Below are 71,757 nucleotides of genomic sequence, written 5' to 3' on the forward strand. Positions count from 1 at the left end.
GGATGAATCCCACTGTGTCATAGTAAATGATCTTTTTAATGAGCTGTTGAATTTGCTTTGCTAGAATTTTGTTAAGAATTTTTGCACCTATGTTCATCAGGGATATTGGCCTATACTGCCATTTTCTTGTATGTTTTTGTGGGACTTTGACATCAGGATAATGCTGGTTTCTCCTGTTATTAATTTCTAGTTTTATACCATCATGCTTAGAAAAAAAACTTGATACGATTTCAGTCTAATTAAGTTTGTTAAGACTTGTTTTATGGCCTAACATATGATCTATCTTGGAGAATGCTCCATGTGCTGTTAAGAAGAATGTGTATTCTGCAGCTGTTGGATGGAATGTCCTGTATTTGTCTGTTTGGATCCATTTGGTCTAAGTGAAGTGTAAGTCTGATGCCTCCTTATTTATTTTCTTTCTAAATCTCCTGTCCAAAAATCTAAGAGATCCAAAGCAAACAGGGGGTTATAAAATTACCTTTGAATTCTGACTGAAATTGTGTTTACTTTATAGATTATTTGCTGGTGACTTGGTATCTTTCAATATTGGTTTCCCGAACAAAAAATGTTGTATGTCTTTCTCTTTTTCCAGTCTTCTTTTAAGTCTCAGTAAAATTTTGTAGCTTGCCTACTACTTATTTTCAGGTTAAATCCTAGATATTTTCAATTTTTACTGCCATTATGAATGAATGTTTTTCCCCATGAAATATTTAAATACAGCTGATTTAGGGACTCACTGAGTTTTGATTTGTTGATTTGAAAAACTACCACCCTGTTGAGCTCACATATTTATTCTAAGACATTTTTTGAGATTTTCCTGAATTTTCCAGGTAAAAAAAATTATACCTAGGTGAATTTATAGAACAACCTAATAGCATAAAAGTAATAGATTATTGTTCACCACATTAATGGGAATGCCTTTCCTCTTAAAATTATGATATCTTGGGCTTTGTGTTTGTGACAGCATTTCTTTATGATGGCAAGAGACTATCCTTCCAGTTCTATAGAAACGTTTTAAAAATAGCTTAAATTTTTAAAAATTTAGGAATGATATTAATTTTCATTGAAAACTTTTCAACATCTGAAGAAAATCTTTTTTTCTTCCTAACCTATTTATAGAGCTCCTGATTTTCAACCATTCTTGTATTCCTAAGATAATCCTTATTGGTCATAATGTATTCTTCTTTTACTAAACTGTTAAAATAAGTTGGGTGCTGTTTTTTTAGATTTTGGCACCTGTGTGAGAGGAGAGTGCCATGGCAGGGTGGCTAAGTGTGCCCACCTGTGTACTAGCATTTGAATTTTGGCCCTTTATCCCATTGGCTCTAAATACTACATCTCAGGTGAAGACGCCCAAATGTTTGTCTCTACTGAGTTACAGATTCCTATAACAATTGCTTAAATTGATACTCCCACTTGAATGTCTCATAGGCGTGGCAAAGTTTATATGTCTATACTGAAACTCTTGGTTTTCTCTCTCAGGCATGACCCTCCACCAGTTTGTCCTATTTCAGTAGATGGCATCACCGCCATCTCCCTGGTTGTGGAAGTCCCAGACTCGGGCAACTCTCACTCCTCCATCCACTCAACCAGCAAGTCTTATTGGCTCTTTCTGTAAAATATGTCTCATTTATTCACAGCCTGCTAGCTGCATGGACTGCATCCCAGGCCACGCCACCATCTTCCTGCAGCAGTTTCTTAACTGGCCTCTCCATTCCCTTTCTTGTCCCACTAAATTTTCTTCTATTTAAGAAAAAATGTTTTGTAGACATGGGGTTTCACCATGTTGCCCAGGCTGGTCTCAAACTCCTGGGCTCAAGCAATCCTCCTGCCTGAGCTTCCCAAAGTGCTGGGATTATAGGCTTGAGCTGAGCTTTTGAAAAAACATTCTATGATGTTACTGTCCTACTAAGACCCTTTAATGGCTCCCCACTGCTTTCAGAGGAAAATAGAAATTTCTCTCTGTGGACCATGAGGCCCTCATGATCTGACCCTCACCACCTCCCTAGTCTTAGCAGTCCACCTGCCACTGTCTCATGGGGCTCCACAGATTTGATCTCCTTTTTGGTCCTTAAGCCCACCAAGCTAAGTATCTTATTCAAAACTGTGTCCTCAGCCCCTAGCACAATTCTTGACCCTTAGAATTCTGACACTTGAAATGTGTGTTAAGCTAATCAATAAATTATTGTGCCAGGCTTGGTGGCACAATAATGTGTTGTGCATCACCTATACATAGCTGTGGCTCACACCTGTAATCCCAGCACTTTGGGAGGCTGAGGCCTGCAGATTGGTTGAGCCCAGGAATTTGAGACCAGCCTGGGCAACATGGCAAGACCCCATCACTACTAAAAATACAAAAAAAAAAAAAAAACCAGGCGTGGTGGTGCATACCTGTGGTCCCAGCTACTCAGGAGGATCACTTGAGCCCACTGGGTGGAGGTTGCAGAGAGCTGAGATCATGCCACTACACTTTGGCCTGGGTAAGACCCTGTCTCAAAAAAAAAAAAAAAAAAAAGGTTATGGTACTGTAAATATTATATTACAGTGTATAATTTTTGACAGCTTTTTTTCTCCATTTCTTCTATGGTTATTGGTCAGTTCTAGTCTTCTATTTTTTTTTTTTAAGCTGACACATACTGGCTGGGCATGGTGGCTCACACCTGTAATCTCAGCACTTTGGGAGGCCAAGACAGGAAGATCTCTTGAGCCCAGAAGTTTGAGGTGAGCCTGGGCAACAAAGCAAGACCCCATCTCTACCAGAAAAGAAACAACAACAAAAAGAAACTGGCACATACTAGTTATTCCATAAATATTTCTTAAATGAATTAATTCTAAAGTTGATTTTTATAATTTATATCTTAATAGAAAGACAATCCATCTCAGAGATATTTTTATTCATTAAGGAAAGTTGCATATAATAATTTATTATCCTTTTAAAGCATTCTCTAAGGCTATTTCCCCTTATAGAGATATGTTTTCTAGTGATGTGTGTATGTTACATTTTCAAATAACTCTTAATTTTATTTAGAAATTCCACATTTTTGTGGGTTTTATTTATTAAATTCGATTTTCATCTCTATTATTAATTTATAACTATGACAGTTTATTTTGAAGTTTTCTGTTTTCTTCCTTTTGAGTTGAATAATCATTTACTTTATTTTACTTCTTCTATTCAGTTGTATTATCCATGTTCCTGTGATAGCCATGTAGGTTCCAAATCCTCACATTTTTCAACTTCTTAATAAAAGATTTTTTTTGTGCTATCCTGATAAGCATTAAGTGTTATATCATTTTTTAATTTTTATTATATTCTTAATGATTTTGATTATCTTTTTCTATCCTTTTGGTTTTCTCTCTTAGGTAAATGATCAGTTATATCTTTTGGCCATTTTTTTCTGTTGGAATTACTGTCTCTTACTGCTCTGTAAGGATTCCTTGCAAGTTCTAGAAATGAATCCTCTGTTGATTTTAAGTACTAAAGTCCCCTTTACCATTGTGTACTCTTTCTATTAACTTTGTCCAGAGTCAGCTTTATCGTGCTGAACAAGAATCTTTAAATTTTAATTTTTTTTTTTTAATGTTTAAGTTCAAGGGTATAAGTGCAGGTTTGTTCCATAGGTAAACTTGTGTCTTGGGGGTTTGTCATACAGATTATTTCATCACTCAGGTACTAAGCCTAGTACCCATTAGTTATTTTTCCTGATCCTCTCCCTCCCCCAGCCCTCCGATAGGCCCTAGTATGTGTTGTTCCTCTGCATGCGTCCATGTGTTCTTATCATTTAGGTCCCACTTATAAATGAGAACATGTAGAATTTGGTTTTCTGTTCCTGTGTCAGTTTGCATATCCCTGCAAAGAACATGATCTCGTTCTTTTCTGGGGCTGCATAGTATTCGATAGCATATATGTACCACACTTTCATTATCCCATCTATCACTGATGGGCATTTAGGTTGATTCCTTGTCTTTGCTATTGTGGATAGTTTTGCAATGAACATACACGTGCATGTGTCTTTGTAACAGGATGATTTATATTCCTTTGGGTATATACCTAGTAGTGGGATTGCTGGGTCTAATGATATTTCCGTCTTTAGGTTTTTGAGGATGTAATCAAATTCATCAATTATTTGCCTTGTGGTTTGTGCTTTTTGTTTAAAAAGTTCTTTCCCCATTCCTCCAGGTCACAAAGACATTTGCCATATTTTCCTCTTCTAGCGCCAAACTTGTACCTTTCACATGTAAGTCTTGGATCCATCTAGAGTTCACTTTTGTATGTAGTTAGGGATCTAGTTTTCTTTTTCTTGTTTCCCAGAAGCATGAAACCTTCCTCCTTTATTGATTCGTGGTGCCCATGTCAGCACACATCAAGTCCCAGTTAAAGTGTATCTACGTGGGTTTCTCCCTCAACTTGCTTTTCTGTTTCCTTTGGTCTCTCCGTCTATTCCTAAGCTTTACCGTCCAGTCTTCGTCACTGGTTTTGTAGTGATTTCATGTCTGCTTTGGCAGATTCCCTCCTCTTTACACTTTTTTTTTTAAGGTTGACCTTATTATTCATGGACATTTTCTTCCCCATAGAAGTTTACTGAACTTCTCAAAAAATTGAGATTACCTGGAATTTTAACTGGCATTTTATTGAAACTACCAGTTCATTTAGGATAATTCACATCTTTATAATACTGAGTTATCGCCATCAAGACCATGGAATGCCTCTCCATTTTTTTCAGACCATCTTCTATGTTCTCTGTATAATGTGTCACCCATCAGAAGTCTTTTCTTAGTTAAGTCAATTCCTAGACGCTTTACAGTTTGGTTGTTACTTTGAATATCTATATTTTCTTCTGGTCAGTTATTGCTACTGTAGAGGAATGCCGTTGGTTTTCGTAGGCTGACCTTCAGTCCCACAACCTTGCACTCTAGCATTGGTTCTCATGTTATCCCTGTTATTCTGTTGGATTTTCTATGTGCATGATCACACTAATTGCAAATAGTGTCAGCTAGAGCACTTTCCTTGCCATTCTTACGCCTGTTACTTCTTTGCATATGGCCTTGGACAGCACCTTGAGTCCCATGACAATGGATGTCCCTGTTGTATTTCTGAGTGTATTCTTAGCATTCTTCTTAGTAATAAACAGGTATTGACCATTACCATATACTTAATAGGATATCTTGAAATATGCCAGAGGACTAGGCCACTACTTGACTGGTGACAGAGAGTATCTCAGATGTATAGGCCCCCAGACATGCCAGTGTCCTCTCTCACCACCCATCTCCACTCCAAAGTTGTCTGGCCTCACCCACCTTCTGTGCCTGGATCTTCTCCTCTGTGCTTCTCTCACTATGCCATGTCCTCGCCTATTCAGGTGTCTCTAAGAACTCATAGATCCTTAATGCTTACAGCTTTAAATGAGGCACATTCAAAGCCCGACTCAGTGTCATTCCCTGCAGTCTCCTCTTCCTCCCATCTTACCCATTTCAGGTAATATCTCCAGCCAGCCAGAGTCTACTGCAGTAGCTGGCACATGAAATAAATGTTTATTTAACTGAATTGAAAATGTTAGCTGGCCATTGTCAAAAATACTATTTTATAAATTTATAAATATGGTTCTCTTTGTATATCCATTATAAATATTTAGTATTTAGTTTGATTATTCCTTATGCTTTATAACATGTGTTTTCCCATTCATTCATTTATCCAGCATTTATTTTGCATGTCTATGGGTCAAGCGCTCTGTCTAGGAACACTGCTGTGAACAAAACCAAACTCCCGCCCTAAAGGAGCCTGCAGTCCCGTGGAGAACATGAATAATAAGCACAGAGGAAATAACATAATATCTCAAGTAGCTGTAACTGCTCCAGAGAATAATGAAGCCAGGAAAGGGGGTGGGCTAGGGGGTGCTGTTTTAGGTAGAGTGATGGGAAGAGCCCCACTGAGCAAACTTTAGCCACATGAGTAGCTGGAAGAAAAGCCTTCTAGGACCAGGGAACAGCAAGTGCAACAGCCCTGAGACAGGATGGGCTTGTCAGTTTGAGGAGCAGTGGGAGGCCTGAACCAGGTCACATGGGGCCCAGCCAGTATGGCCACGACTTTGTGTTTTATCCAGAGTACAAAGGAGCCTCACTGAGGGACAAGGGAAGTGGCATGATGTGACCCGCATATTAAAAGGAGAGCGCTCAATGGCAGCCAGGGGAGGAGCAGGGAGGCTGGTTGGGAGGCTGTTGAAGGAATCAGGTGAGAAGTGATGGAAGCACCGAATAAGATGGTCATGTTGGAAAAATTGAGAAGCTGAGGTGCTTAGCATTGATTTTCAAGGTAGAGCTACTGAGATTTGCTGATAGATCCAATGTATGCTGGGAGAGAAAATTCAGTCACTCTAGAGCATGGCTGGATTTGTCACCCATTGCAGCGAATGGAGAAGGTGCTGACATAAAAGCCCTTTAGACTGAAAGCTACTGACTGAGGGGATGGTGCCCTAGTTTGATTTCCTGGGGTGTATGAGTAGCAGGGAGGCCAAGAGCTGGGCCTCACGAGATCGTGGGGACTACATCAGGGAAGCAGGCCTGCAAAGAACCTGCCCCACAGACCCCCACCTAAAAGAGCCTCCAAAAACCCTAACTGGCATGACCTGAGTACTTTAACTCTGCTTGTAACTTTCAAATATATTTTGATTTGCTTATGACCACCAAGGCAACACTTCCCATTTCAATAATGTTAGTAGAAACATAAACAGGATGTTAATTTATTTATTTGATAATTCTTTTTATGAATATTATCCAGTTTAATCATTAGCTCTGAAGGAGATGAAAAATAATTTTCTAATTTTTAGAAAAATGTGCAGCTAATTGGGTGATAAAGGTAAGGGGTTTCTGAGTTCACAAAAATGTTCTAAAATTGACAACAGTTACGGTTGCACGTTTCATTAAATGTACTAAAAACCATTGAACTGTACATGGTATATGGTGAATTATATGGTATGTGAATTATATCTCAACAAGCTAGGTATTGTTTTTTTAAAAACTAAAAAAAGGAGAAAGAGAGAGAGAAAAACAATTGCAGATCATCCCAGCACTGAGGACAAGACTAACTTCAGTGTTCCAGTATATGCCATTATAGGTTTTACGGCACACAGTGATGATTTGGAGCCTATGATTTGACCTAGGGTACAGCAGGTACTGTTTAGCAATCATTTTACTATTGTCATAGGTCTCTGCTCTTGGAGCTAAGTGCCCAGGGTAAATGAGATCTTTAATTTGAAAAGAGATTTTTGATTTGATGAATGTACATTCTCCAAAGGGTCATAAATTGTCATTCTGGATGTTTGATCTGTTTGTTGTTTTGGTACAAAAATTAGAAGAGAATAATTCACTCATAAAATGTTAAATAATGAACTAAAATTCATTCATCAAGTCCATAACTTAGGGTCACATTTGTCCTTGGAGCAGGAGAAAGAGTTGTGTTCACCCTTTTCTTACTTTTGCTTTTGTCCTAAGTGCTTCAGAGAAGTACAGGGTGGCAACAGTGTTTCTACTGAGCAGCTGATACCATTGCTATGCACTCATTCATTATGCAGGAAACATTTAGTAATTTCAACATAAATATGGGACTCTGACGTTCTCCTCTTCATTTTGCAGAGCAGTCATCATGGCGAACCTTGGCTGCTGGATGCTGGTTCTCTTTGTGGCCACATGGAGTGACCTGGGCCTCTGCAAGAAGCGCCCGAAGCCTGGAGGATGGAACACTGGGGGCAGCCGATACCCGGGGCAGGGCAGCCCTGGAGGCAACCGCTACCCACCTCAGGGCGGTGGTGGCTGGGGGCAGCCTCATGGTGGTGGCTGGGGGCAGCCTCATGGTGGTGGCTGGGGGCAGCCCCATGGTGGTGGCTGGGGACAGCCTCATGGTGGTGGCTGGGGTCAAGGAGGTGGCACCCACAGTCAGTGGAACAAGCCGAGTAAGCCAAAAACCAACATGAAGCACATGGCTGGTGCTGCAGCAGCTGGGGCAGTGGTGGGGGGCCTTGGCGGCTACATGCTGGGAAGTGCCATGAGCAGGCCCATCATACATTTTGGCAGTGACTATGAGGACCGTTACTATCGTGAAAACATGCACCGTTACCCCAACCAAGTGTACTACAGGCCCATGGATCAGTACAGCAGCCAGAACAACTTTGTGCACGACTGCGTCAATATCACGATCAAGCAGCACACGGTCACCACAACCACCAAGGGGGAGAACTTCACCGAGACCGACGTTAAGATGATGGAGCGCGTGGTTGAGCAGATGTGTATCACCCAGTACGAGAGGGAATCTCAGGCCTATTACCAGAGAGGATCGAGCATGGTCCTCTTCTCCTCTCCACCTGTGATCCTCCTGATCTCTTTCCTCATCTTCCTGATAGTGGGATGAGGAAGGTCTTCCTGTTTTCACCATCTTTCTAATCTTTTTCCAGCTTGAGGGAGGCGGTATCCACCTGCAGCCCTTTTAGTGGTGGTGTCTCACTCTTTCTTCTCTCTTTGTCCCGGATAGGCTAATCAATACCCTTGGCACTGATGGGCACTGGAAAACATAGAGTAGACCTGAGATGCTAGTCAAGCCCCCTTTGATTGAGTTCATCATGAGCCGTTGCTAATGCCAGGCCAGTAAAAGTATAACAGCAAATAACCATTGGTTAATCTGGACTTATTTTTGGACTTAGTGCAACAGGTTGAGGCTAAAACAAATCTCAGAACAGTCTGAAATACCTTTGCCTGGATACCTCTGGCTCCTTCAGCAGCTAGAGCTCAGTATACTAATGCCCTATCTTAGTAGAGATTTCATAGCTATTTAGAGATCTTTTCCGTTTTAAGAAAACCCGACAACATTTCTGCCAGGTTTGTTAGGAGGCCACATGATACTTATTCAAAAAAATCCTAGAAATTCTTAGCTCTTGGGATGCAGGCTCAGCCCGCTGGAGCATGAGCTCTGTGTCTACCGAGAACTGGGGTGATGTTTTACTTTTCACAGTATGGGCTACACAGCAGCTGTTCAACAAGAGTAAATATTGTCACAACACTGAACCTCTGGCTAGAGGACATATTCACAGTGAATATAACTGTAACATATATGAAAGGCTTCTGGGACTTGAAATCAAATGTTTGGGAATGGTGCCCTTGGAGGCAACCTCCCACTTTAGATGTTTAAAGGACGCTATATGTGGCATTCCTTTCTTTAAACTATAGGTAATTAAGGCAGCTGAAAAGTAAATTGCCTTCTAGACACTGAAGGCAAATCTCCTTTGTCCATTTACCTGGAAACCAGAATGATCTTGACATACAGGAGAGCTGCGGTCGTGAAAGCACCATCATCATAGAGGATGATGTGATTGAAAAATGGTCAGCGTGCAAAGAAAAGAACTGCTTGCATTTCTTCATTTCTGTCTCATAATTGTCAAAAACCAGAATTAGGTCAAGTTCATAGTTTCTGTAATTGGCTTTTGAATCAAAGAACAGGGAGACAATCTAAAAAATATCTTAGGTTGGAGATGACAGAAATATGATTGATTTGAAGTGGAAAAAGAAATTCTGTTAATGTTAATTAAAGTAAAATTATTCCCTGAATTGTTTGATATTGTCACCTAGCAGATATGTATTACTTTTCTGCAATGTTATTATTGGCTTGCACTTTGTGAGTATTCTATGTAAAAATATATATGTATATAAAATATATATTGCATAGGACAGACTTAGGAGTTTTGTTTAGAGCAGTTAACATCTGAAGTGTCTAATGCATTAACTTTTGTAAGGTACTGAATACTTAATATGTGGGAAACCCTTTTGCGTGGTCCTTAGGCTTACGATGTGCACTGAATCGTTTCATATAAGAATCCAAAGTGGACACCATTAACAGGTCTTTGAAATATGCATGTACTTTATATTTTCTATATTTGTAACTTTGCATGTTCTTGTTTTGTTATATAAAAAAATTGTAAATGTTTAATATCTGACTGAAATTAAACGAGCGAAGATGAGCACCACCTCCCGTGTCTGCAGTTGTATTTCCTGGTGCTTGCCCTGTGTTGGGGACTGTTTTGGGGGTTAATCTGAGCCAAGTGGTGCTTTCTGTCCTCCCTTCTCAAGTGATGGCCGATGGTTCACGCACTTCCCCCTGTTCCTGCCCTTGTCCTCACTTCCCAGTCACCCACTAGTTCATCTCTGCGGCTTTTGCATTTTCTCCACAAGCATCTAAGTGGGCTTAGCACTGGTAAACTGCAAAGGCACTATTGCAGCAGGAGGAACAGTCTGGGAGCTTTTTATCAGTCCTGGATTTAGAAATAGATTTTCTTGATTAAAATGAAAATTAACAAGCTCTAAAGAACTGTTGACCCTTGAACTACACAGGGATTAGAGGCACTGACCTGCTGCACAGTCGAAAAGCTGCAGAGAAGTTTTGTTTTTTGTTTTTTGTTTTTTTTTTGAGAGGAGTCTTGCTCTGTCATCCAGGCTGGAGTACAGTGGCGTGATCTCGGCTCACTGCAACCTCCGCCTCCCGGGTTCAGGCGATTCTCCTGCCTCAGCCTCCTGAGTAGCTGGGACTACAGGCATATGCCACCATGCCCGGCTAATTTTTGTATTTTTAGTAGAGATGGAGTTTCACCATATTGGCCAGGCTGTTCTCAAACTTGGCCTCAAGTGATCTGCTCGCCTCAGCCACCCAAAGTGCTAGGATTACAAGCGTGAGCCACCGCGCCCGGCCTGCATAGAACTTTTAACTCCCCCAAAACTTAATTGCTAATAGATTAATTGCCTGCTGTTGGCTGGAAGCCTTACCAATAACGTAAACAGTTGGTTAACACATATTTCGCATGTCATATATACTATATACTGTATTCTTACCATAAAGTAAGTTAGAGAAAATGTTGTTAAAACAATGAGGAAGGAAAAGCATATTTACTATTCACTGACTGGAAGTGGATCATCATAAAGATCTTCACCTCATCATCCTCACATTGAGGAAGGCTGAGGAGGAAGGGGAGAGGTTGGTCTTGCTGTCTCCTGGGTGGCAGAGGCAGAAGAAAATCTGTCTCGTGGACTCAGTTCCAACCCGTGGTGTTCAAGGGTCCCCTGTACCTGCTTTATGCACCCCAAATCAGGCTCTAAAATAGTCTCAGGTCCTGTGAGCCTTAGTGACACACTCTTCTCAGATTCAATCCCTTTGATCTGAAAGGTGACTTTGATTTGTCATAATCTTCCAACTCATTCTCTACATGTTTCGACGCACCAGCACTGTGATGTTCTTGGTTATCCTTGGCAGAAGTTTTCTCCTGCAACTAATTTGCTAAAGGCAGGGGGTAATCAGAAGTGACAGTGGTTGAAATCACAGGCCAATATCTTAGCAAACGTCTGTGTTGTAAATGGAGGAGTGCCTCTGGTGGGGTCTTCAAGGATCACTCCAGCCTGGCTAGGGAAACTCTAGGGGAGAGGCACTTGAAATTATTGTACTCATAGGTCCTAGAGAGGGAGGCATGTCATGCCAAGCAGGGGGCTGGATTGGAGGCGTGCCCAGGGATTGGGTGCAACTCAGCGTGTATGAGACAGAAAGAGAGAGAACCCCTGGGCAAGTGCCTTTATTGGGAGCCAGGATGGAGGACACAAGCACAAGGTGTAAGGGGATCTCACTGGTGTGTTTGAATGTCACTAAGTCACAGTCAGGGGAAGACAAGAAGTGGAACTTGTGGCAGGGACCAGCCTTATTACACTGGCACCTGGTTACCTGGACAGGGTGCCCACTGCCTATTTGTAGGATGTCAAGGTATCAGGAAAATATGAAGTTTTTTAAAATTTACAATATAATGCCAACCTCCTACAGTGATCAGAGGATCAGCTTTGTATTAAAGATGGAAAGATACCAATCAACTCCTTGAAACCTCATCACCCACAAAACTACTAAAACAGAAAGAATGACAAATACAATTCTCGGCCAGGCACAGTTGCTCACGCCTGTAATCCCTGCACTTTGGGAGGCCGAGGCAGGCAGATCACTTGAGGTCAGGAGTTCAAGACCAGCCTGGCCAACATGGTGAAACCCCCATCCCTACTAAAAATACAAAAAATTAGCTGGGTGTGGTGGCGCATGCCTGTAATCCCAGCTACTCAGGAGGCTGAGGCAGGAAAATCACTTATAACCGGGAGGCAGAGGCTGCAGTGAGCCGAGATCCCGCCATTGCACTCCAGCCTGGCAGTAAGAGCGAAACTCCATCTCAAAAAAATAAAATAAAATAAACTTTTCATTACCTGCCTATAATAATTTCTCAAAAAGAGTCAACTGAGGAGACTTAAAGTGTTCGAAGCATAGCTACTTGTAGGACCAGAGTGAATAATATCCACCTGTATCTTTCCCAGGCCTCATGTTTCCTTTGTTATTTCAAACTTGTGTGAGTCATGCAAAAGGAATTTTTACTAAAAAGGAAAAGAAAAAAAATTTAAAATGATCAGCATAAACATAATTGAGTTCAATCCCCCAGAAAGGGTTATTCGGAGAACAGCCAGGTGCTGCCCTTGTTTTTCCCCCTCCCCATCTGGGGCTAAGACCAAAAGGGGTCTGTCTTTGGAGGGAAATCTGGGTCTGTACAGCTTCCCACCCTAAGGGGAGCCTTAATCCCAGCCAGAACCTGAGCTTCTCCAGGCAAGGCCTGACCTTGCCGACTGATCTAAGCATTCTGCGCTTCATTTTCACCCAAGAAAGGTGACTTCCTCCTGGCTGGGGGACTCCTCCCCTAGGACTCAGCTCATTCTGAACTAATAACCGCGTATGTCCATCCATTGTTCCGTTCTTTGAGTCCCACCCACGTTCTTCAGGAAAGCTGCAGCTGGTCCACGTGCCTTGCCTGTGCTTCTGTAGAACTACCCCTCCCTTCTCTGCCTGCAGCAGGGCTCCTGGAACTTGAATGTGCGCTTGAATCTGCAGGTCCTGACTGTAGGTCTGTGTTTCTAACATGCTGCTGGGTGACGCTGTGCCCGTCCTGCGGTCGGCATTGTAACAAGGCTCCGGGGGTTCCCACGCCGGAGTCTGCGTCAGAAACCTCTGGAGGGCTTGTTAAACACAGATGGCTGAACCCTATCCCCAGAGTTTCTGATTCCCTAGTACCAGGGTGGGGTCTGAGAATTTGCATTTCTAACAAATTCCCAGGTGATACTGATGCTGCTGGTGCGGAGAGGACACATGGAAACCACTGCTCGGCAGATGCAAAAGAAGCAGAAGCCGCCCCAACCCTGAAATACTCACAAAGCTGCTGTGGAGACCAGACACCTGCCGGGGGAATAAGAGCCTGGGGATCCTGCCTGGGAGGAAGAGAGAGCTGGGAGCTCTAGGGGTGACTGCCAATGGAGGTGCAAGGAGGTGACTAACTCCTGCCGTCTGAAAATAGTGAAGCACAGCCGAGGCCTGAAGCCCACCCTTAGTGAGAGATATAGTTAAACTTGGAAATGGTGCCCAGTCACTTGAGAACAGCACTTCTCAGATTCAGATGTACACATGAACCACCTGAGGATCTTATTAAAATGTGGGTTCTGAGGCTGTAGCTCTGAAGTGAGTTCGGAGATTCTGCAGTTCTAGAAGCTTCCAGGTGATGCAATGCTGCTGGTGCAAGGACCGCTCTCTGAGAAACAAGGACCTAGAGGTCCAGGTCATCTTGGAGACCTGTTCTAACCCTGGCCAAGAGCTTCGGGATGCACTGGGGCTCAGGCACCCGGCAGGGGAGTCTTCACTTTCCTTGTTTGAACTCTAAGTGCTGCCTCTCACACACAATTCCCTTGTCTGGACCCAGACAACAGAATCAGTGCAGAGGCTTATCTCAGAACTAAAGACAGTTGACTGCCCCTGGAGAAGGGAGGGCTCTCTCTGAGGAAGTCTCAAACACCCTGCTGCAAAATTTTCACCCTCAGGATCCCCAGTTTCCCTGAACCTTAACAGACTTGCTTGTTCTGTAGAAATTGCCTGTAATTTCCAAGATAAAAGGACGAGAAAGGTGGCCTTTTCACCTATGTGGCTTCTCTTTTTTTTTTTTTTTTCTTTTCAGATAGGATCTCGCTATATTGCCCAGGCTGGTCTCAAATTCCTGGGCTCGAGCGATCCTCCCATCTCAGCCTCCCAAGTGGCTGAGATGACAGGCACGTGCCACTATGTCTGGCCCTATGTGGCTTCTCCAAGGTGAATATGGGCCTTGTGGGGCTCCAGGTGGCACATGTAAGGTGTGTATAGTAGTTTTGTGTTCAGACTTAAATGAGACTCGAAATTATACTGGGGAATTCTCAGGGGCAGCCACCTCCAAAATCAAAGACCTGTGGGGCAAAGCCCCAGCATCCTGCCCCAATGAGCTGGGGCTGACTCCGACAGCTGCTGCTCCTGGGTCTATCATCTCCTGATGCTTTGACAGGCCAAAGCATTAGCCTCAGGTTAGCCTCTGAGGCCTGTCCTGTCCTATGCAGTCCCAGGCAGTACTGCTCCCTGTGCCTGAGACACTGGCTTCTCCACATAGACCTCAGACACAGAACTGGGGCCACTGCCCTCACTGTGCACTTTAAAGGGTCCTCCTCCAGAGCCTACTGTCCCGCTCTTCCTAAACCACATTCCAGGTGCCCAGGGTGTTGGAATTATCTGCCTCAGGGCCCCTGTTGTCCTCCTATCTGTCCTCCTGCGAGTGGACCACACCACCAGTATACACAGCTCAATGTCCAAGAGGCAGCCACGACATCACTGTTTGGGTCTGGTGGCTAAGAAGAAACTTGGACATGTAGGCTGGGAGTCCACATCCATGAACTCAAGGCCCCCAAGAGGCACACAATGAATTCGAGTGGGAAGAGAAGGGGGTGGGCCACGGGACAGAGGCCTCCCTCTGGAGTCTTCCTCTAAGCCCTGCAAATGTTAGAGGCAGTTCTGCCCCCAAAGCTTCTAGGGGAAAGGAGGGAAGGATTTGGCAATAAAGTCCTTAGTTTTTGCAAATGTCTGCAAGTCATAAAAGTGCTTTTAAGTTCTCCACAGGTCAGGACTGATCATGTTAGGTTCTTACACCTCTCCCATAGTCCCTCCACCCCTAGACATTGGGAGACTCCCAGTCAATTCACCACCCAGGATGGCTGCCCCTCACCTTCTTCCCAGGGCCCCACATCCAATTAATCCAAATACACCCATGTATTCAAGCACCTTTCTGATGAACCTCTAGAAAGTAGCCAGTGCCGCAGAAATTTCTTGTAGCATGTGCTGAAATTTCTAGGATCCTACCAGTCAAAGAACAACAGTCTCCTTGCTTCCACCAGGGAATTTGCTAACACTTGCTTCTAAGATCTGACCTCTCAGAGCCACTGTGGTCCATCAATCAATTCAAAAATTATAGTGGCCTGGGGCTGCGTGGGTGAGGTGGCTGCTTGGGAGGCTGAGGTGGGAGGATGGCTTAAGCCCAGGAGTGCAAGGCTGTTGCAAGCTGTGACCGCACCACTGCACTCCTGCTTGTGCAACAGAGCAAGACACCATCTTTATAAAAACAAACCAGCGGCCAGACGCGGTGGCTGACACCTGTAATCCCAACACTTTGGGAGGCCGAGGTGGGCGGATTACGAGGTGAGGAGTTTGAGACCAGCCTGGCCAATATGGTGAAACCCTGTCTCTACCAAAAACACAAAAATTAGCTGGGCGTGGTGGTGTGTGCCTGTAGTCCCAGCCACTCGGGAGGCTGAGGCAGAAGAATCGCTTGAACCCAGGAGGCGGAGGCTGCAGTGAGCCAAGATCGCGCCACTGCACTCCAGCCTGGATGACAGAGTAAGACTCTGTCTCAAAACAAAACAAAACAAAACAAAACAAAACACCAGCAAACAAACATTGTGAACTACAATTAAATTTATTTAATCACAGTACTAAATGCTACACAGCAACTGTGTAGAATACTGCATAGCAACGAAAAGCCATGCTTTAAAAGAGTTGTGCCTTACATGAGGAAGTGTGCATAATATAATTTTAATTGAAAATCAGATTGGCAGGATAATCATTTTTTATAAAACAACAACAACAACAAAAACAATGTCCGGGCGCGGTGGCTCACACCTGTAATCCCAGCACTTTGGGAGGCCGAGGCGGGCAGATCAGGAGGTCAGGAGCTCGAGACCATCCTGGCTAACATGGTGAAACCCCATCTCTACTAAAAATACAAAAAATTAGCCGGGCGTGGTGGCGGGCACCTGTAGTCCCAGCTACTCGGGAGGCTGAGGCAGGAGAATGGCGTGAACCCAGGAGGCGGAGCTTGCAGTGAGCTGAGATTGTGCCACTGCACTCCAACCAGGGTGACAGAGCGAGACTCCGTCTCAAAAATAAAGTATATATATATATATATATATATATATATATATATATATACTGTACAAATACACAGGAAAAATATAACAGAAATCTGCAGGCCTTACTGTTAACAGTGGTTATTGCTGGGTGGTGGATAACAGGTGATTTTTTTATTTCCTTCTGTGTTGTTTTTATATTTTCCAAAAAATTTACAGTGTATCAAATTGACTAGATCAAGGGGTATGTGTTTGAGTGTGAGTGTGTCTATTCTGAGTGTGTCTATGAGGATGTTTCTGGATAAGATTAGCATTTGAATCAGTAACCTGAGTGACGAAAATTGTTCTCACCCATGTGGGTGGGCACCACCCAATCTGCTGAGGGTCTGAATAGAACAAAAAGGCAGAGGAAGGAGGAGTTCACCCCTTTTTGCCTCCTGCCTGCTTGCTTCAGCTGATGCATCCATCTCCTCCTGCCCTTGGAGTGGGATTTACACTACCACTCCCCTGGTTCTCAGGCCTTTGGACTTAGGATGGAAACACAACCCCAGCTTTCCTGAGTCTCCAGCTTGAAGACAGCAGCAGGTCATGGTACTTCACAGCCTCCATAATTGCATGAGTGAGTTCTTCCTGTATACATGTCCTTCTGGTTCTGTTTCTCTGAGAGGTCTGGCTGATACATACATGATCAAATATTGCTTTTACAATGAGAAAAAGATTGGTAACTATTATTTTCAATCAGTAAATGGTATGCACCAAACCTGGCCAGTCTGCCTTCAGGGGGGCCTCTCTGTAGCATTTTCTCAGACATAAGTACAACTTTTGAGAGTGTAACATGCCAGGGTCTGTGCCCAACATTTGGCACATATAGCCTTATCTGATCTTCACAACGCTGTCCGTTTTAGGAAGCTCACATTCAGAAACGTTCATTCTGTCACTTACCCAGGGTACACAGTATGCTCCCCAAAACTATATTATGGAAACACATGACCATTGATTTGTGATGATATTTAAGAGTTTGGTATAGAGGTCCTGAGCCTGGAGTGCTATGGGCACAACTCATGACCTTTGTGAATGGTGCCTCCTGGACTTGTGCAGGGCACCAGCTTCAAGGGACTCTGCTGACTCCCAGCAGTACCTGGGGGAATTGTCAGCAATCCTAAAAGCAAGCTCAGCCTGCAAGGCTGCCTACCCCGGACAGATGATGCCCCCTCCAATTGAGCCATGATCCCATAGAGCCGTAGAAAATGGGTCACCTCCTGCAGGAAGCCACCAGGGTGCTTGCATGGCTGGGAACTCTTTTTTCTCTAACTGTCCCAGACAATCTGCTGCTTTCCTCCCTGCTTCTAAAAAAAAAAAAAGTCCTTCTCTAAATTTTTATGGTGGGCAAAGTTATCAGTTTTCAGTAAGCCCATTCCTTAGCTCCCCTACTTGATCCATCCTCTTCTGGAAACCTTCCAGGACCCCATCTTCATTGCCTTCCTTGCTGGTTACACCATCTGGATCAGTTTTCTAGGGCTGCCATAACCAAATACCACAGATTGGGTGGTACAACAGAATTCTATTTCTTCACAGTCCTGGAGGCTAGAATTCCAAGATCAAAGTGTCAGCAGGTGTACTTTCTTCTGAGGCCTCTCTCCTGAGCATGTAGATGGCTCTCGCCTCCTTATATCTTCTCATGGTCTTCCCTCTGGGTGTGTCTGTGCCCTAAGCCCCTCTTCTTACAAGGACACCAGTCATATTGGATCAGGGCCCACCCCAATAACTTCACTTAGTGTAACTACCTTTTTAAAAACCCTATCTCCAAGTATAGTCATAAGGTGTTAGGGCTTCAGTATACACATGGAGGGGGGTGGGAAGACGCAATGCAGCCTGCGACATCATCTTTCTAGAAGTGTCATAAGAGTATGTCTGTCACTCTCAACACAGTTCAAAGGCACTCTCAGGACTGTGAGGGCCTTGTGGGGACCCCACATTCACACACTCCCCATGCGTCTCACAATGAAGATGCCACCGTCGGAGTCGCCATGTTCCTCTGCACAGACTGGGTCAGGACCCACCGCTCACCTTAGGATCACCGAGGGTGCCTACCTCATAGTGCCCGTGGCAGAGCAAATCGCCGTGTTTCCATTCTGGATATAGCTCCTAAAATCCAGCCACCACACCCCCAAGTCTGGCACAAAGTGAAGAGTTTCATGATCAACCAACGTGGTTTAGTTTGGCTCAGACCTAGGAAGATCTAAAACTTTACGCCGGATCATGTTCCTCCCACACACAAATACACTGCAAACACACCTGGCTTGGAGTTATGCTGATTAGAAGTTAATTAACATAAAGCAGGGAGTGTTGGCTGTAATTCAGTGGCTGCTACAGCAAGGCTGGCAAGGTCCCCTTCCTGCATGTTGCCCAATTCCAAATGCCGAGCGTGCCCACCACCCTGCGTACTGCGGCTACCCACACATGGAATGTGTCCACTCAGGTTTCTTCATGGCCAAGGCTCACCTTCCTGAGGCCCCAAGTCTAAGGTCAGGGGAAGCACCACAGAGAGGATCAGAGGATCTCAAAGGCCCAAGTCCTTCCAAATGGGTGACCAGTAGCCCTGCCCACTGTCCGGACTCACAGACTGCAGAATCCAATGAGAAGCCTGTAATTTTGATTTTCTTCTTTTCCCTGAATGACTCTGAATCTCCTTTTACCCCAACCCCTGGAGGAGGCCTTTTCTCACCAGCCAATCTGAAAACCCCTTTCTCTACACCGCCTTTCAGTGGAGGAATGACAGGTGCTGGGGTTGCTATTTCTGCCACACAGATAGTAGGGCATTTATTGTGGACCAGACTTGTCCCAAAGGAGGGTTTCCAGTCTCCAACTGGGGTCATCCAGCATGGCTGTTTCCTGAAGAAACAGCTCTGGACCTTTGATGAACAGAAAAAAGAATGAAGGAATGATTCCATGTGCAATCAAGCCCAGATTCCCCACATAAAGTCTGTCAAAGGCCATTCTTAGCTTGAGAATTTTAAGAGTAAGATTTTTCTCTGCCCCCCAAGGAAAAGGTCCATTGTGGTTCTGCTACACATTTGATTTCTTTTTTTTTTTTTTTTTTTTTTTGAGGCTGGGTCTCCCTCTGTCACTCCAGCTGGAGTGCAGTGGCTCAATCATAGCTCACTGCAGCCTTGACCTCCCTGGCTCAAGCGATCCTACCACATCAGCCTTCCTAGTAGCTTGGACCACAAGCATGTGTCACCATGCCAGGCTATTTTTTAAAAATTTTTTGTAGAGATGGGGTCTCACCATGTTTCCCAGGTCTCGAACTCCTGGGCTTAAGTAGTTCTCCCACCTTGGCCTCCCAAAGTGCTGGAGTTACAGGCATAAGCCACCACACCCAGCCCACATTTGATTTTGACCAGCCACATTCGAGTTGCCACATTCCCCCAGGCTGCCAGGAGGTGGAGATGAATCCAACAAACAAACCAGGATGGGCTGTTTGGTTCTGTCCCACCAATTGTGGAAAATGCGAGCAAAAAAACCACCATCTTGCTCCTGACATAATCACCCCGAAGAGTAAGTAATTGGACAAAAAAAACATTGTTAAATTAGGCTTCTCCCAGTTCCCAAAAGTAAAACCACAATATAAAATGGCAGAGTATTTGCGTCCTCCAAGGTGAGGGGCAACCTTCATTATAAAACCACACTGACCAGACAATATTATTCAGTAATAAAAAGGTATAACGGACTGTTACATGCTACAGCATGGATGAACCCTGAAAACATTATGCTGAGTGAAAGAAACCAGTCACAAAAGACCACATAGGATGTGGTTTCATTTATGTAAAATGTCCAGAAAGGGCAAATCTGTAGAAGCAAACTGTGGATTAGTGGTTGCCGGGGGTTGGAGGGAGGTGGAGGATGGGAACTGCCTACTAATGGGTACAGGGTTTCTGTCTGGTGTAATAAAATGTGCTGGAATTAAATGGTAGCAAATCAATGAATAACTTTCTGACTATTCCAAATATCCCTGAGTGTACACCTTGAAATGGCGAATCTCATGTTACGGGAATTACCCCAATGGTGCTATTTTTTCAGTTTTATTTTTGTTTCTATTTGTTTATTTATTTATTTTGAGACAGAGTTTCGCTCTGTTGCCCAGGCTGGAGTGCAGTGGCACGATCTCGGCTCACTGCAACCTCTGCCTCCCAGGTTCAAGCGATTCTCCTGTCTAAGCCTCCTGAGTAGTTGGGAGTACAGGCTTGTGCCACTACGCACAGCTAATTTTTGTATTTTAGTAGAGACAGGGTTTCACCATGTTGGTCAGGCTGGTCTCAAACTCCTGACCTCTGGTGATCCACCCGCCTCGGCCTCCCAAAGTGTTGGGATTACAGGTGTGAGCCTCTGCACCTGGCCGATGATGCTTTTTTTTTTTTTTTTAAAGCACAGAATTGCCTACCTAAGCACAGAGGTGATGAGAGGGTAGGGGGAGGTTTAGGCAGTTTATTAAGGTTTAATCTGTTGTAAGAACATTTCTGCCCACTTGTTTTTCTCACGAGTGTTCCAGAAAACAGTCTATAGAGAAGCACTAATAGCTTTAGGTCTAGCACATTTCTAGACACTTGGTCCTAAGCCTTTTCTGGTTACAAAATCGAAGGCTAAATCAATGAAAGCTGAAAAATGAAATACGACATTCTCGACCTTTTAGAAGGTAAGAAAAATGAAAAGGAACACAGTAATGTTTAATTATGGAGCAGCTGAGTTTAAAACCTGCTTGCCCCTGCTGTGATATGTAATTTACAAGGCCTGCTGGTATCAAGAGCTGATGGGATTGTTACCAGGCGAATAGGCCCTTTGCCCATACGCAGCAGAAATGTGGTCCCCTTTATTCTACCTAAAGTACTAAAGTTTCCTCGAGAAAAACCTCTGGACCTTTGGTGAACTAATAAATGCTCAGGGGTCTGGGAAGTGGCTTCATGCACCCATTTTTGTGACAAGTTTAGTGACTGCCTTTTCTACTAGGTTATAAATTACTTCTCATATAGACTATTTCTTTTTTTTATTTTTTTGTTATTTTACTTTAAGTTCTGGGATACATGTGCAGAATGTGCAGGTTTGTTACATAGGTATACATGCCCCATGGTGGTTTGCTGCACCTATCAACCCGTCATCTAGGTTTTAAGCCCCACATGCCTTATGTATTTGTCCTTATGCTCTCCCTCCCCTTGCCTCCCACCCCCAAACAGGCCCCTGTGTGTGATGTTCCCCTCCCTGTGTCCGTGGGTTCTCATTGTTCAACTCCCACTTGTGAGTGAGAACATGCAGTGTTTGGTTTTCTGTTCCCGTGTTAGTTTGGTGAGGATGATGCCTTCCAGCTTCGTTCGTGTCCCTGCAAAGGACATGATCTCATTCTTTATGGCTGCATAGTATTCCATGGTGTATATGTGCCACATTTTCTTTGTCCAGTCTACTTCTCATACAGACTATTTCTACGCCTTTCATTCACCTGGTGGAAACTCTATTCTTTTTCCTGAAGATGGCATTTCTCCTGACATCTCAATCTGCCCAGTTGCTCCTTCTCTACCTCACAGGAAAGTTATGCTGATGAGTAAGGACGCACCCTTGTCACACACTGAGCTGTTTTGGCAAGACTAGGTGGTGTGAATATCAGGCCTTGTGACGGGGCGGGGGACCTTGCTGGAGCCTCAGCTTCTTCACTGCCCACGTTGCCTCTCTGTCTTACTCACTTGACCTGTTTGCTCTGTTCAGAGGTCTTGCTTGATCCTTTAAGACCCAGATGTCCCTTCTGAGTCATCGTGTGGCATTTGGCCTTGTCTTCCCCGGCCTGCATTTACACCCAGTCCTCCTTCCCTGTGTGTCATCACACACCTGCGTAGCACTTGCAGCTGGAGTCAGGAGAGCAGAGAAGACGGAAGAGAGGCATTGGTTCATGTCCAGTTGGAAAATCAGTAATGTTTCCATGTGGCAGCTAAAGTGGAGGGGAGAGAACACTCAGTCAACCCTTCAAATCAAGGACCTCCATGGTGGAGGTGGGTGTGGTCTACGAAGATGCATGCCCCTGTGCTGAAGGGATCACTCCCCTCCTGCCCCGCAGTAATTACCATTATCCAGGGATGGAAAGGAGAACGTGTGGTTGAGCAAATGTTAGCTCTTTTCCTCCTTTTCCTGGACCACAAAGCTAAGCTGGATAGAAAAGCTTGCAGGGCAGAAACAGTTGTAAAAGACATCCATGGGGACACCCTAGATGTCAGCTGTTCCCATTCTGTTCCTTCCTCCCCATCCCACTCTCTTTGGCAAGCCAGTCCTCCACTGGGGCACTGGGGCACCTGTAATGAGTTACTCCCCGCTGCACAGCCTCACTTCTCTCCAAGAACTAGCCTCATCATTCAGACTCATCATGAATCCATACCTTAGAGCCTCTTGAGCCACCTCTAGGGTGCTTAACAATCCTCTGTTTATGTTGTTCCCTCCACCTAGAATGTCTTTCCTGCTCCCTATCTCCAAGTGGCAAACTCTTAATGTATACATCAAGACCCAGCAGGGGCCAGGCATGGTGGCTCATGTCTGTAATCCCAGCACTTTGGGAGGCCGAGGCTGGTGGATCACCTGAGGTCAGGAGTTCGAGACCAGCCTGGCCAACATGGTGAAACCCTGTCTCTACTAAAAATAGAAAAATTAGCCAGGTGTGGTGGCACATGCCTGTAATCCCAGCTACTTGGGAGGTTGAGACAGGAGAATGGCTGGAACCAGGGAGACGGAGGTAGCAGTGAGCCAAGATCGTGCCACTGCACTCCAGCCTAGGCGACAGAGAGAGATTCCATCTCAAAAAAAAAAAAAAACACCCAACTGAAATCTGAAATGTCAGTCTGATGAAGCCTATGAATCCTGCTCAGTATAATGTTTTAAATGCATAAAATAAGATACATGGGTTATAAAATAAACTGATTAAACTAAAATATAGTTATCAAAATATGTTAATACTCATTAAACTTAAATATCTAAAAACTCACTGAATAAGATCTAGTGGTGAGCCTAATAACAAACATAATTTAACAGTGATATGTGTAAAGGATATTTTGAGATTTGTTACACCTGGAATTAGGTTGACCAACTTGTCCTGGCTTGTACCATACTTTCCCAGTTTAGCACTGAAAATCCTGTGTCCTGGAAATTCCCTCTGTCCCTGGCAAACTGGCACTTGAGAACCCTGTGTCCTGGAGAACCCCTCAGTCCCTGGCGAACTGGGACAGTTGGTCACCCTACCTGTAATGTGGCATGAAAGCATCTGTGATTGTTAGTGGTGTTATAATCACAGGTACAGCTAACGCTACTGTGAGTTGCTACCTGCATTCTTCATGGAGGAAAAGCTCTATTTCAGGTAGAGGTGAGTGAAAATAAAGATGTGCTGGTTTTTCCCATCCAAGTTCATGTATTTTCCAATTTCTATCCGTGGACAGCTCCCTTCCAGTTAAGAACCCCTGCAATTGGTAGGACAGAGTTAGGTCTACTCTCCCCTAATATTCATACTTTGTTCTTAGCTCTACAATAATTTACCAAACGCTGTAATTGTTTGTTTAAACAACAGAACAAAAATTCTCCATTAAGCACCTTTCTTACGGGGTTGTGGGAGAATTAAAAGAAATGTATACAGGAGAGCTGGCGTGAAGCAGGAGAGCTGGCGTGAAGCAGGAGAGCTGGCGTGAAGCAGGAGAGCTGGCGTGAAGCAGGAGAGCTGGCGTGAAGCAGATCATTGTGATACAACCAGAGCCCTCTTGCATGGTTGAATCTAAATTGGTTGAAAAATTTTGGAAAACTGGCAGGTTCTACTAAAGCTGAACATGCCCCTATCCTATCACCCAGCATTTTGACTACTGAGTATTTCCCCAACAAAAATGAGAGCTTATAGTCATCAAGAGACATGCCTAAGAATTTTCCTAGCAACTGTATTCCAATAGCCCCAAACAAAGGATAACCCCAGTGTCCATGAGAGAAGAACAGATCAAGAAGTTGTCATCTATTTAAACAACCATATACCATACAGGAATGAGAATTCACAAATAATATCTCAGCCAGGTTTGGTGGCACACACTTGTAATCTAGCACTTTGGGAGGCTGAGGCTGGAGGATCCCTTTAGGCTAGAAGTTCAAGACTAGCCTAGGCAGCATGACAAGACCTCGCTTCTACCAAATGAAAAAAAAATTAGCCACCATGGTGGTGTGTGCCTGTAGTCATAGCTATCTGGGAGGCCGAGGCAGGAGGATCACTTGAGCCCAGGAATTTGAGGCTGCAGTGAGCCATGATGGCACCACTGCACTCCAGTCTGGGTAAGAGAACGAGACCCTGTCTCTAAAAATTAAAAAGCAATTTAAAAAACAATAATAACATATCTAGGGAACAATATTAATAAACCTCACAAGCATAATTTTGAACAAAATTACAGTTACAAAACAATGCATATTGCATGATTCCATTTGTATAAAAGAAGGGTGAAACACCAGCCTGGAAGCTAGAAGTCAAGGCAGTGGTTACCGCTGAAGGGGGTGGGAATATTCTGCTGGTTACCTAAGGGTATTGAGTTCGTGAAATCTACTGAATGTTGTACTTATGGCACGTGCATTTTTCTATATTATGTTATACTTCAACAAAAGCATTCAATATGTTGGGTCCTCATTCCCACCTCTTGCCAGATCCCACCTGCAGCCACCACCACCAAGAAGTGGCCTCTCCCTGCATTTTCCACTTGGGTTGGCTCTGCGACTTGGCGAAGACTTTTCCCTGCTGAATCCATCCCTCTCTCCACAGTGCTTTGAACTCCCTCCTGGGCAAGGGCAACCACAGCCTCTGGCACGAACCTCTTAAGTTGCCTTCACAACCATCAATGCTTCATTAGTATTTCTGGCAGGCTGGTAATTAACATGTTAGCACATGCCTGTGTATTCAAAGCAGCTTTGGGGCCTGAGCTTACTATCGTTTACACTATTTCAGGGAAGGATTTGTATTGAATTCTGTGGTTTCAACTGTGCCAAGCAGCAATTGATAATCTTTCATCCGCAGCAGCTGTAACAATGATGGGAGCAGCAGGCATGATACCCCTGCACAGATGAGAAAACTCATCCTCAGTGTGAGCTTATGTCACCCCAAAGATGCCCAGCAAATATACCATTTATTGTCTGAGGTGGAAATCACCTTCCATGAGAGAGAAGGCCAAAGCTCCCCTGTAACCGATGATGACTAAGCCCTGCAAAGCCGAGAATGGCAGGCTGGGGATTAGAACTCATGTCTTTGGCTCATGTCCACTCTCTGTGCAGCGCCCTGCCCTCACCCCCCTCCCCCGAGAATGAACACCACCCCTGGGCAACCCAGGTGTCCCCACTCTGACGCAGTAAAAGCTGGACCGTCATCTGGTCCAGGTAGCCTCATCCTGGGGGAGGCCTTTCTCTATTTGGACATTTTCCTGTGTATTTAGGGAGAGTGACAAACTGCAGACCAACTTATCAGGTTAATTATGCTTTTAAAAACATCGCAGACGAGGAGCAAAGTGATGGGGAGGCTAAATGAGGAACTCGGTGGTGGCTGAGTCTGGCATTCTTTGCCCTTCTTTGGGTCTGCAGGTGGGAGTTTCTGCCCTTTCCTGGGGCTCTCCTTTCTGGACAACCCGAGAGACAGATCACCTTAAAACACAGCCTTCATCCTGTACCTGCCCTAAGCCTTCAGTGGCTCCCCATCTTCTACCTTCTCACCTACAAACATCCTGTCCCACATACACTGGGTGATTCCCGCACGAGAGGAAGAACTGCTTCAGTGGTCCCGGCTGAGCCAGAAGGACCACGGCTCTGCCTCATCTCCCACCCTTCCTCACCTCCCTCCCATCCTCCCCATACTCCACCCCAATCCCTGCCCTGAGTCAACTGCTCACAGCCAAGTTCCAAACACTAACTGCACTCTGACCGGGAAGGGCAGAGAACTGCAGGGGAAATGATCCATGGATTAGCACGGCATTTGCTTCTCCAAGCCGTGGCCACCCTCTGGGCTCATTTTCTGCTTCTAAACAACTCTATACCACAGAATCTCAGCTACCACCGTGACGGGTCTTCAACATGCTGCCCTTGATTTAAAAAACAACCGCAACAACTGTAAAACTGTCTCCCTTATCCCTGTAAAATTTTCTCTTGCTGCTTTTGTGTATTCCAACCAACTGCGATTTGGACCGTCACCGATCAACAAGGGATAAAGGGAATCTAGATGCATCTAGATTCCAGGCACTGTGCTAGGTGCCAGGCAAACACATGTGAATGAAACACAGTCCTTCAACTTCTATGAGCTCAGCAGAATGTGTGAATGGGAAGCTTCGGTGACTACAGTAATAGGCTCTGTGCCAAGTGGCAAGGGAACCACATGGAGACTCCTGGCTGGGTTTGGGAGCAGAAGAGTGGGCAAACCGTAAAGGAGGGTGAATTTAAGATTTTAAAAAAGCCATAGTCCAAATTCTAAAACAGTAACAGCTGAAAAATAGGCATATTCTATGACCCAGCAAATCTACTCCTGAGTATATATTCAACAGAAATATGGGCACCAAGAAGAACATGCAGGAATATTCATGACAACACTATTCATAAGATCCCAAATGAGAAACCGCCCAAATGTCCATCAACAGGGAAATGGATAAGTAGGTTGTGGAATATTCTTACAATGGAATGAATGATGTATAACTACACAAAATGTGGGTGAACCTCAAATACGTAATTCGAGCAAAAGACAGACACAGAAGATTATATTCTATATAATTCTATGTATATGAAATACAAAACCAGGCAAAACTAATCTATGGCATGGGACTCAGAAGAGTGGTCAGTATAGGGGAGGGAATTGTGGCGTGAAGAGGCCATGAGGAGCTTGGAGTGTGCTGTCATGCTCAGTTTCCTAATCTAGGTGCAGGTTACAATGGTGTATTTGGTTTGTAAAAATACATAATGCTGGGCCGCGTGTGGCGGCTCACGCCTGTAATCCCAACACTTTGGGAGGCCGAGGCGGGTGGATCACGAGATCAGGAGATCCAGACCATCCTGGCTAACACGGTGAAACCCCATCTCTACTAAAAATACAAAAAATTGGCCGAGTGTGGTAGCCCACGCCTGTGGTCTCAGCTACTCGGGAGGCTGAGGCAGGAGAATCGCTTGAACCTGGAAGGCGGGGGTTGCAGTGAGCCGAGATGGCGCCACCGCACTCCAGCCTGGGTGACAGAGTGAGACTCCATCTAAAAAAAAAAAAAACCATAATGCTGGACATTGCAAATATGTGCACCTTTGTGTGGATCTCAGACTTGAATAAAAGGAAAAAATTAAGGATGTCTATTGTCTTAGTCCATTCAGGTTGCTATAATAAAATATCATAAACTGGGTGGCTTATAAACACCACACATTTATTTCTCAGTGTTCTGGAGGCTGGCAAGTCCAAGATCAAGGTGCCAGCAGATTGGGTGTCTGGTGAGAACCCACTTTGTGGTTCATAGATGGCCGTCTTTCACTGTGTGCCCACATGGCAGAAGGGACAAGGGAGTACTCTCAGGCCTCTATTATAAGGGCACTAATCCCAATCATAAGGGCTTCACCCATATGACCTAATCACCTCCCAAAGATCCACCTCCATTACCATTACCTCGGGGGTGAGAATTTCAACATATGAGTTGTTGAGGGACACAAGCATTCAGACTATAACAGCTGTTTAGGTAGCTACACAGCTAAATAAGTATTATTTTCCAAATCACATTTCAGCGATTTCTCTACCATTAGGCCATGGGCCAGCAATGGAACCTGGCTTATCCTTCTTGTGTTCTTCCTTTCCTGGCACAAATATGGCCGGTAATCTTGCCAAACAGTAACCTCCCTGGTATAGTTAATTTGGCCTGCTAGGTTATATCCAAACGATCACTGTATTCACCTATAAATGCTCTCAAACTGGTCCAAGGTCTAATCAAAGCTAGAAATTGATCAAATAATGACCCATTCATGCATTCTAGAATTCAGCCATTCCCTGTTGCGTTTTTAGAAACTGGCATACTTTTCTATTATTTACGCGATCTAGAGAACTATGTCATAGACCCCTGCATCATAGAACACCCAGATCTGTGGTCTCCGTCTCATTCTTCCTGCTTTCTCAAAGATGATCTACACACAGTTCAATTTCCCAGACTATATAATATAATCCACTTTATGTAACATAGTATAATTCACTTGGCCCTGGTCTCTCAGTTCTTTTGAAGAAATGAATGTTCTCACACTAATTCCTTGGTCTGTTTGTCGATCTTTACAGGCAGAGAGGGAGGATGCGAGGCAGGATTGGGTCGGCTCCACATTCTCCACATCTGCTTATTGTTTTCTTGCCTTGTTTGCAGCTTCCAGAGCTCCTCCCTGCTTCTGTAGCAATTTCAGTCTTCCCCATTCCTCTGTGCCTTTGTAAACAGCCTTTTGTTCACTAACAAGAGGAATCTGCTGCCACGTCAGCTCTAAACCAACCTCCCACCATTCTCTGGGTAAAGTCCTGCTTAGAAAGGGAATAGGAGGAAGAGGGGTGGAGGGGGTTGGAGATGATTGTGTCTAGTGGGAGCAGGCAGGGGGACAGTGCACAGAGTTCAGAATGGGACAACGAGCCCGCCGAGGCTGCACTGCCGGCCTGGCTGGGTGACCTTGAGCCTATCTGGGCCTGTGAGCTCACCATGCAAAGAAGCTGGACCAGAGAATTCTGAGTCCTTTCTAGCTCTAAACACTCTGGCCCTAAGCATCTATCTGTTAAACAAAATTGTCCTGGCATTTGTCTCTGGGTACTGAACTATTAGGAGATTTTTATTTTTTTGTCTCCATTTTGCAAACAGTCTGTACTAAGATTACACTACTGTGTTTCTGTTTTGTGTGTATTCAGAAGCACAAAAAGTCTGTGGTTCTAGAAAGGAAATAGAAAAGTTCTTAAAAAAAAAAACAGTGGGGAAGTGAAACAAATGTTAAAGTCAGAGGAGAAAGAAAGGCCCAACCGGAGGCCCCAAATCCACCCAGAGCCCAGAAGCCCGGGTTTCCCACCGACCGGCTGCGGTCTTTGTCAGCTCTCTGGCGCCGTCTGCCGTCCTTCTCGATAACAACCGTTTAATTTGGTTTGCAAAATTGCTCTGACGCAAATCCACCGTGAACACTGACGGGGTCACATTCGGCATAAAAATCGCATTCTGTTTACAGGAAAATCTGGCCCCATACTTGCTCCCATATTCACTTTTGACTTTGCCTTGCAGTACTAATTGTAACAGGGACACCTGAGCAAGTCCCTTCTGTATAAGGCCCAAAATGGTCACCCAATACCGATGAGTCTCTTGCTTTGGAAAGCCCAGGAATGCACCTCCAGCCCCTTCTGCGCAGCGCTCGGACACCATGTAGAGGAGAAGGCACTCTGCAGAACTCGCCCTCAGCCCGCACCACCTGTCCAGGGGACTGGTTGCGTGTCAATGTGTCTCCCAGGGTTCCCACAGATCTTTAACTTATTGGCCTTTGGGCTAATTCAGTCCTTCAAGCATTCCCCGCCCAACATGCCAGGAAGTCTTCTCAGGTGTCTTCCACCCCATACCTACCAGTTCTGTTTTCCCACTACCCGATGAAAGTGTAACCGCCCCCCGGCCCCCCCCCCCACACACACACCCTGTTGGTCCCACCCTCAGGGCGTGGTGGTCCAGGTGAACGCTTGCCCTCTTTTTGAGCTGCACCTCCCCACAGAGGCTGTCAGCAAAGACTGCTTTGCTGTCCAAGGCTGGCCTTTAGGTACAGGACACTATGCATGTCCAGCGAGGCTTGTTGAAGCCACATCTGTCATAGATATTGATGGGAAAAGCATTTTCCTTCTAACATATCTAATTCCAATTCTAAAAGGCACCTCTCAGGTCTTGCTGAACTTCATCAAGATTTTCACGTGGTTTCCTTAGTAAAGTGTGATGAGAAGGTCCATCCTTCTCAGGATGAAGGAGTGGTCCAGGAAGCCCTGATTGGTCTGCCGGGGAGGGAAGGGCTGCCTTATTTGGAGACCTGCAGGAATGCCACCTCCCCCGGCAGCTTCTATATAGCTGGGCGGACCTGGCTGCCAAGAGGGTGTGCTGGGGGACTGTGCAGCTCGAGGCTTCAGAAGCACACTCCAGAGAGAGCCAAGGTACGTGGGGGGCCACTTCTGTGATCAGGACTGCTGGTTTCTTATCAAGGCTCTATCCCAGATTGAAAATCATGCAATGATTTCTTTACTCCCACACCTGGGGATGGGTCCCAAGTTCAGAGGAGACTTGCGAGGATACCCAGTCATCACTGAGCTTGCCTTTCTATAAGTTGGTGCTATAATAAAATGCTACTTTAGGGTTTGTGGGTTGGGATTTTGTTTTGCCTTTAAGCTTCTGCCTATGAAAACTAATCTCTTTCTCAAGAATGCTGTGCTTTTATTTTTTTTATTTGACTCACCTGAAATGATCTATTATGCCATTATTCTTATTTAAGATTTCTCCTTAGAAAAGGAATGATGTGGAGTATGGCCTGCTATTTAGGAGACTAATGAATGTTTGCTTCATGCTTGGATCTCTTTGGAGAAAGTCAGTCAGGCTTCTAGAGATGACTGGATGTGCTGCTAGAGATCACTTCAGCTGTGTTTTGCCTTTTTTTTTAAATATAAGGAGCAATGTGGCATCAGAGTTGAACATTTTATCAGAGGAACATTAGCCACTTTTAGGGAAGCTGCAGCAGGATGGTGGAGGGTGTGTGAGGGGCGAAACAAGCTCCCTGTCAGCCTCCTCCGGCTCTGGGGCCCCACGGCCTCACAGTAAGTCTTTGCGTAGGAGACAGCTTAGGCAAGCTCCGCTATGGGAACTCCTTCCATTTCCCTAATCCACACAGGCAAAGACCCAGGTGCTAGAATGCCCTGACAGTTGGCCTTGGGAAGTGGATTTCCTCGATGGCTATTGTAGATTTAGGAGCCGAATGTGACAGGCAACCTTAAGGGGTGGGGTGAGGGGCTTTTCCATGACATCAGTGGCAGCCCTTCGGATGTCCCAGGGCCACCTTGACCCGGGACCCTCCTGGTGTTCCCCCAGGCCCTCCTGTCTTCCCTTTCATCTCGTTTTCTCCGAAATTCCTCAAGGGCCCTGCCCTTTGCCCTTTGCCCAGCTCAGGGGGCATCATACCCAGTGAGTGAAAAGCACAGTGTGTGAGCACTGTCTTCTCCTGAAACCCAGATTGGCAGCGGGGCATGGCTAGTGGACGCATGCAGTGCAGCATTAGACAGAGCCCAGTGCAGGTCTGCCACCTCCCCGCTGTGCAGCCTTAGGCAAATTACTTAACTTCTCTGAATCCCAGGACAACATTTATAACATGGGGATAATAATGTACCTACCCTATGTGAGAATTAAGTTAGGCAATGTCAGAGAAGAGCTTAACATGGTGGCAGGCATGAAGAAAGTATGCAATAAAAAGCCAGTAGGATAAGCAGATGGTCACACTCCCCCAGGGGTGAGATTGGAAAGGATGCCTGGAGCACACTTGACCCCTGGACATAGGGGAGGCAGGGGTCCCTTCGCTACGTTTCCATCTTTCCCTTCCTTCCTCTTCCTCTCTCTCTCATTACTGCAAAGCCCTTTAGGATCAGCAGCCAGTGAATTCCTCAGAATGGATGGCAGAATGCCCCCAAGACAGTGCCAGCTCAGAGCAATAAAGAACAAAGAGGGGAGATTGAAAGTACAATCTAAAGTCGGCACAGTGGCTCGTGCCTGTAATCTCAGCACTTTGGGAGGCTGAGGTGGGAGGATCACTTGAGCCTGGGCAACATAGTGAGACCCCATTTCTACAAAATGTATTTAAAAATTAGCTGGGTGTGGTAGTGTGCGCCTGTAGTCCCAGCTACTCTGGAGGCTGAGGCAAGAGGATTGCTTGAGCCCAGGAGTTCAGGGCTGCAATGAGCTATGATCATGCCACTGCACTCCAGTCTGGGCAACAGAGTGAGATCCTGTCTCTAAAATATGTGTGTGTGTGTGTGTGTATGTGTGTGTGTGTGTACATATACGTATATATATGTGTGTATATATACGTGTATATATGTGTGTTTATATATACGTATATATACATATATATGTGTGTATATATACATGTATACACACACACACACACACACACACACACATATAGTCCATGCCCACCAGCATTTGATTCCAACTCTTCTATTGTATTTTCCTCCCAGGGATTTCTTGATTTGAAAGACTTGGGAGTATCAAAGAAAACCTACATGTATTAAGTCACCACTCCTTTATTTTCCCATGCGTATTCAAAGCCACTATAATTGCCCTTTGCCATTCTTACCTGTCTAGGAAACCGGGACCAGAGCCCTGAGTGAATGTAATCCTAGCAATAGCCAAGGAGCTCGGTGTTTGAGTTAACCCTGCACAACCCAAACATGGGGAAACAATTATGCTTTTGAGACCACATAAATAGCACAAGGATGCGATTCCTTCCTTAAAATCTCCTGCACTTGGGAGGGGGCAGGGGAGCCCGGGCAGGCCTGATGGGGAGCTGACCCACCGCCGTTTCTCTGGCAGGTTCTGACGCGATGAGGAAGCACCTGAGCTGGTGGTGGCTGGCCACTGTCTGCATGCTGCTCTTCAGTCACCTCTCTGCGGTCCAGGCGAGGGGCATCAAGCACAGAATCAAGTGGAACCGGAAGGCCCTGCCCAGCACTGCCCAGATCACTGAGGCCCAGGTGGCTGAGAACCGCCCGGGAGCCTTCATCAAGCAAGGCCGCAAGCTCGACATTGACTTCGGAGCCGAGGGCAACAGGTACTACGAGGCCAACTACTGGCAGTTCCCCGATGGCATCCACTACAACGGCTGCTCTGAGGCTAATGTGACCAAGGAGGTATTTGTCACCGGCTGCATCAATGCCACCCAGGCGGCAAACCAGGGGGAGTTCCAGAAGCCAGACAACAAGCTCCACCAGCAGGTGCTCTGGCGGCTGGTCCGGGAGCTCTGCTCCCTCAAGCATTGCGAGTTTTGGTTGGAGAGGGGCGCGGGACTTCGGGTCACCATGCACCAGCCAGTGCTCCTCTGCCTTCTGGCTTTCATCTGGCTCATGGTGAAATAAGCTTGCCAGGAGGCTGGCAGTACAGAGCACAGCAGCGATCAAATCCTGGCAAGTGATCCAGCTCTTCTCCCCCAAACCCACGCGTGTTCTGAAGGTGCCCAGGAGCGGCGATGCACTCGCACTGCAAATGCCGCTCCCACGTATGCGCCCTGGTATGTGCCTGCGTTCTGATAGATGGGGGACTGTGGCTTCTCCATCACTCCATTCTCAGCCCCTAGCAGAGTGTCTGGCACACTAGATTAGTAGTAAATGCTTGATGAGAAGAACACATCAGGCACTGCGCCACCTGCTTCACAGTACTTCCCAACAACTCTTAGAGGTAGGTGTATTCCCGTTTTACAGATAAGGAAACTGAGGCTCAGAGAGCTGAAGTACTGCACCCAGCATCACCAGCTAGAAAGTGACAGAGCCAGGATTCAACCCTGGCTTGTCTAACCCCAGGTTTTCTGCTCTGTCCAATTCCAGAGCTGTCTGGTGATCACTTTACATCTCACAGGGACCCACATCCAAACATGTATCTCTCATGAAATTGTGAAAGCTCCATGTTTAGAAATAAATGAAAACACCTGAGCTGGTGGCTGTGTACTTTGACTGGTACATGGAGGCTATTTTAATCCTTCTAACTAAACTAAAATAGAATAAAGGAATTAAACTAAAATAGAAGTAAAGCTAGACAAAGGCCCAGAAATCATATTGTAAGGAAATATTATTGGAAGCTGATTCCCAGAGCAGATCACATATACAGCAGGATGTGCCTGTGGCATGAAGATTTTCTTTCTCTTTTTTTTTTTTTTTAGATGGAGTTTTACTCTTGTTGCCCAGGCTGGAGTGCAATGGCATGATTTTGGCTCACTGCAGCCTCTGCCTCCCAGGCTCAAGCACTTTTCCTGTCTCAGCCTCCTGAGTAGCTGGGATTACAGGTGTGTGCCATCATGCCTGACTAATTTTGTATTTTTAGTAGAGACAGGGTTTCGCCATGTTGGCCAGGCTGGTCTTGAACTCCTGACCTCAGGTGATCCACCCAGCTGGGCCTCCCATAGTGCTGGGATTAGATTTTTTTTTATTTTTTTTCAAAAGAAGGGTAAGTGCTTGCTGTTCCCATCCCTGAAACATTGCATGTATTTAAGAAAAACAAAATGTTAATGGCATATTTGCTTCTAATGTTCTCCTAACCCTACATGCATGTTTTATGTACACCCATATGAGTATCTTTAAATATAATCCCTTTATATCTGTGTTCTATGCAAAGTCTCTCATTTCTTTCAAGGCAGCCTAATGAAGGCCATCATCTCTGTAAACCACTTGTCACTACAAAAATACAATTACTCACCAAAAACTTTAAAAAATAAAGCTGTGTCTTTAGGGAGACCCAATAAAGAGTTCAATCCATGCCATAAGCAGGAGTTGATACACCACCTTATTAGCTAAAAATATATATAACACAATATGAGTAATGTTTAAGATCTGTTTTAAATTTAAAATAATGAATTGAATGCTCTAAGAGGCTCCTACAGGTGCTCCAGGCCACTCTCAGAGACTCCCAGGAGCTGTTGAACTATATTTGGAGAAAACAGCCACTGAATATTATCATTTCTCCTTTAAAGAGAGTTTGTAAGGGGGGAACATGCATTTTATCAGACAATTTATCCAAAGCATTTCAGAACATGAGTGCTGATGAGGGCACCTCTTGTGCTGAGTCCCCTCAGCTATCAGTGTTCTTCTCAAGGACACATTTGGAAGGTTTTAACATTGAAAGTGAGTGGAGGACTTGGGGGCAGAGCAGCACAAAGAAACAGCCTTACACTGGGCACATGGAGGAGACGTCCACCCTGCAGCCAGGACTGGGGTTCACGTTGCTGCCAGAGCTACACTCGCCTTCTGCTTCCACAGTCCTGTTAATTCTAGATCAGAGAGCAAGAAAAAAGTACAGAACATATCCTCTACGGTTATTTCCTGCTTTCTAATTAAAAAAATAATAACCATGGCAAGAGAGAAAGAAAGAGAAAGTACTCAGAGGCTGACACTGACATTTCACTTCCTCGCTCTCCTAAGTTTAATTACAACAGCACGTGCAGCCACGTCAGCCAAATGACTTCATTTCTGATGTGAAAACGCTTAGGCCATGATGTCGTTCATTTTCCGTAATTGCTGCCTTTTCTCATTCTGTTAATAGTCCCGGCAACCAGATTTCATGTGTACATGGTGATTCAAAGGCAAAATTTGTTTATGGGGCTTTTAATCGAAAGCGTGTGTGCCTGAACATTCTTGCTCAAGTTGATGAATCATGGGGTGGAATAAAGGCTGAGTCTAGTTTTTCACTTTAGCAAAGGGGCAATGGGGTGCCTACTAGGTGCGAGACATTGGGAGGGGCTTCTGAATTATTCTGGATATCGTCATTTTGCAGTGTGCATAATTTCGCCAACCATTGCTTTCGTAGCCCCTGCTAAGTGTTGACTTCTTAAAATATAAGTTTATTGTAAAAGTGACATGAAAATTACAACAGATATTCCAGACCAAAATAATACAACAATCCCAGCATCTGATTGAGTCAGTGTTTGCTGTTTCCCCTGTACTTTCCTAGTTCTTAAGCATTTGTGTATATAAACATTCATATTTGCAATAAAAAAGTGAGCTTTTATATTCTAAATTTTTACTTAATTCAATGCTTTCTACTCATTTTTCTATACTTTTTTTTTTTTTTTTTTTTTTTTGAGGCAGAGTCTCATTCTGTTGCCCAGGCTGGAGTGCAGTGGTGAGATCTTGGCTCTCTACAACCTCCACCTCCCAGGCTTAAGCGATTCTCATGCCTCATCCTCCCAAGTAGGTGGGATTACAGGTGCCAACCACCAAGCCCTGCAAATTTTTTTGTATTTTTAGTAGAGACAGTGTTTTGCCATGTTGGCCAGTCTGGTCTCGAACTCCTGACATCAGGTGATCCACCTGCCTCGGCCTCCCAAAGTGCTGGGATTACAGGCGTCAGCCACCACGCCCTGCCTACTCTTTGTTTTCTTTCCTCCCCACCCATTTTCTCCAGTCCTGCCCCCTCCTTCCAGCCTGAGATGTAGGCTCCATCTTAACTGTGCTCAGATACATAAGTGAGGGCTTTTTAACTTGATTATGCCTTTTAAAAATACTATGTATGTAAAATATTTATTCATCTGCAATTTGGCTTCCCTAACTTAACATTGCATCATGAAACTCTTTGGAACAACAGCTATCTAGATAGCTGGCTCATTCTTTTGGATTGCTACGTAATCTCACTTAATACAGATGTATCATGATTGATTGAATCATTGCCTTGTTGATGGGCCTTCAGATTATTTCCAGTTTTTGCCACTGCAAACAATAAACATCCTTGTACATACTACATTGCAGTCTGGTACTTTTGTTTCTGTGGAATAGATTCACATGTGCAAAATTTCTGGAACAAAGCCTGTGTGTAATTTAAATTTTACCAGCCATGACCGGGTTATGCTCGCACATAGCTGGAGCAAATCCTATTCCCACCAGCTGTTTATGGCATTAATTTGGAAGAGTTTCTGTCATTTAACTATGAGAAGCCACCTTTTCTACAAATATTGCCTACACATCTTCTCTCTTTTGCAAATGGCACACCTAAAGCTCTCTAAAACTTTCGGCCATGAGGACCATTTGAAAATCCTCCTAAAACTGTTAGCAATTCTCATTCTAAACCTGGTCCTTGGCCCAAAACATCTGCATGAGAAGCCTGGAAAACAGGCAGTGAGTGTGCAGGCTTCCAACTCAGAGGGTGGTGTGTCTGCACAGCTCCACACACCCCAGCAACTGGGAAGGCTTGAGGTGAGGTTATGCCCTGGCCTTTTTACTGACTTTTACTAAAATTACACATGCAAGTATTTGCATTCCAGCCAGAATACCCTCTAGATCCAAAAGCTCAAAAGGAGCAGAGAATTGAGAACACTATTAAAGTAGCCCATGCTGTTCCTCCCGTCCAGGCTCTGGCAGACAACCAGCATTTCCCTGGAGCCCCTCACACCCTACCTTGCTTAGGATATGCCTGACAATGTCTAGAAACTTCACCCTCTGGTCCTAATAGGGTGTCCCAGGCAGTGACCTTAAGTTTGTCTTGAGCCGCCCACACTCTCTACCTCAAGTTTTCTGACAACAAGTGACTGGATTGGGGTGGTGGCTGATTGGGTCAAGGACCCCAGGCCCTACATCGTACCTATGGTGTGGTCACATCTTTTTCCTGCACCCAAGACTTTTCGTCATGGCTGTAGACGGATGGACACGTGCACCCTAAGCTGTCTCTGTGTTGCTGCATGACACATCCTGAGTCTACCAGAGTCTCTACTGAAATGTGACAGCAGGGTCCATGTGCCTTCATGTAACCAGCACTGTCACAGACCACACCTGCCAGGCGAGTGATCAAGACAGACATGACATCATGACCAGTTTCAGTTTTTCTGGCTCAGACACCACTCTGTTGAGGAGCAGACTTCTTGGTGAGCCTGGCTCAGGCCAGAGGCTAAGAGTTTGCTGTCTCCCCAGAGGCCACGAGTCAGAGATGAGCGAGGGCTTCCTCTTCCCTTATCCTCAGTGCTGGCAGAAGACCCCATTTCAGTGGGCACCCAGCTTCCCCAGTGGAAGAAAAAGGAGCCCAACCCTCATGCCTCTGGGAATGCATCCCTACAAAATGGGAATAACTCAAGATATTCCCTGCAAAATGAGACTAAAATACTATGCCTTTGAGAAATCTCAAAGCACATTCCAGATCATCCAAAGACTGCCCCGGAAAAACAGACTCAGCTTTGGCAAATGGGAGCCTTCCCCTGGGCCCGTGGCTTTAGGGAGCCTCACTTTGGAGCAGGAGCATGCACAGGGAAGCGACCGAGATTCCACCCCCAGAGCACTAAAGCCCCGAGGCCTCCCTCCCACAGTGAGCCCCAGACCCCAAACAGAGGGTGGAGAATCTGCTCCTCTGGCATTGGATGAGAGGCCTCAGACCGAAATGAGCCCCATGCACTGACCATGCCCCTTCTAAAGGGATCTTCCTGGTCAGCACAAAGCTGACCCCCCAAAAGAGCTCATCCTCCAATACTCAAGTGTCATCCCTGTACCCTGGACTGAACTGTAATGGGCACACAAATTCCCTGGAATCTTGGTGAAATGCACCTTCTGCTTCAGCAGGTTTGGGGTGGACCAGATTCTACATTCCTTTTCTTTTCTTTTTTCTTTTTTTTTTTTTTTTTTGAGTCAGTTTCACTCTTGTTGCCCAGGCTGGAGTGCAATGGTGCCATCTCGGCTCACCACAACCTCTGCCTCCCAGATTCAAGCGATTCTACTGCCCCAGCCTCCTGAGTAGCTGGGATTATAGGCATGCACCACCACGCCCGGCTAATTTTGTATTTTTAGTAGAGATGGGGTGTCTGTCCATGTTGGTCAGCCTAGTCTCGAACTCCGGACCTCAGGTGACCCGCCTGCCTCGGCCTCCCAAAGGCTGGGATTACAGGCATGAGCCACCGCGCTGAGTCCCAGATTCTACATTTCTAACAAGTGTCACTGCCTCCTCCAAGATGCCCTGTACCCTAAACTGAACTTCATCCCTCCATCCGCCCCTCCCACCCTCCCATCTGTCCTGGGGATTCCCAGATCTTATTTTAATGCAAACCCTTTTGTGAGAAAGCATTGCTTTCTTAAACAATGCAAATTGTTTTGACTCCAACAGGTTTGGCTATAATCTGTCGAAGGAAATTGGCAGAAGGCCAGAGAGGAACTAGAGGAAGCTGGAAGCAGGCAGTTCAAGGCCAGATGAACTCACACAGCTGCCCTCCCTGGATGGTGGGAGGTGGGTGGTGGGGAGGGAGAGGGGAGGTACTGGTTGGGGGGAGGAGACCTTCCATACACCCCGTGTCCAAGGGAGAATTACATGCACAGGCTTATCAGAGGTGACACCAGCATCCAGCAGGGAAAGGTGTTTTGCAACCAGGGGCTCCATGCTCAAAAAAATAACATTCAGCACCAAGGAGAGGGATTTTCAAGAACGAAGCAGAGGGCAAGGGGCAGGCAGGGTCCTGGCTAGGTGCAAGCCATGTCGGTTGTGTTGTGCTGGAATTTCAAAATCTGTAATTAAGATTCTAATTTTTTTAATTGGCTGTTTTGGTTCGGGGCTACTTAGCAATCAAGAACAAAATGGAGGCGCTTATGACGTCTCTTAAATATCGTTTATTCCTGTCGTGCCCAAGCCAAATCATGTCATCACCTCTGATTTCCTGGGGCAAACAAATAGAGGAAGCAGGAAGCAAAGGGCTGGTGGGTTTTCCTTAGCTTTGGGCCCACTTCGGATAGCCAGATGGTGGAAGCCTCCACCCAAAGTTAACGGGCTTTCTAGGCTCATTTGCACAAGAGCAGACTCCAAGAAGTTTCCTCTGGAATTTCAAACGTGATGTGGTCTGCAAATCTGCTCCCTGTCAGCTAAGAAGATGTTGACCTGTGCAGATGGCTGTTTCCAGAAGTCGAGCTGTCAGACTCTTTCCAAGGGCAGGACCCAGGCCTCCCCCATCTGTCTGTGGAGCCCTCATAAGCAGCATCCTGCCTTAGAGATGGGTTTTACTTAGAATTACAGAACATTTTTCCTCTGGGCATTATCTCAGCTCCTAACTTATGTTTAACATTTGAGCTAATGTCCTTCTTTGCCTCATCTTGGGCATTTTGTGGATTTGTTCATGCTTCCACTCGACAAACATGCATTCAATTCCTGCCATGAGTCTGTCTGCTCCGTGCGGGAGCTGTAATGGTGGGCAACAGAGGCAACGTGCCTGCTGTTAGGTGTTTTGTTCTGGTGGCACACGCATGCATGTATAACCAGAGGTGTGCTAGTGTACCAGCTCTATGCCTGAGTAGGGGTGAGGGAGCCCTAATTTGTACTATTTGCCAATTTCTATGATGTAAATGGTGACCCAGCCAATTTCAAGTTACCCACACTCACTGAATGTGGAGTTAATAGAGATGTGTATGTTCATCTCTCAGAAGCCTGTTTGACCTGCTCCAGCACAATTAATTTAATTTAACTGTTTACTTTGTAACCTTTACACATATTAATTCACTCCTATAAACAATATCATAGCTCTTCCAAATCAGAGCTGAAGTCATCTCAACTGGGAGGCTATTGATGGATTGGCAATGGTCCTCCAGGTCGCTCTCCCTTCCATGCAGACACCTAGGTGAAAGCCCAGCCCAGGTAGGCACAGGAAGAGCCGAGGCCAGAGCGGAAGAGAAATGGCACATGGAGCTGCCACTGGAGTTGAGGATTATTTAGCAGTAAATCTTTTTTGTTTTCTATTGCATGCCTGGCAGTCCACTGGAATCTGCAGATGCCACAATGAATGAGTCACTGCCACTGCCTTCAAGGTGCTCACAGTCTGATGCAGAAAGGATAACGGCCATGCAGTGTGGGGAAGTGTTGTGTTAGACATGGGAATTAGCAAGAAAGGTTTGCTAGAGAAGGGAAGTCTGAAAGGATGGATGGAGGCATCCAGGTGGAGAAGATGGGAAAGATGTAGAATCACTGCAAAAAAGAAAACAAGACTATGCTGCATTCAAGGAGCTGCAAGCGGTCCAGTACAGTGGGGATGTGGGCACGGATGGAGGAGAGTGACAAGATGAGGCCAGAGAATGAAAGGAGCAAGATCTGCAAAGATCCCTCTGGCTTGCCGTATGTTCTCTTGGGAAGCACTTCTCAAACCATAACGGGCACACAAATTCCCTGGGATCTTGGCAAAATGCAGCTTCTGCTTCAGCAGGTTTGGGATGGACCAGATTCTACATTTCTAACAAGCTCCCTGGTTATGTTGATGCTGCTGGTCCATGGACTATCGTTTGTATAGCAAGGGTGTAAGGAAGAGGAGAGCACTGAAGGGTGTTAGGAAGGTGGATTTCACGATCAGGCTTGCATTTCTAAAGATGACTCTAGGTGCTGGGGGCAGGATGGGCTGCAGGCAGCCACAGCTGCAGGAGCAATGGAAGAGAAAAAGAAGGTTAAGAGTTAAGTCTAGGTTAGGTGCAGTGGCTCATGCCTCTTATCCAAACACTTTGGGAGGCTAAGACGGAAGGACCACTTGACCCAGGAGTTCGAGACCAGCCTGGGCAACATGGCGAGACCCCGTCTCTACAAGAAATAAAAACTCAGCCAGGCGTGGTGATATGCACCTGTAGTCCCAGCTACTTGGGAAGCTGAAATGGGAGGATCGCTTGAGCCCAGGAGGTCAAGGCTGCAGTGAGCCATGATCCTGCTGTTGCACTCCAGCCTGGGCAACAGAGCAAGACCCTTCTCAAAAAAAAAAGAATGAGTTAAATCTGGCACGTTGATGAGCTTGAGGGATCCCATCTGCTTTTTGTCAGGCTTCTTGTCCTCACCACCTGTCTCACTTGTTTCTCCTCCCAAGGTGGATGTGGAGCCCCCAGGATTCTTCGTACTCCAGGACATCTTCTCAGGCCTCTGTGTGCCAGCTTGTGCAGCATGACTTGGCTTTACAGAATTGGGCAAAGTCATGCTTAATGTCACTCAGTCCTGTTTCAGAGTGAAGTCATTTATTTTAGGGGAAGATCTATTTCAGTAGCTTTATTTTTTTATGTAGTAATTTTTATTGTTTTTCCTTTTCAATAAAATAAATACTTGCTACGCAGTTTCTCCTGAAATTATAAATTAACTGTTCAGGGTTAGCAAAGCATGAGTTATTCTATTGAATCTATAAAACATTCAGCTTTAAAAGAAACAGATTTTTATTTTTTTCTCATTACACATTATTATATAACCTTTAAGGATAATAAAGCTGTGTTAAGATTTAAAATTTGAGAAATCTAGCTATACCAAGTTTTTAAAAGTGCATTAATCAAGGCTAAATTTTAAATATTGATATATACATATTTCATAATCTGAATCTGTTTAACGTGAACACTAGCCTTTCTTTCTGTTATTTTTTTTTCCCTACAAGATGGCTTGACTTTGCAGAACACTGGTTCTCAACTACTGGTGACTTTGCCTCCCTGGGAACATTTGGAAATATCTGATGTAATTTTTGTTGTCATCGGGGCAGAGGAGATAATGGCATTCAGTGAGTAGAACCCAAGGATGCTGCTAAACATCCTACAATGCATAGGATGGAACCCCATAACAAAGAAATATGCAGCCCAAATGTCAACCATGCCAAGGTTAAGAAACCCTGTTGTAAAGTGCAACTCAATTCCCATTTTATGAATAGCCTCTCTGTTCAATGTAATTCTGAAAACACAGACTTGACTAATTTGCATATACTACTTAAAAGAATATTTAACCTAACCAATGTCATTACCAAAAGCAATGGTTGACTTTAAGTATCAAGTGATACTTCCAGAATGATTAAACCACAAAGTCAGCTTAGAAAGATAGAAATTGGGACATATTATTTATATACCATTTAATTGTTCTTGAATCTGCTCTACCAGTCTAATCTATTAATATGGAAAGTTAATTAGAACTGTTTTGAGTTAGCTAAGCACATAGTTTCCTTTGAACACTTTTCTGAACTATGACAAAAATTAAATTATATATAAAGCACCTGGGAAATAGAAAAGCACTCTACAAATGTTCTCAAAATGTTTGTTGCAACATGTGAAAAGTGAAGAGCTTTACCTACTTGTCCAAACTTGTCATGAACATGTGTTTGGACAGTTAAATTAGTTTTTATTTGTTCTCTCTTTTTTACAATGATCTCTTATACATGACTTTTACAAATATCAGTGCATATATATAGTATGTGTGATACAAGAGAAAGCAAATGTGTTTTTCACACATGTAAAGTATCAAGGTGGCATATGAGTATTCTAATTGGGAGCCAACTTTTTTTCAAATTATTCCAAGTTTTGGGGGTTTTATGGTTTTTTGTTTGTTTGTTTTTTATTTTTTGAGACGGAGTCTCACTCTGTTGCCCAGGCTGGAGTTGCAGTGGCATGACCTTGGCTCATAGCAACCTCTGTCTCTCGGGTTCAAGCAATTCTCCTGCCTCAGCCTCCCAAGTAGCTGGGATTACAGGCACCCGCCACCATGCCTGGCTAATTTTTTTGTATTTTTAGAGAGACAGGGTTTCACCATGTTGGCCAGGTTGGTCTCGATCTCCTGACCTCAGGTGATCCACCCACCTTGGCCTCCCAAAGTGCTGGGATTATAGTCATGAGCCGCCATGCCCAGTCTTTTTTTTTTTTTTTTTTGACAGGATCTCATTCTATCATCCAGGCTGGAGTTCAGTGGCATGATCATGGTTCAGTGTAGCCTCAACCTCCCAGGATCAAGCGATCTTCCCACGTCAGCCTCCTGACTAACTGGGACCACAGACATGCACCACCATGCCCAGCTAATTTTTTGTATTTTTAGTAAAGACAGGGTTTCACCATGTTGCCCAGGTTGGTCTCGACCTCCTGGGCTCAAGTGATCCGCCTGCCCCAGCCTTCCAAATTACTGGGATTACAAGGCATGAGCCACTGTGCCCAGCCTATTCTAAGGTTAAGTAGAGAAAGTTTTCAGTACTTTATTAATCATTTATCTCCACATCCACATCCTATATATTTTTCATGGTCAATAAACTGATTCAAATGACTTAAGTTATCCCACCATTTAAAGAGAAAAGTCTCTATAATAACTTGAAATCATGGTGTTATTTTAATTTCACCAATGACTACTTTTCTCAGAAGTTCTAGCTCTTCCTTTGACACACAGAAAATAGCTTTTCATCTCACTGGGATCTGAATTCGAAGTTATGTTCTTCCTCACAAACAAAATATAATCGGTTTTATGTTCTCCCCAGATGCCATCAGATTGGACTTCGCTGCAAGTTGATATTAGATAATAGGTTTCTTCTGGAGGAGCCTCTTCCATGGGAATTCCTAATTCAGCTTTTAGATGCCTTTGTGCTACTCAACTTATGCCAATGACATCATTTCTCTCAAGCTTGTCTGGATTACTTAATGGATGACTACAAACAAGTATTGGTGAAACTGGCTCAAAAGGTAATTTCAGCATCTGATCTCTGCTGTCACAGTAGCTCATTTTGGTGTTGAGTAAGAAGACACTAAGAGCTTGATGCAATAATCCATTCCCAAAGTTTTCATTCACGTGACAATTCTTCTTGGTCTCAGTTCCAATATTACTGTCATTTTCATCAATAAGAATACACTTCTCTGTGGTGCACAATGGTTCACACCTGTCATCCCAACATTTTGAGAGGCCAAAGTGGGAGGATCGTTTGAGGCCAGGAGTTCGTGACCAGCCTGGGCAACATAGCGAGATCCTGTCTCTGCAAACATTTTAAAAATTCATTGAGTGTGGTGGTGCATGCCTGTAATCTCAGCTAATCAGGAAGCTGAGGCAGAAGGATCACTTGAGCCCAGGAGGTCAAGGCTGCAGTGAACCATGATCACACCACTGCACTCTGGCCTGGGTCACAGGGTAAGACCCTGACTCTAAAAAATAAATAAATAATGAATTTGTAAAAAGAATACACTTGTCTATGAGGAGTTGAACTTGTTGCTCTTGGAGATGTCCAATGCCTGTCTAAAGCATGGTCGCAGGATGTCTGATCTGCCCTAAAAGACAGGCCTGGCACAAGGGTGGCATCAGTGCTGGGCTCAGGTGTGCCTTGGGAGCTTTATAAATGGCTGTCCCTGGAGTATATGGTCAAGACCTAAAGAGTGGCCATTTGTGTTTTCTAATCAAGCTTTACTGAATTTTAGAGGGGAATCATGTGTAATGAGATTGGCAAGGGGAATTATGTATAATGAGATTTGCAAAAATCCTACAATGTCCTGCTCTGGAAAGTCCACAGTCTACAGTGATAGGGAAACATCAGAGGTGCAAAAGGAACTTGGGGATTTGCTATGGGAGCCCAAAGGCAGACACATAGCTGGTCCTAGGACATTAGAAATGAGACTTGGGCAGAGTCCAGGAAAAAGTGAGAGAATGGAGCAGAAAAAGGTGCCCTGATAAACCTGCACTGGGCTGTGTGGCATGGGCAGAACTTGTTATCTCTTTCCAGCTCTGTAAGCCCAAGGCTTTCTATTAGCTTTTAGGCCTCGATATTTGTATCGTTTTATGAGTCTATTAGGCTCAAAAACGTCTTTGTTAAGCATTTACAAAACATTTGTTTGAAAACTATTCTGCGTGAAAACATGTTGAATTCGGCGAAAGAAAACAGTACGTCATCAAGTGTTTTGGCACAAACCTTACTTTTAGCTTTTAGGGCTGGATATTTGTATCCTTCTGTGAGTGCCCACTGGGCCCAAAAATGTCTTTTCTGAGCTTCTATGAAACGTGTGTTTGAAACTGTTCTACGTGAAAACATGTTGAATTTGGTGAAAGAAAACAGAACATCATCAAGGTTTTTGGCAGAAACCAGGATTTTATCTTTTAGGGCTGGATATTTGGGCAACATAGTGGGACCTCATCTCTACAAAAAATAAAAATACATTAGCTGGGTGTGGTGGCATATGCCTGTAGTCCCAGCTAATCAGAAGGCTGAGGCTGGAGGATTGCTTGAGCCCAGGAATTTGAGGCTGCAGTGAGCTATGTTTGCACCACTGCAGTCCACACTGGGTTACAGAGCAGAAGAAAATAAGTGAAGTCTAACATCGAGATTGTAGGCCGGGCGTGGTGGCTCACACCTGTAATCCCAGCACTTTGGGAGGCCAAGGTTGGTGGATCACTTGAGGGCAGGAGTTAGAGACAAGCCTGTGCAACATGGTGAAACCCCATAAAAATACAAAAATACAAAAAATTAGCCGGGTGTAGTGGCACACACCTGTAATTTCAGCTACTCCAGAGGCTGAGGCAGGAGAATCACTTGAATCTGGGAGGTGGAGGTTGCAGTGAGCCGAGATCACACCACTGCACTCCAGCCTGGGCAACAGAGCAAGTCTCAGTCTCGATTAAATAAATAAATAAATAAATAATAAATAATAAATAAATAAATAATAAAAATAAAATCAAGATTGTAAATAAACTCAGGTCCAAAGAAAATAGAGTCTTCCTTCATCTTCGCTTATACTTAGATAGCAGGCCGTCTCTATGTGAGTTACTCATTGCCTGAGGCTGGATTCACCAAGAAGTAGATGCCAAGTCAAGGATTCATGTACAAGTGGTTTATTCGGGAGGTGATCCCTGCAAATGCTGCAAGTGGGGAATGGAAAAAGGGAAGGGAAGGTAGCCCAAAAAGGCTGTGTTAGCATGTTTATTGCATGGGCAACCAGAGCTTCACTCTGCTTGGGAGGCCCCTGGATGCCAGAGTAGAACATATTCCTCAGGGTTATGCTGCCTGCAGGGCGAGGGAGCTGGGGAATTTATACACCAAGATCTGTCCATCATTGGTTAAGGACAGCTCCCAAAGGCTATACTTCCCTAATAGTTCCAACCTGCTGAGTGCATAGGCTGAGTGGGCTTCCGAGCATGCTGGTCCCATCTCCTAATGATGAGAGGTGGAGGCACAGGAGAAGGTAAACAAATGGCAAAGACACTTAAATACATGAGAAAATGAGTCCAACCTGAACTTTGGCTTTTCTGGGTGGCCCACTCATCCCACTAACTACCATATCTTCATTTTGTCTGCTTTTTGCAAAGAACAGACAATTCCAAACAGCCAAGCCTAACAAGTAGCTCATCTTAGCCTGTGGATTCAGAGCACTGGTGGCCTCTCCACCTCCAACTGACACCAGAAAACATATAAATACCTCTAAACATGCTTTGGGTATTTGTTTTTCTAATTGCAAATATTATACCATAACTTAGTTTGAAGGCTTTGTAAAGAATATGCCAGAAACATCTAATATTAGCCCTAAAAACTAGGGCAATCTTTTTTTTTAACAGAAGAGTGTTCATATAAACATCAAAAGATGTGATGAGAGTAGTTTCAACTTCTAATTATAGAAATTATAGAGCTATTTCATGAGAGAGGTGCTTTATCAGCTCATCTTGAGTGAATGTTAAAGATGAAGATATGGCTAGAATCTCCAGAGTCTACTGTCTCAGAGATGTAGCCCAAAGTTGTAAGACTGAGTGCCTTGAGGTAGGGAACAGGAAGCAACAGGGTCTCCAGGTTCACTGAGGAGTACTGACCTGCAATGCGATTCCTACATCAGCAAAGGTCTTCTTTCCATCGTTAGAGGACTCCTGGATTTGCTATGCCTATCCTGATGGCTTCCTACATGAGACCATCCATTCACACTTGGCCCTTACCCAGGCCTGAAATTCTCCCCAGTTGCACTCCACCCGCTTATGTCTATCACCTAGCTCAAAGCCAGTAAAGCTCATCTCTGAACCAGCAAAGATTCCCTTTATCCCATCAAAATGTCCTTAACATCTATCTTGAGGTCATGCAGCATGATCTTACTTTGCTGACATTCTTTCCTTCTTCTGTGGATTCCCAAGCAGAGTACAGATGTACAGATTCCTTGGGGGATAAGAGCTGGAATTTCAGCTTCCTTTTTTTTTTTTTTTTTTTTTTTTGAGACAGTCTCGCTCTGTTGCCAGGCTGGAGTGCGGTGGTGCAATCTCTGCTCACTGCAACCTCCGACTCCCTGGTTCAAGCTATTCTCCTGCCTCAGCCTCCCAGGCAGCTGAATTACAGGCACACACCACCACGCCCAGCTAATTTTTGTATTTTTAGTAGAGACGGGGTTTCACCATGTTGGCCAGGATGGTCTCGCTCTCCTGACCTCATGATTTACCTGCCTTGGCCTCCCAAAGTGCTGGGATTACAGGCGTGAGCCACCGCACCCGGCCTCACCTTCTTTTATATCCCACACAGCACCCAGCACAGAGCACAAAGCTAAGCGCATCGATCCAGCGACTGACTGACTGAATAAATGAATACATGCTATCTTGCTTGTAGAAGCCCAGATTCCTCCTTCTTACGACTCCCACACCCACTTAGGAGATTCTATTATGTCTTAAGAGAAGTTACATCTCCATTAGTGTCAAAGCAACATTATATAAGTGGCTCAATGTGATCAGGCATGAATTTCTTTGTTTTCCCACTCACCTGAAAGCCCAAAAACAATCCAGGTGGTGGTAAACACTTCTGATTCTTCAAAGAAAATGGAAGAAAGTGATCCCTACCGTCTATTTTGAATCTACCATTTTTTGTTTCTGAGTGTCTTTTAAACCTATTCAAAATCCTTTAAGGGCATTTCACCATGCATGGGAGAAGGTCTTGGCTCCTCAACAAATTGCAAGAGGCCTTTTACAATCTAGACTCTGCCTTGTTCTCCAAGCTCACCTTCCATAATCCTGATGTGCTCCATATTGCCAGACTCTTTCAAGTCCTTCCCGCCCTGCGGAGAATCCCTACTCACACCTCAGGACCAGCTCAGACATGGTCTCCAGGAGACCTTTTCTAAGATCCTATGTGAGGTAACTAGCCCCCTTGGCACCTTGTGACATAATTATTCACTATCATGTACATGTCCCGTAGTGAACTATGAGCACCTCCAGACCTTACCCTGCGTTTGGTCGCCTTGCTCTCCTCTCTGCAGCTGGCACCCAATCTTTCCAGGCTGTCTCTAGGGACTCGAGCCCTTGGGATGGGGTCCTCGATGCTTTTCCACCTGCCTGGCTTCTAAATTCCACTAAGATCCTGTCCCATTCTCTTGGAAACACTAGAACTTACTCTGACATGCCCTATGGAAGTTATTTCTCCACTGCTGTTCAAACCCACTCCCAGACCTGGCCTTCCCTGAGGAGAGCGTCTCAGCCAAATCCAACTGCCTCTAGCTCAAGTTTCCTTGCGGGGGGCCGCTGGCCTCATCCTGTTAGGTCGTCCTAGAGCCACAGGAAGAATCAATGTTCCAGTGTCAGCAGGAAGAATCAATGTTCCAGTGTCAGCCAGCAGGGGGCAGTGTGAAAATACACACACCAGGCCCTTTTTTCAAAGGGTCTCGGCTTCCCTGGGGGTGTCTATCTGTGCCTCTATGAAGCATGGCTTGGGTCATTCCTCCAGTCCCATGGCCAGGTGGATCCTTCGTTTACCTTTCATTTCTATTAAATGAGAACATTCTCAATTCACTAACTGGATTGTTGGAAAGGCAGCAAGCTCTGCTAGATAGTTCTAAATATTTGCATCAAATGTGGACCAGAAATTGTGAATCTGTCTTTCAACGCCCTCGGATCTGAGTCAGCAAGCCTGCCACATGCAAAAGTAGGAACGTTAAATACTTGAAGCTGGGAGAGAATAAGTGGGTTTCTAATCCTCTCTGGTGCATTCAGTTCTAGAAAGTGGTTCTTTGTATTCTACTGGAACATTTCTATGTACGGTTTTTTTGTTGTTTGTTTGTTTGTTTGTTTGTTTTTTGAGACAGAGTCTCTCTCTGTTGCTCAGGCTGGAGCACAGTGGCACAATTTCAGCTCACCACAACCTCTGTCTCCCAGGTTCAAGGAATTCTCCTGCCTCAGCCTCCCGAGTAGCTGACATTACAGGCACATGCCACCACGCCCAGCTAATTTTTGTATTTTTGGTAGAGGCAGGGTTTCACTATGTTGGCCAGGCTGGTGTATGTATGTTTTAAACATGCTTTAAAACAAAATTTCTTTTTAGAGATGGGATCTTGCTATGTTGCCCAGGCTGGAGTGCAGTGGCTATTCACAGGTGTGATCATGGCGCACTGCAGCCTAGAACTACTAGGCTCAAGCAATCCTCCCACCCTAGCCTCCCACGTAATTGAGACTACAGGTATACACCACCATGCCCGGCCTTAAACATGCTTTTAAATGTGTCATAAATCACATTTCTCTGATGAATAAAAAGAATTATCTAATGTTGAGAAAGAGTCAGTGTTTAATCATTCACCTCACAGTGCAGATTTCTTAATGAATTCTGTTATTGAATCCACAGAATTTAACATTATGTTATTTTGGCCCTGAAGGCATAACTTCAAGCCATTCTGGATACTGAATGTGTTGCTGACATACACATTAGCAAATCACTCAGAAGCATATACACTTTATTGCATTATCAGTAACATGAAGAAATATTTCTATATCATGAGAAAGAGCACTTTCTTCTTGATATGTGTGTAATCCCTTGGTCTTGGGAAGCTAAGGCACAGCTTACAAAGGGGTTTTGTATACCCCACTAATTACGTAGCTTAAATCAGGCTGGGTAAACATGTAAACCAAATGCAAATCATCAATCTACATATGTTTAAGAAATAATATAGACATACTGCTGCAGCATGCCTCCCAGGGAGTTCTGGACTTTAAACAGCATCTTATAAATCACCAGCAAGAACAATCAATTAATATTTTGGCTGAGGGTCTTTACCGGACTCCCAAATACCACTGGAGTTAAGCACTGAACCAACACAGGCCAGCTGCAAATAAGATTCATTGCTATGGTTTGGATATTTGGCCTCCCCTCCAAAAACAATATCATGTTGAAATTTCATCCCCAATGTCAGAGGTAGGGCCCACTGGGAGGTTTGGGTCATGGGAGTATATCTCTCATGAATGGCTTGCTGCCATCCTCACGGGAGTGAGTTCTCACTCTTAGTTCCCTCAAGAGCTAGTTGTTGAAGAGTGTAGCACCTCCTCCTCCCTCCTCTTGCCTCCTCTCTCCCCATGTGATCTGCCCACAGTGGTTCACCTTTCCCTTCCACCATGAGTAGAAGCAGCCGGAGGCCCTCATCAGAAGCAGGTATTGGTGCTATGCTTTTTGTACAGTCTGCAGAACCATGAACCAAGTAAACCTATTTTCTTTATACATTACCAAGCCTTAAGTATTCTTTTATAACAACACAAGCAGGCTAAGATAACCCCATCTATGGTCAGTCACCAAGGCCTCTTCTCTCATATGAGTTTTGTACCTTACTCTATTTAATAAAGTTTGTTCTCATGGGGATATGCATTAACAATTCTGATACGTGCATACTGAAATTGAAAATTAATTAAACAAATGGTGGATGGTAGGAGCCAGGTTGCTCACTGTTGGAATGCAAATTTACAGATAAGCCAGGGGAGAAGGCTAGAATGATCCACTTGGTAACAGAGCGGAGTTGGAGGCATCAGTATGAACTCATGTCTAGCTTAATACAGGGGCAGAAGATTCCATATAGAAATATGTATAGATATGTGATATCCATAGGTTAGTATACACATTAATATTTCCTTGCTCTGTCATCTGAGAAGGACTAAAAGAAACAGCACCCCAGTAGCAAAAAGCATACCTAGCACCCAGAATTTGGTTTCGAATAACACTCTCCAATGAAAGGTACCAGGGCTCCTTAGAGAAATGGCCAATTCTATGCCTCTGACAGAAATATGCAAAAGGAGCCTGGAGTATTTTGTAGTGCCAGAAAATAAGGAGGCACTCAAAAACAATCAAAAAACAAATGCATATTAATGGAGCTACATCAAAGAAACACAGGAGCCAACTGAGAGTGCTCCCAACGGCCAAAGCTGGAACAATTTGAGCAACAAAATAAAGCAGTGCTGGATTATCATTCAACGTATAAAATAAATACCCCTGAGTCCTCACTATTGCAAATAAATGATTGAATAAATTAATAAATGGGGGAGGAGGGACAAGTCCCTTGGACAGATAAATTTCAAATAATTTATGCAGATACTCTGCCTCAAGGGGGTGAGGCATAACTCCTGACTCATTAAATGTGGAGTAAGCATAGTGACTTCCTTCCTAAGAGGACAGTATGGAATGGGGGAGAAGAGTAACCTTAGAGTGGAGGACCCTGACACATACGACCTCAGCCAGGTGATGAAGGTCAACATCAGTGGTGATCAATCATGTTGATCATATGTACTTCTGATGTGATGTGAGGAAAGCAGCACTTTACTTCTGTGGACTTCCTCTCAAAAACTCATAACCCCAGTCAAGTCAAGAGAAAAACATTAGACAAATTTAATAAATAGGCATTTGGGAAAATATCTGAGCAGTACTTCTCAAAACTATCAAGGTCACCAAAAACAAGGAAAGTCTAAGAAACTGTCACAGCTAGAGGAGCCCAAGGAGACACGATTATCATGTATCAGTGCTAGTTCATTCCTTCTAACAAATGTGCCGTACTCATGCAAGATGTTAACAAAGGGAACATTGGCCATGGGTATATGGGAACACTCTGTACTATCTTCTCAATTTTTCTGTAAGTTTGAAACAGTTCTAAACAAAAAAAAGTCTTTTAAAAATACAATCAAGGCCAGGTGCAGTGACTCAGGCCTGTAATCCCAACACTGTGGGAGGACCACTTGAGCCCAAGGAGTTTGAGGCCAGCCTGGGCAATGGGGGGAGACCCTGTCTCTACAAAAAATTTTGGAAATTAACCAGGTATTGTGGTGCACATCTGTGGTCCCAACTACTCAGGAGGCTGAGGTGGGAGGATTGCTGGGGTCCAGGAGGCCAAGGCTGCAGTGAGCCATGATCGTACCACTGCACACCAGCCTGGGTAACAGAGCAAGACCCTATCTCAAAAACAAAAACAAAGAATCTATAAATAAATGAAAAGATTAATATCCACAAAAGGACAAATATTGTATGATTCCATTTATATGAGGTAGCTGGAATAGGCAAATTCTTAAAGACAGTAAATAGAATAGAAGTTACAAGAGGCTGGGAGGGGGAGGAATTAGAGGTTATTGTTTAATGCACTGCACTCCAGTCTGAGCCAAAAAGTGAGACCCTATGTGAAAAAAATAAATAAATACATAAAAATACAATCAACAGAAGAAAAGAAAGTATTTACAATATATAACAGATAACAGATTCTTATATAGACTGTATAAAAAACTTCCAGAATCAATGAGGAAGAGAAATAACCTGATTTTAAAAATTGGCAAAGGATGTGAAAAGGCAATACATGGAAGAAATACAAGTGTCCAAAAAACATAAGAAAAAATACTTAATCTCACTAATAATTAGAGAAATGCACATTCCATTAAAATACCAGTAAGACTGATTTCTCTTCTCACTTTAAAGGTCTGGTGATATCCAATGTTAGCAAGGGTGTGAAGAAACAATGAAAATGTATCCATACAATACTTGTGTAATTAAGTATAAATTGACAAGGGTGAATTTTTAAGGAAACTAAGAGAAAAAGAAAGGCATGATCCCTTTGCCCCATTGTAAAGGAAACTATGACTCGAAAGTAACGGGTGGCTATCTAAATGCCAATAAGCACATAAGAAGGTGCCTAATCTCACTCATCATCAGTTAAATGCAAATTAAAACTATACCCAGATGCTACTATGTACCAGGATGACTGACACCAACATTGATGAGGATGTAGCACAACTACAGCTCCCATGCACTATTGGTGGGATTGGCACAGCTCACTTTGGAAAACAACTGGGCAGTATCTATTCAAACTAAACGTGCTCATTTTATGGCCCACCAATTCTACTTCTCAGTAAATACTCAACAGAAGTGAGAGCTTATGGCTCCCAAATGATACATGCAAAAATGTTCATATCCACCTTATTCACAATAGCTACAAGTAACTCAAATGTCCATGGAGAGAAGAGTAGCTAAATGGTGGCATAGCCATACAATGGACTACTACACAGCAACCAAAAAGAAGAGACTATTACCACACACGGCATGAGTGAATCTCATGGGTTGATTGCTAAGCAAAAATGTCATGCAAAAAATGATATATTGTACAGCTCCGTGTCTATGAGGTTTAAGGGTAGGCAGAGCTAATCTAAGGTGATAGAAACTAGAATAGTGGTTTCCTTGGGAAGGAGGTACAGGCAGATGATATGGCCTGGGAGGAGGCTTGAGAGCCCAGTGGGAAGATGAAATATTCTATGTCTGCATCTGGCTGGTGGTCATTCAGGTATAGACATGTGTCAAAACTTAGCAACCTTCTCACTTGAGATGTGTGCACTTTATATTTGCTCTGTATCAGTTAACACATACGTTAAAAAGAGGAAATAGGTGAGTCTTTGAAGATGGAATAATTACTACAAAATGAGAGTCATTGATTGTACCTGCTGCACGTGTGGAGATCAGATTTCAAAGGGGAACATTAAAACAGGAGGATGATAAACAAAATGTGGTCTATCTATACAATGGAATGTTATTCAGGCATAAAGGGAAATAAAAAATGGGTAAATCTTGAAAGCATTAAGACAAGTGAAAAAAAACAGACACAAAGAACCATATACTGGATGATTCCATTTATATAAAATGTCCAGAATAAGCAAATCCATAGAGACAGAAAGTAGCTTAGTGGTTTCCAATCTACTTCCCAGAGGGAAGAGAGGAATTGGAGAGGGACTGTTAATAGATATGGGATTTATTTCCAGGGTGATGAAAAAGGTCTGGAATCAGAGAGTGATGATTGTACAACTCTGTGAATATACCAAAAACCACTGAATTGCACACTTTAAAAGGGTGAATTTTATAGCATTTGCATTTTATTTTATTTTATTTTATTTTATTTTATTTTATTTTATTGAGACAGGGCCCCACTCTGTCACCCAGACTGGAGTCTGCAATCATGTTTTCTACTTATTGGTCAAGACGCCAGTCCCGCTGACTGCTCAGTCCCCAAGTTGTTCTATTTACCACATCCTTTTAGGAAGAGAACATCTAGGGCACCTTCTCCTCTCAATGAGGCACTGCAGGTTCCCATGAGACCTCAGCCACGCCTGGCTAAGGAGAGGACCCAGTTGCCCCTGCTGAAAAGGGCTCACTGCAGCTCTGGGGGAGGCTCCTTCTCTGGGCGTCTTCCTCAGACACTGAACAATCAAGGGGGATCTGGAGCTGCCCGGAGTCCCCTCCCCTGACCTTCACCAGTCAGGAGTCTGGGAGGAACAGCTCATTCAGATATGCACCCAACATGGATTCTCCCTCCACCCACTGACAGAAATAGCTAATGGAGTCCAAAAATGCTGCAGAGTTTAATTACCAACCTGCAAAGACAGGCTGTCAGCTCCAGTCCTAGGTAAAGACCTATGGGAAAGGGTGTTAGGTCAACCCAAAGACAGAAAACAAAGTCCACAGCAGGTCTGTCATCATAGCCGCGTATTGGAAACAAGGTGAAGTCCATCAACAGCAGACTAAATGCATAATTTGTGGCATAGACACTCAATGGAACACTCCACAGGAAGAAAAGGAGTGAACAGCTGCCCCCTGCAATAGCATGGATGAGCCCACACGTGATGCCAAAGAAGCCAGACACAAGGGCATGCGCTGTATGATTTCCATAGGGTGTTGAATAGCATCTCCCCAAAACTCACATCCACCTAGAATCTCAGATTGGGACTGTACTTGGAAGTGGGGTCTTTGCAGATGTAACTAAATTAAGATGAGGCCACCCTGAATTAGGATGTGTCCTGAATCTAATGAATGGGGTTCTTATAACAAGAGGAGAGGACACAGAGAATGAGGCCATGTGATAATGGAGACAGATATTGGAGAATGATTTCACTACAAGTCAAGGTACACCCAGGACTGCCAGGAGCCACCAGGAGCTAGGAAGAGGCAGGAAAGGATCCTCCCCTAGACACTTCAGAGGAAGCACAGCCCTGCTGACCCCTTGATTTCAGACTTCCAAACTCCAGAATTCTGAAAGCATCAGTTTCGGTTGTTTTAAGCCACATGCTTTGTGGTTATGTGTTACAGTGGCCCCAGAAAACCAAAATTTCATTGAATGAAATTCAAGAGAAGGCAAAATTAATCCATAGAGATGGAAGCTCAAATACTGGTAGAGGATGGTCCTCATCTCAGAAGAGAAACAAGGAAGACTTCAAGAGTGTCCAAAATGCATCCTGTTCCAGGTGGTAGCTACCTAGTCATAGACACATGGAAAATATCACTGAATTATACAGTTAAAATGTGTGCACTTCCTTGCATGGAGGTGATACTTCAATAAAAATTTAAAAAGCAAGAAGCAGGCTGTTCCACTGGAGCTACAAACTACTTTGCTCTTTTTTCTTTCTTTCCTTGTCTTTTGTAGAAATGGGGTCTCACTATGTTGCCCAGGGTGGTCTCAAACTCCTGGGTTCAAGGGACTCACCCGCCTCAGCCTCCCAGTCAGTGCTGGGATTATAGGCGTGAGCCACTGTCCCCAGCCACGCTTTGTTCATTCTTGAAGGAAATCTCTATGATGTTCAACTTGTTCTTGTCACTCAAAATGACCATCCCCTGCCCTCTATAACTACCAGTAGAAACAAGATCTCTAGCAGCACTTTTCCAAGACTGGGTTTTCCCCAGAAGCACAGCCTGAGACAAGGATTTGAATGCAAGTGCTTTGCATGGGAGCACATGGGGAAGGGAGAAGGGAGATGGGAAGTGTAGGGAGGGGCACTGTACCACCCACCCTGGGGACCCACTGAGACACCACAGGACACACCTCAGAATCTGCCCACCCAGTAGCAAGGGAGCTGGAGCCTTTATTGACCAACAGCCCTGCCTCACAGGGTGAGGGTGGCTCCAAGCACACCAGAGAAAGAACTCAGGCAGAGAGAGGCAGGAGCCTCTGCACTGGCCTCCAGCCTGGGCTGAGGCCATATGGGCCGGGACCTTCGTCTCTAGGTACAGGCCAGGGAAAGGCAAGACCTGGCTGGCCTTGAGCTCTGCCCTCTTGTTTGGGTGATCGAAGAACCAGGGATGCAGTATACTGAGAATTTCAAGTTCACGAACTTTCCTCCCCTTTCTTAGCACACAGGGTCCCTCTCCATATGGACACAGGGAAACCTCAACCCCCAAGGCACAACTGCCAACACCTTTCCATGAGAGCAAAGTGACTTCAGCAGAAACATCAGGTGAGGATGAAGATTGTCCAGAGGAAGCCGGCCCCGGGCTCTCCAGGGCTCCATTGTTCTCTGCATGTCTCAGAGCTGTCCAGGGCATGGTGCGGGCCAGCTGAAGGAAGCTTTGGCTCCGGGTTTTGTCCTCTCTTCCTGCTGGTGGGAAGAATGGGAGCTGGCAGGAAAGGAAACTGACTGAACAAAGAGAAGGAGGAAAATCAGAGGACCCCTGGAGAGATGTTACAGCTGGCCTGAGAGCTCATTGTGTTGGAGTGGGGGAAGAAAGCCATTCCTGGGAATATGCCTAAAAAATGCAAGAGACTCCCATGCCCGTCACCATCAAACCAGGCATTAGCCCGAGAATTTGACTTCCCAGATCTCAAAGGGGACTTAAAACTTTGGGTCCAAAAGACAAGATTTTTTTTCCATTTGCTTTAAAACTCTAGTTGAAAAGCAGATGTTAAGTCTGGGGAATCATGTGTTAACCAAGAAAGAGGTTTCTTAAGTGCATCAGCCACCATCCATAGCTGGGAGCAAAGCTAAGCTTGCAAGTTGGGGCCAGGAATATGTAGACAAGGACTCCGAAAAGTTTATGCCATGAGCCTACACATGAGAGGGACTCAGGGGCCTTGAACATCCAGGTATCCAAGCTCTGGTGCCACAGGATTGGGGGCCATTGCTCAGAACTGAAAGCCTTGCAATGGCAAACTGAAACACCATTCAGATACCTGAGGCACTCCTCTGGGGCATGGCCATGACAGAGACTGTGCCAGGCCCCAGAACACTTTGCTTCTCTTACCAGCTGTGTGTGACTTTGAGAAAGTCACTTATCCTCGTGGTCTCTCTGTTTCCTGATCTGTAAGGTAGAGATCTTGACCTGCTTCATGGAGTTGGTGTGAGAATGCCAAGTGTTTAGTGCAGTGCTTAGAACATAGCAAGTGCTCCACAATATGAGTTACTGCACTGATGCAGTATGTGTGCTCACAGACAAATGCCACATGCCCAACCCACCATCTACCTTCCTTTCTCTCCATTAGATTTCCAGGGATGGCTTTTTGGGGTTAAGGAATTGGTAACTGACAGTAGTTTTCCATCACGCTCCAAGCCAGAAATCTTGAGATCCTATGATACCCACTCAAAAATGCATTATTAATCCAGTTCTCAGCAACTTCTACTCACTACCATCATCTTTCATCTGGATGTCTACGACAGCCTCCTAACTGATGTTCCTGCTTCCATTCACAGAAACAGAAATAATCTATTAAAAATCTAAAATCTGACTCACCCTCTCTCCTTAAAACTTTTCAAAAACTTCCCATTGTACCTAAATAGAATCCAAACTCTTGCACTGGCTTCAAAAGCCCTGTGCCTTTCTACAAGGTCACTAGACCCCTATTTCCCTGACAAACTCTGTTTCAGCCATGCAGTTTCTCTGTCAGTTCCTGAAACACAACCAGTTCCTTCTAGCCTTAGGACCTTTGTCTGTTTCCACTCCCTTCCCTGCATTATGTGACAAGCTCCTTCTCAAACTTCAGATCTCAGCCTAAATGTCAGCTCCTCACCAGGCTTCTCCAGGCCATTCTCTCTAAAGTAGGTTCCTTCTGCTACTGCATCATTATCTGTTTCCACTTCGCCATTCTCTTCTTGTATCAGTCAGCTATCGCTGTGTAACAAGCCACCTCAAAACTCCATGGTTAAAAACAGCAGGCATTTATTATCACTCACAACTGCAGGTTGGCTGGGGTTCAGCTGGGCACCTGTGCTCCTCATGGAAGGGCTGTGGGTCAGGGGAGGCAGTTCTGTTCCACATGTCTCTCAGCCTCTTGCTGGGATGAGACTGGGCCCGTTTTTCTCATGGTAATAGCAGAGGAACAATAGAGCAAGCAGAAAGATGTGAACTCTCTCAAGGCCTAGGCTCTCTCAAGGCCTAGGCTCAAAACAGACACAACATCCTTTCTACCGCATTTTATGGGCCAAAGCATATCCTTGTGATCAAGCCCAAACTCAAAGAGTGGGGAAATGCCCTCCATCCATAGTGAGGCCAGGCAGGCCTGTGTCCACAGGGAGGATGGATAAAAAAATGTGGGCAGTCATTCAACTGCCACGATTTGTGATTCATGATGAATATTTTTGTTTCTCCACTCTCCACTAGAATGAGCAAGCAGGAACCTGGTATCCACAGCACCTAGAACAGTACCTGACATGTGACAGATGCTCAGCAACTCCCTTATTATACTTTCGTTTTGTTGTGTTTTTTTTAGAGACAGGGTCTCACTCTTTTACTCAGGCTGGAGCGCACTGCCGCAAACACGGCTTACTGCAACCTTGAACTCCTGGGCTCAAGCAATCCTCCTACCTCCACCTCTCAAACTGCTGGCATTACAGGCATGAGCCAACATGGTTGGGGCCCTTTATTATACATTGAATGAACTCCTAGACTGGAAGCCCATGTGTTACCTCTAGATGACAATTGTCCTATAAAACCATCATGACAGCAATTGGCTTTTCAGATATGGCTTTTTAATTGTTTTATTATTATTATTTTTTTAGCTCTGTTGCCCAAGCTGGAGTGCAGTGGTGTGATCTCGGCTCACTGCAACATCTGCCTCCTGAGCTCAAGTGATTCCCCTGCCTCAGCCTCCCAAGTAGCTGGGATTACAGGCACCCACCACCACACACAGCTAATTTTTGTATTTTTAGTAGAGATGGGGTTTCACCATGTTGGCCAGGCTGGTCTCAAATTTCTGAACTTAGGTGATCCGCCCACTTCGGCCTCCCAAAGTACTGGGATTACAGGCGTGAACCACTGCACCTGGACTCAGATATGGCTTTTGTTGAATATGGACTCAGATATAGACAAACTTTTGCTTAACGATGGAGTCTTTTATTAATCAACGGGCAACTTCATACCTACTTGTTAGCAATTGTTTGGACATGGTCCTAAGGACTACAACAGCCACCTCCTGATCCAGGGCAGAAGAAAAAGCCCATGAACATGGCCCTGACTGGGACAAGGACCATGTGAGGCATTCTCTACTATGGATACAACAGAACTGATGAAATTCAGAGCAGGACCCAGCTCCAAATTCCCCTTGTCCAAAACCTGCTTATTCTTTAAGGGAGTGGGGGCTGCAGAAGGTAACCAGTGGACAAGGTGCAAAGGTTGTTGGGGTCCCTCTTCGTACCTCCAAGAAGAATGGGGCAGACAGGAAAGCAGCTGGGAGCTGCCTTTGGAGTGAAGAGTCCTGGCTTGGCCAATGAGCACCAGTGTAACTTTGGACAAGGCTGTTGACCTCTGAGGTCCTTACCAACCCAAAGGGCAGTAGAGTAAATCAAAGGAGAGGAGCAAAAGGAAGCCCACACCTGTGCTGAGGCTCGCTGGTCCTCATCCAGGTTCAGAAGCAGTGTTCTCCAAACTTTTCAGGTTGGACACCCACTCAGTGAGCATTCTCAATATGTGCTGATGCTTATGTATAACATTACATACATGTACTTTTAAATATCATTCATTTTAATGGTTCATCTTCTCACCCTCTTGCACTTGTGTTACAGGACTATCTTCATCTTTTTTTTTTTTTTTTTTTTTTTTTGCACTCACGCTTAAGCCTCTTAGGATTTTTGTGACAGTTTTAGTCTAAGTAAAACTGAAAAAAATACTGAAAAAAATAATCATTTCTGCCACTTGCATGGTCCCCACCAAGGCACTTCTCTAAATTATTTTAGATGCATTTAGATCAGGGGCAATGGCTCACACCTGAAATCCCAGCACTTTGGGACACTGAGGCAGGAGGATCACCTGATCCCAGGAGTTCAAGGCTGAGCCCAGGAGTTCAAGGCTAAGCCTAGGAGTCCAAGGCTGCAGTAAACTATGATCACTCCACTGCACTCCATCCTGAGTGACAGAGACCATGTCTCTCAAAATAAAAATAAAAATACATGCATTTTTAAAATTTTCATTTTTCCATAAGTTATTGGGGTATTGGGGTACAGGTGGTGTTTGGTTACATGAGGAAGTTTTTTTGTTTTTTTTTTTTTTTGAGACGGAGTCTCACTATGTCACCCAGGCTGGAGTGCAGTGGTGCGATCTCGGCTCACTGCAACCTCCGCCTCCTGGGTTCATGCCATTCTCCTGCCTCAGCCTCATGAGTAGCCGGGACTACAGGCGCCCGCCACCACACCCAGCTAATTTTTGTATCTTTAGTAGAGATGGGGTTTCACCATGTTGGTCAGGCTGGTCTCGAACCCTGACCTCATGATCCACCCTCCTTGGCTTCCCAAAGTGCTGGGATTACAGGTGTGAGCCACCACACCCGGCCATTACATGATTAAGTTTTTTAGTGGTGATTTGTGAGTGGTGCAACCATCACGTGAGCAGTATACACTGCACCATATTTGTAGCCTTTTAACCCTCACCCACCTCCCACTCTTCCACCCAAGTCCTCAAAGTCCATTATATTATTCTTTTGCCTTTTCGTCCTCACAGCTTAGCTCCCACATATCAGTGAGAACATACGATGTTTGATTTTCCATTCCTGAGTTACATCACTTAGAATAATAGTCTCTAATCTCATCCAGGTCACTGCAAATGCTGTTAATTCATTCCTTCTTATGGCTGTGTAGTATTCCATCATATATATGTACTACGGTTTCTTTATCCACTCATTGATTAATAGGCATTTGGGTTGGTTCCATGATTTTGCAATTGTGAATTGTGCTGCTTTAAAAATACGTGTACAAGTATCTTTTTCGAATAATGACTTCTTTTCCTCTGGGTAGATACCCAGTAGTGGGATTGCTGGTTCAAATGATAGTTCTACTTTTAGCTCTTTAAGGAATCTCCACACTGTTTTCCATAGTGGCTGTACTAGTTTACATTCCCACCAGCAGTGTAGAAGTGTTTCCTGATCGCTGCATTCACACCAACACTACTGTTTTTTTGATATTTTTTATTATGGCCATTCTTGCAGGAGTAAGGTGGTATTGCTCTGTGGTTTTTATTTGCATTTCCCTGATCATTAGTGATATTGAGCATTTTTTCATATGTTTGCTGGCCAGTTGTATATCTTCTTTTGAGAATTGTCTATTCATGTCCTTGGCCATGTTTTTTTCTTACTGATTTGTTTGAGTTCATTGTAGATTCTGGATATTAGTCCTTTGTCAGATGTATAGATTGTTTTTTCCCACTCTGTGGGTTGTCTGTTTACTCTGCTGACTGTTCCTTTTGCTGTGCAAAAGCTCTTTAGTTTAGTTAGGTCCCAGCTATTTATCTTTGTTTTTATTGCATTTGCTTTTGGGTTCTTGGTCATGAAATACTTGCCTAAGCCAGTGTCTAGAAGGGTTTTTCCAATGTTATCTTCTAGAATTTTTATAGTTTCAGATCTTAGGTTTAAGTCCTTAATCCATCTTGAGTTGATTTTTGTATAAAGTGAGAGATAAGGATCCAGTTTCATTCTCCTACAAATGGCTTGCCAATTATCCCAACACCCTTTGTTGAAAAGGGTGTCCTTTCCCCACTGCATGTTTTTGTTTGCTTTGTCGACAATCAGTTGGTGTAAGTATTTGGGTTTATTTCTGGGTTCTTTATTCTATTCTATTGGTCTATGTGCCTATTTTTATACCAGTACCATGCTGTTTTGGTGACTATGGCCTTAGAGTATAGTTTGAAATCAGGTAGTGTGATGCCTCCAGATTTGTTCTTTTTGCTTAGTCTTACTTTGGCTATGCGTGCTCTTTTTTGGTTCCATATGAATTTTAGAATTGTTTTTCCTAATTCTGTGAAGAATGATGGTGGTATTTGATGGTGATTGAGTTGAATTTGTAGATTACTTCTGGTAGTATGGTCATTTTCACAATATTGATTATACCCATCTATGAGCATGGAATGTGTTTCCATTTGTTTGTGTCATCTGTGATTTCTCTCAGCAGTGTTTTGTAGTTTTCCTTGTAGAGGTCTTTTGAGTCCTTTGTTAGGTATATTCCTAAGTATTTTTTTTTTTTTGCAGCTATTGTAAAAGGGGTCAAGTTCTTGATTTGATTATCTGCTTGGTCCCTGTTGATGTATAGAAGGGCTACTGATTTGTATACATTAATCTTGTATCTGGAAACGTTGCTAAATTATTTTATCAGTTCTAAGAGCTTTCTAGAGGAGTCCTTAGGGTTTTCAAGATAAACAATCATATCATTGGCAAATAGTGACAGTTTGACTTCCTCTTTACCAGTCTGGATGCCCTTTATTTCTTTTCTTTCTTTCTTTCTTTCTTTTTTTTTTCTTCTGAGATGGAGTTTTCACTCTTGTTGCCCAGGCTGGAGTGCAGTGGCATAATCTCGGCTCACTGCAACCTCCACCTCCTGGGTTCAAGTGATTCTCCTGCCTCAGCCCCCCAAGTAGCTGCGATTACAGGGGCCTGCCACCATGCCCAGCTAATTTTTGTATTTTTAGTAGAGATGGGGTTTCGCTATGTTGGCCAGGCTGGTCTCAGACTCCTGACCTCAGGTGAATTGCCCACCTCAGCCTCCCAAAGTGCTGGGATTACAGGCATGAGACACCACGCCCGGCCTGGATGCCCTTTGTTTCTTTCTCTTGTCCGATTGCTCCGGCTAGGATTTCCAGTACTCTTGAAGAGGAGTGGTGAGAGTGGGCATCCTTGTCTTGTTCCAGTTCTCAAAGGGAATGCTTTCAACTTTTCCCCATTCAGTATTATGTTGGTTGTGGGTTTGTCATAGATGGCTTTATTACATTAAGTTATGTCCCTTGTATGCCAATTTTCCTGAGAGTTTTAATCATAAAGGGATGCTGGATTTTGTAGAATGCTTTGTCTGCATCTATCGAGATGATCATGTGATTTTTGTTTTTAATTCTGTTTATGTGGTTATCACATGTATTGACTTGCATATGTTAAACCATTTCTGCATCCCTGGTATGAAACCCACTTGATTAGGGTGGATTATCTTTTTGATATGTTGTTGGATTCGACTAGCTAGTACTTTGTTAAGGATTTTAGCATCTATGTTCATCAAGGATATCGGTCTGTAGTTTTCTTTTTTGGTTATGTCCTTTCCTGGTTTTGGTATTGGGTGATGCTGGCCTCATAGAATGAATTAGGGAGGGTTCCTTCTTTCTCTATCTTGTGGAATCCTTTGAATGTCTGGTAGAATTCTGCCGTAAATCTGTCTGGTCCTGGACTTTTCTGTTGTCGGTAATTTTTAAATTACCATTTCAATCTCACTGCGTGTTATTCGTCTATTCAGGGTATCTAACTCTTCCTGATTTAAGCTAGGAGGGTTGTATTCTTCCAGAAATTTATCCATCTTTTCTAGGTTTTCTAGTTTATGTGCATAAAGGTGTTCATAGTAGCCTTGAATGATCTTTTGTATTTCAGTGGTGTCAGTTGTAACATCTCCTGTTTTGTTTCTTAGTGAGCTTGTTTGGATTTTCTCTCTTCTTTTCTTGGTTAATCTTGTTAATGGTCTATCAGTTTTATTTATCTTTTCAAAGAACCAGCTTTTTGTTTCATTTATCTTTTGTATTTTTTGTTTGTTTGTTTGTTTCAATTTCATTTAGTTCTGCTCTGATCTTGGTTATTTTCTTTCTTCTGCTGGGTTTGGGTTTGGTTTGTTCTTGTTTCTCTAGTTCCTTGAGGTGTGACCTTAGATTGTCTGTCTGTGCTCTTTCAGACTTTTTGATTTAGGCATTTAGGACTATGAATGTTCCTCTTAGCACCATCTTTGCTGTATCCCAGAGGTTTTGATAGGTTGTGTCGTTAGTCATTCAGTTTGATGAATTTTTAAATTTCCATCTTGATTTTGCTTTTGATCCAATGCTCATTCAGGAGCAGGTTATTTAATTTCCATGTATTTGCATGGTTTTGAAGGTTCCTTTTGGAGTTGATTTCCAGTTTTATTCCACTGTGGTCTGACAGAGTGCTTGATATAATTTCAATTTTCTTAAATGTATTGAGGCTCATTTTATGGCCTATCATATGGTCTATCTTGGAGAAAGTTCCATGCACTGTTGAATAGAATGTGTATTCTGCGGTTGTTGGATGAAATGTTCTGTATATATCTGTTAAGTCCATTTGTTCCAAGGTATAGTTTAAATCCATTGTTTATTTGTTGACTTTCTGTCTTGATGACCTGTCTAGTGCTGTCAGTGGAGTATTGAAGTCCCTCACTGCTATTATGTTGCTGTCTATCTCATTTCTTAGGTCTATTAGTAATTGTTTTATAAATTTGGGACCTCCAGTGTTAGGTGCATATATGTTTAGGACTGTGATATTTTCCTGTTGAACAAGGCCTTTTACCATTATATACTGTTCCTCTTTGTTTCTTTTAATCACTGTTTCTTTAAAGTTTGTTTTGTCTGACATAAGAATAGCTACCCCTGCTTGCTTTTGGTGTCCATTTGCAGGAAATGTCTTTTTCCACCCCTTTACTTTAAGTTTATGTAAGTCCTTACGTGTTAGGTAAGTCTCCTGAAAGCGGCAGATGGTTGGTGAGTTCTCTTTTTTTTTTTTTTTTTTTTTTTGAGACAGAGTCACACTCTGTTGCCCAGGCTGGAGTGCAGTGGTGCAATCTCGGCTTACTGCAACCTCCACCTCCTGGGTTCAAGCAGTTCTTGTGTCTCAGCCTCCCAAGAAGCTGGGACTACAGGTGCATGCCACCATGCCCGGCTAATTTTTTTTTTTTTTTTTTTTTTTGTATTTTTAGTAGAAATAGGGTTGCATCATATTGGTCAGACTGGTCTTGAACTCCTAACCTCAGTGATCCACCCTCCTCGGCCTCCCAAAGTGCTGTGATTACAGGCGTGGGCCACTGCGCCCAGCCAGTTGGTGAGTTCTTATCCATTCTGCGGTTCTGTATCTTTTAAGTGGAGCATTTAGGCCGTTTACATTAAATGTTAGTATTGAAATGTGAGGGACCATTGCTTTCATTGTGCTCTTTGTTGCCTGTGTACTTTGGTTTTTGTTTTTGCTTTTTAACTTGTATTTTTGTTTTATAGGTCCTATGTGATTTATGCTTTAAACAGGTTCTGTTTCCAGGATTTTTTTCAAGATTTAGAGCTCCTTTTAGCAGTTCTTGTAGTGGTGGTTTCGTAATGGCGAATTCTCTCAGCATTTGTTTGTCTGAAAACAACTGTATCTTTCCTTCATATGTGATGCTTAGTTTCGCTGGATACAAAATTCTTGGCTGATAATTGTTTTGTTTGAAGAGGCTGAAGATAGGGCCCCAATCCCTTCTAGCTTGTAGGGCTTCTGCTGAGAAATCTGCTGTTAATCTGATAGGTTTTCCTTTATAAGTTACCTGGTGCTTCTGTCTCACAGCTCTTAAGATTCTTTCCTTCCTCTTGACTTTGGATAACCTGATGACCATGTACCTAGGCAAAGATCTTTTTGCGATGAATTTCCCAGGTGTTCTTTGCGCTTCTTGTATTGGGATATCTAGGTCCCTTACAAGGCTGGGGAATTTTTCCTCAATTATTCCCCCAAATATGTTTTCCAGGCTTTTTGAATTATCTTCTTAGGTACACCGATTATTCTTAGGTTTGATTGTTTAACATAATCCCAGACTTCTTGGAGGCTTTGTTCATATTTTCTTGTTCTTTTTTCTTTGTCTTTGTTAGATTGGATTAATTCAAAGACTTGTCCTTGAGCTCTGAATTTCTTTCTTCCATTTGTTCAATTCTATTGCTGAGAATTTACAGAGCATTTCACATTTCTAGAAGTGTGTCCAAAGTTTGCTAAATTTTTATTGTTTTTTTCTTTTAACTATCTATTTCCATGAAAATGTCTCCCTTCACTTCTTGTATCATTTTTTGGATTTCCTTGCATTGGGTCTCGCCTTTCTCTGGTCCTTCCCCGATTAGCTTGATAACTAACCTCCTGAATTATTTTGCAGGTAAATCAGGGGTTTCTTCTTGGTTTGGATCTATTGCTGGTGAACTAGTGTGATTTTCGGGAGGTGTTGATGAGCCTTGTTTTGTCATATTACCAGAGTTGGTTTTCCGGTTCCGTCTCATTTGGGTAGGCTCTGTCATAGGGAAGGTCTAGGGCTGAAGACTGTTGTTCCGATTCTTTCATCCCACGGGGTGTTTCTTTAATGTAGTTCTCTATCCCTTTTCCTATGGATGTGGCTTCCTGTGAGCCGAACTGCAGTGATTGTTGTCTCTTTTTTGGGCCTAGCCACCCAGCGAGTCTACCCAGCTCTGGGCTGGTACTGGGGGTTGTCTGCACAGAGTCCTGTGATGTGAACTGTCTATGGGTCTCTCAGCCGTGGATACCAGCACTTGTTCCGGTGGAGGTGGCGGAGGGTGCACTGGGCTTCGTGAGGGTCCTTAGCTTTGGTGGCTTAATGCTCTATGTTTGTGCTGGTTGGCCTCCTGCCAGGAGGTGGCGCTTTCCAGAAAGCATCAGCTGTGATAGCGTGGAGAGGTACCGGTGTTAGGTCAGTCCCTAGAACTCCCAAGATTATATGCCCTTTGTCTTCCACCCAGGGTAGATAGGGAAGGACCATCTGGTGGGGGTGGGGCTAGGCGTGTCTGAGCTCAGACTCTCCTAGGGCGAGTCTTGCTGTGGCTGCTGTGGGGGATGGAGGTGAGATTCCCAGGTCACTGGAGTTGTGTACCTAGGAGGATTATGGCTGCCTCTGCTGAATCCTGCAGGTTGTCAGGGAAGTGGGGGAAAGCCAGCAGTCACAGGCCTCACCCAGCTCCCACGCAAACTAAAGGGCCCGTCTCACTCCCACTGTGCCCCCACCAACAGCCCAGTCTGTTTTCAGGCTGCAGGTGACAGGCTTGAAAACTTGCCCGAGGCTATCCGCCTCCCAGCTGGGAGAGAAAAGGGCTTTAGTTCTTCCCCTGCTTGTGAAGTCTGCCCGCTGGATTCGCACCCTCCCCAAAGTTCTGGCCAGGAGGTTTCTTGCCCCGTTCAAATAGTTACAAAATTCAGCTGGGGAATTCCTTCTCCCTGTGGAGTTTTATCCCCTGCTCCTCTAGCCACCCTCCTGATGGATCCCTGTTATGCCAGGCAGGAATGGGATGCTTGGGGACCCAGCGAGCTCCCAGGGCCTTTCTGCTACTTCCTGTACCCCTGTCTTTCAGTCGGCTCTCTAACTTGACTCAGCTCCAGGTAAAGTCAGAAACTTCCCCCACAAACAGAACTTCAGCTTCTCCACTGAGGGTGTGTGTTCACTTCCTCAGTTGGGGCACTGACAGTATTTGGGGTGTCTCCCAGGCCCTGCAGGAGCACTCTGCTTCCTTCAGAGGATCTGTGCGTCCTCTTGGGAGTGCTGGTTTGTTCTTGTAGTGGATCTGGAGCTGAAATTCATAGTGTAAGCCCCCACATGCTGCTCTGTCCAGAGCTGCAATCTAGTCCTGCCTCCAGTCCGCCATGATCCCTTCTAATCTGCACTTAAATATTTTAAAGATGTTTAATCCCTGAAGCAGCCCCATGAGATGGATACTAATATTACGTCCATTAAGCAGATGAAGAAATGGAGGCAGGCAGACAGTATCCAAGTTCTCACTGCAGGGGAGACAGGATTTGAACCTGGAAGTCTGGTTCAGAAGGCATCAAAACACACCAGGGATGTGTCAAAAGCTTTAGGTCCCAAACTACTGAGCCCAGGGAAGGTGTCTCGTGATGCGGGGCTGACACACAAACCAAGTAAAGACACCAAGACCAAATGTCACTATTTTTGAGATTTAAAAATGTTAATTATATCAAGATAGAAGTTATAGTCTTTTTCCTCCTCACTTTGGCGCCACTGCTAGGAAGAGCGGGGGAGCGGGCGTTGCACCGCGTCCGGGCCACGAGGGGGCGCGCGGACACCACCCACCCCGCCGGGCAAGGCCACCGTCCCAGACGCCTGGCGGCCGGAAGAACCGCACGAACGCCTTCCGCAGAGCTGGTCCTCGGGAGCCCTCCAGCCCACCCAGGGCTTTCCTAGCCCCAAATCCTTCCCAGGGACGTCCTCGGGACAGGCAAACCTGCTGTAACATTCAGCTGATATAGGAGGTGGAACCCTCCTACAGTCACAGAGACAGAAAGTGCCCCGAGGGCGTCGCCCTGGTCCTGGCGGAGATGGTCTCTGATGGTCTGCCTTGATGACTTATGGGGACACCTGTCGGGGGTTCTGCTAGACAGAAAGATGCAGGGCGCCCCTCACGCACGCAAACTCTAGCTCTCACACCCAGACGTGCTCCAAACATTCCAAAGGAGCCAAAAACGACGTCTGGCTTTTCCGCGGCGCCTCCTGGCCCTGGCGGTGACTCCGAGGTGGCGCTTTCAGGGTGGGCGCGAGGGAGAGGAAAGCCTCAGGCATCCTCACCCCCAGGGCCAGAGGGACAGCGGGTGCCCTCCGCCCCGAGTCACCTGCGTCTTGAATTCTGGCCCTCCAAGGAGAGGGCAATGCCTGAGCCCACGGAAGTTGGGTCAGGGGCAGCATTGGAAGTCAGAGCCTGCAATGCTCACGTAAATGCAAAAGATGGTTCCTTCAGTGCCAGTAAGAAGGGTGTCTTGAACATGAGGAATACAGCAGCAAGCAAGACAGAGAGGTGCCTGCTTTCTGGGGAGACAACAAACAGATAAATAAGCACGACACTGTCCTGCCAAGCTAAGTGACATCAATGAAACAAGGCAAGGTAATAAGAAGAGGCTGGGAAAAGGCTTAGCTGTGATTTTGCTTTCTGCAGTTTGAGTTGCCTATGTTCAACCGAGGTTCAAAAATATTAAATGGAACATTTCAGAAATGAACAATCCTAAGTTTAAATTGCATGCCATTCTGAGCAGCGTGATGATATCTTGCGCCATCTCTCCCAGTCCTGCCCCGGGGATGAATCATCCCTTTGTCCAGCCTGTCCACACTGTACATGCTCCAGGCCCGTTAGTTACTTAGTAGCCATCTCAGTTTTTCAGATGACGTCGAGGCATGGCAGGGTTTGTGTTCAAAGTCACCCTTATTTTACTTAACAATAGCTTCAAATCACAAGCATAGTGATGCTGGCAATTTGGATATGCCAAAGAGAAGCTACAAGGTGCTTTAAGGGGAAAAGTGAAAGTTGTGGACTTAATTAGCAACCTTAGCTGAGGTTGCTAAGATCTGTGATAACAAGGAAGCTTTGATTCATGAAATTGTGAAGATGGAAAAAAGAAATATATGCTAGTTTTGCTGTCACACCTCGGACTGCAAAGTAATGGCCATGGTGCGTGATAAGAGCTTAGTTAAGATGGAAAAGGCATTAATTCTGTGGATAAAAACATGAAGAGAAATGTGTTCTGATTGATGGCAATAAGGATCAGTATTATCCGTGGTCCCAGGCATGCACTGGAGGTGTTGGAATGTATCCCCCATGGATAAGGAGAGACTATTGTATCCTTGATTGGGGCATTGCTACATGGATGTATACATTTGGCCCAACTCTCCAAACTGAACACTTAAGATAGGTGTGTTTCATTGTACGCACATTTTTCAACAAAAATCTTTTCTATATAAGAAGAATAGCTGGGAAAGGAAGACATTAACTAGGGTGATCAGGATGGTCTCTTTGCAAAGGGGACATTTGAGCTGAGACCTGAAAAGTGAGAATGAACTAGAAGGAGTTAGCCATGCCAGGATCTTGTCTCTTCCTACCAAGATGCTGCAGGCAGAGGAAACGCTGCATTGGAAGGGCCCCCGGTGAGAACGCAATGAGGGCATGGGGAGACCGTTGTGAGGAAAGGGAGCAGGAGGGCAGGTACGCAAGAGGAGGTTGAGGCTGTAGCCAGGGGCTGCTGATGAGGTATTTGAAGTCTGTCTAGGTCTAAGTTCATTCTAAGTGCAATTGGAAGTCACTGGGGGACCACATGGAGGAAAGATACAGGTCCCCAACCCGATCAGCCTTGGGACCACCTCCAGGCAGAGTCTAAAGAAGGATAGCCAGGCACGGTGGATCACACCTATAATCCCAGCATTTTGGGAGGCTGAGGCAGGCAGATTGCTTGAGCTCAGGAGTTCGAGACCAGCCTGGGCAACATGGTGAAGCCCCATATCTACAAAAAATACAAAAATTAGCTGGGCATAGATATGCCTGTAGTCCCAACTACTCAGGTGGCTGAGGCAGGAGGATAGCCTGAGCCCAGGAGGTTAAGTCTGCAGTGAACCGACAGTCTGCCACTCCACTCCAGCCTATATGACAGAGCAAGACCCTGTCTCAAAAAGGAGAAAAAATAAGTAAATAAATAAATAAATAAAATATAGCCTAAATTCCAAATACCAAATACCAGAGACCAAAATTATCGGCCTTGTTAAGGGAACATCTCAATGTTTGAAATGTCATTGCATTTTTGTTTGTTTGTAGAGACGGGGTCTCGCTATGTTGCCCAAGCTGGCCTCGAACTCCCAGGCTCAAGCAATACTCCCACCCCAGCCTCTTGAGTAGCTGATACTACAGGCAGGCGCCACCACTCCCAGCTTACTAGATTGTGTAACGGGTCAGCAGCTAAATGGCTTACATTTGTATTTATTTTCTATTCCATACGTCTCTGCCCAATGTTTTTCCTCTCAAAATCCCTTCCTTTAAAAAATAAAT

At 44.5% G+C, this 71,757-nt stretch overlaps 2 protein-coding genes, 1 long non-coding RNA gene and 1 pseudogene across 7 annotated transcripts in view; 2 read left to right on the forward strand and 2 right to left on the reverse strand.

The window, feature by feature from the left end:
• PRNP (prion protein (Kanno blood group)) overlaps window positions 1-10,004 on the forward strand; it is a 15,351-nt gene extending 5,347 nt beyond the window's left edge. For 3 of the 5 annotated variants that reach the window (XM_034947780.3, XM_034947781.2, XM_034947782.3), the window contains exon 2: window positions 7,627-10,004. In XM_034947780.3, coding sequence (XP_034803671.1) covers window positions 7,637-8,398 — 762 coding nt within the window. In that variant the 5' untranslated portion in view covers window positions 7,627-7,636 and the 3' untranslated portion in view covers window positions 8,399-10,004. Of the gene's footprint in view, window positions 1-2,698; window positions 2,722-7,626 lie in introns of those variants that run through there. The other 2 variants (XM_055104493.2, XM_063600784.1) reach the window with 2 other exon arrangements.
• A 20,265-nt stretch (window positions 10,005-30,269) lies between these two features.
• PRND (prion like protein doppel) lies at window positions 30,270-36,800 on the forward strand. Its single transcript, XM_003821336.6, has 2 exons — window positions 30,270-30,472; window positions 32,892-36,800. The coding sequence occupies exon 2, from the start codon at window positions 32,903-32,905 to the stop codon at window positions 33,431-33,433; it is 531 nt and encodes a 176-aa protein (XP_003821384.1). The 5' UTR covers window positions 30,270-30,472; window positions 32,892-32,902; the 3' UTR covers window positions 33,434-36,800.
• Window positions 36,801-39,617: 2,817 nt separating this feature from the next.
• LOC134729680 (uncharacterized) lies at window positions 39,618-49,002 on the reverse strand. The gene is made up of 2 exons (XR_010110970.1): window positions 48,475-49,002; window positions 39,618-41,419 (listed from the first exon to the last, which is right to left on the reverse strand). It is a non-coding gene; the product is annotated as an uncharacterized LOC134729680 (long non-coding RNA).
• LOC103786581 (isopentenyl-diphosphate Delta-isomerase 1-like) lies at window positions 42,851-48,271 on the reverse strand (annotated as a pseudogene).
• Window positions 49,003-71,757: the final 22,755 nt, after the last annotated feature.

Source organism: Pan paniscus, chromosome 21 (genome assembly GCF_029289425.2).
Source record: "Pan paniscus chromosome 21, NHGRI_mPanPan1-v2.0_pri, whole genome shotgun sequence".
NCBI classification, from domain to species: Eukaryota; Metazoa; Chordata; class Mammalia; order Primates; family Hominidae; genus Pan; species Pan paniscus.

Excerpts from the sequence above, each read along its gene's own strand:
- PRND (XM_003821336.6), top strand. The coding sequence starts at position 32,903 with ATGAGGAAGCACCTGAGCTGGTGGTGGCTGGCCACTGTCTGCATGCTG.